General features: G+C 45.0%; 1 protein-coding gene across 3 annotated transcripts; it reads right to left on the bottom strand.

Annotated features, from left to right (window-relative positions):
• Positions 1 to 436: 436 nt before the first annotated feature.
• On the bottom strand, positions 437 to 56,312 carry dnajc27 (DnaJ (Hsp40) homolog, subfamily C, member 27). Of its 3 annotated transcripts, none has more exons than XM_060830729.1 (7): positions 56,073 to 56,312; positions 54,357 to 54,439; positions 12,250 to 12,319; positions 7,852 to 8,016; positions 2,678 to 2,800; positions 1,968 to 2,125; positions 437 to 752 (listed from the first exon to the last, which is right to left on the bottom strand). In XM_060830729.1, exons 1-7 carry the CDS (start codon positions 56,157 to 56,159, stop codon positions 620 to 622), a joined length of 819 nt encoding a protein of 272 aa, XP_060686712.1. In that variant the 5' UTR covers positions 56,160 to 56,312; the 3' UTR covers positions 437 to 619. The 3 variants fall into 3 exon arrangements, with proteins under 3 accessions (XP_060686712.1, XP_060686713.1, XP_060686714.1); XM_060830730.1 differs by having other exon boundaries at positions 56,082 to 56,312; XM_060830731.1 differs by lacking the exon at positions 437 to 752 and adding an exon at positions 836 to 896.
• Positions 56,313 to 60,948: the final 4,636 nt, after the last annotated feature.

Below are 60,948 nucleotides of genomic sequence, written 5' to 3'. Positions count from 1 at the left end.
TTCTTCTGTTACGAGCAGCATTAAAGATGAATTAAGTCGTGTGACTGCAGTATGATGAGAATCTCGGCAAACAGTGTTGAGGCTCTTTGAATAGGAAAAGTGAAGCTTTATGTACTGAAGGAAGGAGGCTGTTAAATAGGGCACCTGAATTAGGATATCATGTGCTAAGGTGGAGAGAAGTAATACAATATTGATCCAGTGCTCATCTCTGCTTTTTGAAGGTCTTGCATTCAGCACATCTCAATTTCCTTTCAATCCCCAACTCAACCTAGAATACATATCTCCCTCAACAGTAGACCTGTTTAATACTCTTCGCATGGCCCAACATCTCTGAACTTCTTTTCCTTGAAAGGACATTGCTGTAGCTTGCCTTTTTTTTAACATGGTGTTTACAGTAAACAGGTTATATTAACAAGTGTAAGAAATACAACAAATCTCAATGTTCAGGTTTATTAATCCTGAAACCAACATCCAATTATTAAGTCACTGACTTCTTATTTACACCAAGATCTGAATTACAGATAGTGCAACACTCAGTTTGGACAAAGACAATTTCATCTCTGTTGTCAGAGTCAAAGTGGACCTTGATGGTACGGGACCTTGATGGTACTCCCCTTTACTACTTGATGTTTTTCAGCAACACAGTCCGTGCATTGACGACAGCTTTGAAGGCATCTTCACTCCCTGGTGCAAGGCACTTGTCTGGATGAAGCAGCATGGCCATCTTCCGATAGGCTTTGTTTACCTCATCCCTGTAAAATGGACACAGTCTCAGGGTCCACAATTACCCTCTGGTACGAACAATATGGCCATGAATGCAGCTTTATAAGACTTTGGTTAGGCCACAGTACTGCATTCAGTTCTGGTTGCTACATTACAGGAAGGATGTGGAGGCTCTGGGAAAAGATCCAGAAGATTTACCAAAATGCTGTTTGGATTAGAGGATATAAACTATTAAAAGAGGCTAGAAAAACTTGAGTTGTTTTCTCTGGGTGGCAGAGACTGAGAGGAGACTTGATAGAAGTCCATAAGATTATGAGATGCATAGATAGGGTTGATGGTCAGAATCTTTTTCCTAGAGTTGAAATGCCTAAAACTAGGGGGCACACATTTATAGTGAGAGAGGAAAGTTCAAAGGAGATGTGAGGGGCAAGTTCTTTAAACACAAGAGAGTGGTAGGAGTGTAGAACACGTGACTAGGGATAGTGGTGAAGGCAGATAAAATAGGGCCGTTTAATAAACTTTTAGATAAGCACATGAATATGTAAGGAATGGAGGGATATAGACCAAGGGCAGACAGAAGGGATTAGTTTAATTTGGAGTCATGTTTGGCACAACATCATAGGCCAAATGGCCCATTGCTGTGCTGTACTGTTGTATTCTGTTGTATCATAAGGAGCATAAATATTTTGGGCACAACTCAGTTCTGATATGAAAAGGTCTACCCTTTTTCTAACACTTATGGGGCATTTATTCTTTTCCACTATTTCAATTTTTGTGATCCCATCGTCAGGTTAGAGCACCAAAGTGGCATTGTTACTGGACCAATGACATGAGATTGAACATAATCCATCTGTGACTTCAAATGTTACCAGGATAACCTGAATATAAGATCAGGAGTCATTGGTTTTCTCTAATCCAGAAAGCTGATGGTGTCCTGTTCTTAAGTTTTTTCAAAGTATATGCAAGAATAATCGATTTTGGGTACCAAGTGAATTATACGATAGGGAATACTGCAAGAAGGTTAAATTGATGAAAATATTAGCCATGGTCCTGGCAAATGATGAAACAAGCTCAAAGAGCAAAACAGTCTACGCTAACTCCTACTTCTTAAGTTCTTATTTATATAGCAATACTGCCTGTATTGTCCATGACCTGGAACTGGTACTAATCCACATGCAGGCTTTACTCTAATAGGAAAGTTTATTTTACTGCGTGATAATAATATGTAGGTGAGTTTGCTTTACCTAGAGGCTCCAGGCTTCATTCCCAAAATTTCCCAACTATCCTTGCTGTTGCGTATCTTGCGGATGGTGTCTGCCTGCTCCTTAGTAAACCCTAAGCTCACACTGGACTGAGGTCGTTTACCATTCTCACACAAATCCAGGATTGCTGAGAAGAATGCCTGGAATCAGACAGAATGTAGAAAAAAGGAAAATAAGGATTAAACAGGAATTTGGCACAGTACTCTTTGTAGATCATGGCACACAGTAGATATTCTGCTCCGCGGTTTTTGTAGTATTCCTAGGAATCACATGCCACTCCCTGGGAATCACAGCACAGACTCCAGGGGAATTGTGGCGTGTACTCCTGGGGGATTCATAGCGTGTGTTCCAAGGGGAATTGCAGCATGGCAAACCCAGGTAACACAGCAAAGTGTTCCGTGGAATCACAGCATGATGATCACTGATCTCAGGAATCACAGTGTACAGGTCCTGGAGAATCATTATGTACCACTCCCTGGAATCACCATATGGGGAGAATTTTTGATGGTGGTGGGGATGAAGGGAGTTCTTTATTGTGCCCAAAATAGGGAACAAGAATATTCTCTGATCACAGACGTATGAACAGACCACAGTCTGTGGCTGCTTGCTCCCAGGTGTTTCTTATCATCATCTAACCCTGCAACTTTCCTCTGGTCACGAGCTCATTGGAATGATTCCAGCATTTGTGGTACCTGGAACATCTCATTAACGCCCTCTCCAGACTGCGCTGATGTTTCAAAGTAGTGGAACCCTCGGCTCTCTGCCCAAAGCCGTCCCTCACTCTCATCGATCACACGCCGTTTCCCACAGTCAACCTAGAGGAAGGAAAATAAAAATAAGAACAGGAAAAGAAGGCCCGCTCCACTTGCAGTAAGCAAGGGCTTTGATTTCATCAATTCATTTTGTGATGAAATAGGTGATAATTAGAAAAGAAATTCAAAAGTATGTATTAAAGCAATACCTTCCATGCCTTGCACCCAGGACAAGTATAGCACAGGATGTCTTACAGAGTACACCTTCTGTTACACTGTCTCCATCAAATACCCCCATGACAGGTACAGCACAGAATTAGATACAGAGCGAAGCTCCCTCTACATTTAATTCTGCACAAAACATTGTGCTAAGGGATGTCACTCTTCGAGAAACCCAACAATTTCTTAAACGTATGCTTTTTTGAAATAATCACATAATAATTTAAATAAAATTAGAAGTTCTGGAGAAGTCAGCAGGTTTAGCAACATCTATGAAGGAAAAATACAGAGTTAGTTTTTCAATTCCAATATAACTTTTTTTTTCTAAGTACTGGACTTGAATAGTCAGTTTATTTCCATAGTGGAATTCTTCTGCTTTTCATGAACATGATGTAACTTGGTCAATTTTCCACATTGCCAGGTGGATGCTGCACTGCAATCATTTAACCCCATCCACTGCTTTCACAGCAGCCAGCAGTTCAGCAATTTGTGTACTTTTATCTTCTCAGCGTCCTTAATAAAAGGATTCTTTTTCCCATTTTTACTTTTCTCAAAATTTTGAAACAACAGGACTCAAATACCAGGAAGTTTAGCATATGAATGATGACCGAAAAATAATAAATTTCAAACTTTTCTGGTCACTCAATAAGTTGTCATTTGTGCAGGCTTAACTTCACTAATGATTTATTTCCACTTACATTACAGTGAATCACAGCGTTGTTCGACCCTGGTACTAAATTCTGATATGACAGAGCTCACATCTGATGCTACATGACTGCATATTCAATTCAATCAATTAATCAAACTTTGCAACTGTTCTGTCTCTTATTTGGATGTAATATCAGATTCTGTAATGGCTTAGCAAGATTAACCAGGATGAGAATAGTATTCTCCAAAAGGTGCCAGAAATCCCTTTTTAGATTCCTCTTTAATCTTATGAGTAACATATTTCTCAAATTTCATATGATCACATCATATAAAATTCTGTGCTATCAACATCTTGGGGGTTACCACTACCTAGAAACTGAACTGGCCATATAAAGAGTGTGGTTATAAGAGGTGGTCAGAGACTAGGGACTCTGTGATAACTAACTCACCTCCTGACTCCCCAAAATCTGCCCACCATCTACAAGACATAAATCAGGGGTGTGATGGAATTCTCTTCACTTGCCTGAATGAGTACAGCTCCAACAATGCTCAAGAAGCTTGACACCATCCAAGACAAAGCAGCCTGCTTGACTGGCGTCCTCAACACAGCCTTCAAAATTTATTACAATGCACTGCAATGCCTCACAAGGATTTCTCCAATAGCATCTTCCAAATTCATAATCTCTACCATGTCAAAGGACAAGGGTAAATGTTACAACTAGGAAATTACTGATAATCAAGCCCCACTACTCCACCAACTACATCCTGAGTATAAATGTACTGAGTCATCCCACTGAATGACCGTTCCACTCTTGTGCTGTTATTACCCACTTAGCAAAGTGTCTGATTCTCAAGCCCCACCACTCCAGTGTCGTTTCATAAATTAACTGTTGGCCAAGGTCTGGAAATAAAGAATAGAATGTGATAACTTCTTGAGTCCATTTTTCCTGTTGACAAATCTGAATTGTTGACAGCTCTAGATTGATGATAGATGAACTGTTCTGAATCCAACCAACTTGGATTTGAACCTATGAGAATTGGTCACAGTCCATTAATTTAGGTTTTACCAGTTAGAAAGAAACATTGGCATTTGGGAACTCAGTCAGGTTCTAGGGACTTTGCTGAGAACGGGATATCAGGAGAGTCCTGCAGCTTCAGAGATGGCTTCCTTATTCTGACTCCTGTGTCCATAGTACAGAATACAAAGTCCAAAGAGTGTTTCAAGGCAACTGTTAATAGAGACCCCTATTCCTCTCAAAGCCAATATTTTACTTTCAATAATTAAAGTAATAAATCCCAAAAAGACAGGTAGGAAGGAAAGGGTTCTGGGGCAGCATTGTTAATATAGGATGGAATAAGTACAAAAACAAGGAATTATATTGGATTGGAAGATGTAGAATTCATATGGGTGGAGGTAAGAAATATAAAGGAGAGAAGACACTGGTAGGAGTAGTCTACAGGCTTCCTAACAGAAACTTTATGGTGGAACAGAGAATAAATCAGGAGATATTGAGGGCATTATTCATGGGTGACTTTAATCTCCATGTACATTGGGATTATCAGACTGGCAGAGGAAACCATGACAAAGAATTCATAGACCACATTCAGATTCCTAGAACACTTTTGTGAACCCAACCAGGGATTAGGCTTTTTTAATCTGGCGATGTGTAATAAGAAAAGTTTAATAAATGATGTCAGAGTAAAAGGTATCCTAAAAACAATGATCATAACATGGTAGACTTTAGCATTCAGTTTGACAGGGACAAATCTGGGTCAGGAACAATTGTACTAAGCTTAAATAAATGAAATTGCAAAGGAATAAGAGCAGAACTGGCTGGAGTGGAATGGGAAGAGAATTTGACAGTAAAAACGGTTGAGGAAAGAGAGCAGATGTTTAATAGTCTATGGATCAGAGCAAAGATATATCCCAGTAAGAAATAAGGATTAGAGAGTCTAATCACCAGTGAATATAGCCCTTACTGATTCCACCTCTCACCATATGTCAGTCCCACCAACCCAGCAATCAGTACGGGTAAACATCCTCTACACTCCCTCAATAGCCAGATCAAACCTGTTCACAATATTCCAGATACGGTCTTACCAATACCCTGCACAGTTGCAGTAGGACAACCATTCTCCTGTACCCCAATTGACGAGCTATGAAAGCCAACATACCATTTGCCTTCTTCACTGCCTGCTGCACCTCCATGATAACTTCCTGTGACTGGTGTACAAGGACACCCAAATCTTGTTGCACTTGCCCCTTTCCTAATCTATCACCATGCATGCACTCTAATTCCACTGTGGACTTCATTTCTTTGTTCCTTATCCTGAATTAACTTCCTGACAAAGTCATTGGTACCACCCTTCCCTTGGAGAGTGTCCTGTACCTACTTGTGACATCCTTGATCCTGGCACCAGGCAAGCAACATACCATCCTGGAGTTATGTTGGTGGTTACAAAAACATTTATCTGTTCCCATATCAAATGAAGGCTCTATTACAAGCACACTTGCTTTCTTCTTCCTTCTCTTCTGTACAGCCAGCCTGTTTTAGTGTCAGAGGCTTGGCTCTGATAGCAGGAACCAGCATCTTCATCAGTTTACAAAATGGAAAACTGATTTGTGAGGGGACACCAGGGGACTCCTGCACTACCTGCAGGATTCTCTTTGACAGCTTGATGGCCACCTGGAGGGGAAGTGATGGCTTAGTGGTAGTATCACTGGACTATTAATCCAGAGACCCCAGGAATATTCTGGGAACTTAGCTTTGAATCTTGCTATGGCAGATGGCAGAATTTTAATTTTAAAAAACCTGGAATTAAGAATCTGGTGACAATCATAAATCCATTATCGACTGTCAGGAAAACACATCCTTACCTGGTCTGGCTTACATGTGATTGCAGACCTACAGCAATGTGGTTGACTCTTAACTGCCCTCTGAAATGGATAATAAATGCTGGCCTAGCTAGTGACACCCTCACCCATTGAATGAACATTAAAGAAAACCCATTATATTCTTCTCTCCAGTTTCCTGAATTGTGATGTGACCATTTCTCTTAAAGTACTATCCATGTAACTCTCAGCCTTGCATATGTGACACAGTGTCTCCAGCCATCGCTTACACCCCGAATCCTCAAGTTTCAACAGCTGAACACACTTCCTGTATGTTTGAAGGACACTGGTAGAGTCCATATCTTCTTATATATTACAGGTTCTATCACCATGCATGCACTCTAGATATATTTTCTATTCATCTAAACTCACCTTCCGTGTTGTAAATTTACTAGCATTCCTAACTTTTCTAATTCTTATTAAAGATACTTCTATTGCCTTAACTTTAATCTCTTTCTCTCATTCTACTTTGGTTCACTTATCCTCTTATTATTTATTATTACTCTTATCCTATTATGCTGGCTCTGATGTTCACTTTCACTGAGCCAGGGATCTCGAAGATGAAGTTCTTCAATCTTTTATATCATCGGTTACACTCCAATGCTATAGTCCTCCATTGAGCAACTAACTGTCCTTCAAGATGTATCAAAGTCTCAAGAGCCTTCATCAGCATCCAATCTTTTTTCTAATTCACTCACGGGACGTGCTGGCCAGCATTTTATTGCCTGTCCTTAGTTGCCTTCAATAGGAATCAACTGGCATCCAACTCACAAAACACTTTGCTTCTGGTATTAATTTTATTAGGAAAAGATAATGCCAAGGCTATACTTGATTTGATAGGGATGGTAAACTGTGTCTGTATATTTATACCATTTTTGCACAGATAATTTGATTCAGATGCTGAGAAAATCAGAGGACAATTGTATCCTGACAATTTACACATTTTCTGCCACTTTCTGGAATGATCACATTCCTAGAACAGGTACAGCATGCAGTTAGGCACAATGTAAAGCTCCTTCTACACATTCCCAGCATGTACAACACGGAGATAGATACAGAATAAAGTTCCTATTGCATTGTCCCCATCACTCTCAAGGCAAGTACAGCACCGAGGCAGAAACAGAGTAAAGGTCTCTCTACCAGTACTAAGTGTCAGAAGTCTCACAATACCAAGTCATTCTTCACCTGATGAAGGAACAGCGCTCCAAAAGAATTTGATTTCATATAAACCTATTGAACTATAACCTGGTGTCATGTGACTTCTGACTTTGTCCATCCCAATCCAACATTGGCATCTTCACACCATATCCTAAGTGTGGAGAAGAAGCAAAATAATGTAAATATAATGTGTTACCTTATTAGCACAGACAATGAACACAATGTTCTCCATGTTCCCATGAGGTCCCAATTCCTGCTTCATCTCAGCAAGCCATCCCTCCAGCGCATCGAAGGAATCCTTCAGGCCAACATCGTAGACAAGGATCACACCTTGAGTGTCTTTGTAAAATTCATTGCGTACCTATCACAAAAACAAAAATCACCAGCAAGCAAACTATCAAACAATGCTGCTCACATTCACAATGGTAATTGGGAATTCTACCTTTTGCAGTTCAGGACAGTGGGTCATTTGAGAACATCAAGCATGGGTAAAATATGAGGCACTCCAAATAATGACTCATTGTAAACCGTTGTAATGCAGATCAGAAGTAATCTCCAAGCAATGGCTACAGCATAACAGAATGGCAAGAAATGGAATGACAAAATAGACACTTTTTTTTCTTTATTCATTCATGAGATGAGGGCATTGCTGGCTTGGCAGCATTTAATGCCCATCCCTAATTGCACACAGGGCAGTTGAGAGTCAACCACATTGCTGTGGGTCTGGAAGCATGTGTAGGCCAGACCAGGTAAAGATGGGAGATTTCCTTCCCTAAAGGACATTAGCGAACCAGGTTTTTCATCAGGTTCTTAATTCCAGATATTTGTTGAATTCAAATCCCACCATCTGCCACAATGGAATTCGAACCTGGGTCACCAGAACGTGATCTGGGCCATCCCCTACTTCAGTGAATAAGGCACCATTTAAATCAGATAGAAAAGCAAGAGAAAGGAGAAGGTAAATATTGGGGCTGTTTAAATTTATGGACTCATAAAAGAATAGCTTTATGGACAAGTTTTAAATTATTTCCACGTATGGAGTCAGCTATTACGAGGGGGCATAGGACTGATATTAGGGGTAGATTCTTTACTCAGCAAGTCGTGAGTTCATGGAATGCCCTGCCAGTAACAGTGGTGGACTCTCCCTCTTTATGGGCATTTAAACGGGCATTGGATAGGCATATGGAGGAAAGTGTGCTAGTGTAGGTTAGGTGGGCTTGGATTGGCGCAACATCGAGGGCCGAAAGGCCTGTACTGCGCTGTATTTTTCTATGTTCTATGTTCTATAGAGGGATAGATCAAAGTAGATGTAAAGAACATTTCCAGTCTTAAACTGGGGGTGCATAAGTGCAAGATTAAATGAAAAAGATTTCAGATCAAGAGCAGGATAAGCTTATTTATAGAAGAAGAATTATTGACGCTTTGGGATTCAGCATGAATGACTGAAGCAAAGATCAGGTAAATGTTCTAATAATTCCATTACTTCAGTGGTCGTGGCATAATATAATACTGAACACAATCACCAAAGTGGCCCATGATATGTTTTATCTATGCTAGTTTCATAATATATAATACAATTTTAACAGGTTTTTCTAAGAAACAAAGTACTGTTTTTATAAAAGCAAGAACTACTCAAAGGTGCAAAGCCAATTAACATATATATTGAAGTATAACTACTGGCCCTACAAAATAATTTTAATTCACATGCACACACACTAGCTGAAGAAAAATGAAGAAATTTTCTGCACAGATAATTTTTAAAAATACATCCTTTGGCCAAATGATTAATTCTTGAAGAAAATGAATAAAATATGAAAAGTTTCAGCTCTCGTTCCTGGTACATCTACACAGATGTCACCAGATCTGTGCAGTGTCACAAGGATCTTTGGAGAAGCAAATTGTTCAAGAGATGTCAAAAGGAAGTTTCCTAGAAATTTCTTAGGAGAATAGTTGCATCTATTCTTTCAGCCTTCACTCTGGGTTATCAGATGATTTTTTAAAACAATTGGAAGAGGGTAACTTCTCTCTGCAAGTCACACACCAACTCAGTTCCAAACAACATCAAATAGCCACAACTCCTGACAGCAATCTCAGACCTGTGACTTTAAGTAAACAAGTCCAAGTAATTAGCTTAAGATATGTGACTTCCAGTGACTTTAAAAAGTGTCTCTTCAGTGATCTTTTAAAAGAAAATTCAGTCTTTTAAAATTAATTAATTTCCCCAAGTCTTTAAATCACAAGACTGTACAAAAAGTTAATAACGCAAGCGATTCCTTAACAGTGTTTAATACCTGGCTGGATGGGTGGGAGAAAAGATAAAGGATGATTGATTGATTGATTGTCATATGTACCCGAGGTACAGTGAAAAGTTTTGTTTATGAGCAGTACAAGCAGAGCATAGTAAGCAAGGATGTACAGATCAAAAACACTTAGACAGAGGCACACAGGTTACACTGCACAGGTTGCCCACTCGGCGAGATCAGCGTGAGCAAGATCAGCTTTATTTAATGATTGAGAGTCCATTCATCAGGCTAATAATGGCTGGGAAGAAGCTGCTCCTGAATCTCCTTTGCATGTGTCTCCTGCCTGATGGAAGAGATTGTAGGAGATCATCACTGCGGTATGATGGGTCTTTGCTGATACTGGCAGCCTTTCCGCAGCAGCAAGTTGTGTAAATGGAGTCCATAATTGGAAGGTTGACTTTCCTGATGGTCTGGGCTGTGTACATCACCTTCTGTAGTTTCTTATGGTCCTAAGCAGAGCAGTTGCCATACCAGGCTGTGATGCATCCAGCAAATATGCTCTTAATGGTGCATCTGTAGAAATTGGTGACATTTGGACATGCCAAATTTCCTGAGCCACCTAAGGAAGAAGAGGTGTTGTTGTGCCTTCTTGTCATAGCATCTATGTGGGAAGTCCAGGACAGGCTGTCAGTTATCGTCATCTGAGGAACATGATGCTCTCCACCATCTCAACTTCAGTTCCGTTGATGTAGATGTGGGCATACTCTCCTCCTTTCCTTCTGAAGTGAATGATCAGTTCTTTAGTTTTGCCAACATTGAGAAAGAGGTTGTTTTCATTGCACCATATCATCAAGCCCTATACTTCCCTTCTGTATTTTGACTCATTGTTAGATATCTCTCCCACTAATGTGGTGTCTGCAGCAATCTTGTAGATTGCATTCGTCTCAAATTTGGCACAGAGTCATGTGTGTCCATGGAGTACAGTAGGAACTATGTACACTTCCTTGGGGATGCTGCAGTGTTGAGTGTTATTGTGGAGGAGGTGCAGTTGTCTATCTTCACTGATTGTAGTCTGTGGGTCAGAAAACTGAGGATCCAGTTGCAAAGGGTGGAGCCAAGACCATGGTCACAAAATTTTGAGGTCAGTCTGGCAGGGGTAATGGTGTTGAAGACAGAGCTGTAGTCAATGAGCAGGAGTCTGACAAAGGTATCCTTGTTGTCTATATGTTCCAAGAATAAGTGCAGGGCTAGGGATATGACATCAGTAGGCAAATTGTGGAGGATCAAGACAGGCTGGGAGACTGGAATTGATGTGGGTCATGACCAGCCTCTTGAGTCACTTAATGATTATGGAGGTCAGAGCCACTACCACAGATGGTAGTTATTAAGGCACATGTGCTTTCTTCGGTAAGGGGATAATGGTGGTCTTGAAGCAGGTGGGGGCGTCAGCTTGTGGCAGGAAGAGATTGAAGATGTTGGTGAGTACCTCTGCCAATTGGCCTGCACAGAATGTGGGACACCATCTTACCCGTCGCTTCTATTGGGTTGACTCCCAGGAAGACCGATCTGATATCTGCAGCGGTGATTGAAGGAATAGGTATGTCTGGGGCTATTGGAGCATGCATCACCACACTGCTGGCATTCTGCTCAAACTGAGCACAGAAAACATTGTGCTCATCAGGGAGGGATGTGTCTTTGTCCACTATCTTGCTCTGCCTCATTTTGTATCTTGTAATGTTGTTGAGGCCTTGCCATAGGCGGTGGGAGACTGGTAGGTTTGGCTCACTAATGTGGTCTCGTACTGCCTCTTGGCATCCCTGATTGCTTTGCAGAGGTCATAGCTGGATTTTCTGTATTGGTCTGGGTCACCTGACTTAAATACTGTACGTCTGGCCTCTAGTAGGGAGTGGGTGTCCTGATTCATCCATAGTGTACAGTTTGGGAACACTCCGATTGGCTTCTTTGGTACACAATCCACCACACATTTGCTAACAAAGCTCGTGCCAGTGGTGACATATTCATCTACGTGAATAGTAAGAGTAAATAGGATACGTTACCACTTGTGTGTAGAATACGCACTAAATCAACACGGACATTTTGAGTAGAACAACCCACCTGTTAGAATATCTCTTTCATTTTAATTCATTACTAGAAGTGCAAGAGAGTATTCCAGGAGGTTGAGTTTATTCCTCAACCAATATGAAAAATAAATAAACTGGTTATCTAATTGCAAACCATAAGATTCTGCTGTGTTCAAACTATTTAGTATGTTTGCCTACAAGCACTTTATCACATTCCGGCAAAAGGAAAAGCAAACATAAATGCAAGATCTTTCTCTCTTTCTTACCTACCTCATAGAAGAAAGGATGACCTGCCATATCAAAGATGTTAACTTTAATCTCTCGATCTCTCACCTGCACTCTGAAGGGTAAAAAAAAAACTAATTATACTTCTGTTCTACAATATTTATTCAAACCATATATTCAACCACCACTTTCCAAGGTATCAAAAATTGCTTCTTCCCAGGACCCTGTAGGTCTACCTACAATTCCTTCCATTTATAGCTTCTAAATCTAAACCAGTCCCACTTTCCAGCACTTGGCCTATAGCCTTGAATGTTATGACATTTCAAGTACTCATCCAAATACTTCTTAAAGATTGCAAAGTCTTCCCAGGCAGTGCATTCCAGATTCCCACCATCGTCTGAGTGAAAAAATCTTTAACCTAATTCCCAGCTAAATCTCTTACCCTTCACTTTGACAGTATGATGCTTGTTATTGACCATTCAGCTAAAGGGAACAGCTGCTTTCTATCCACTGTGTCCATGACCCTCATAATCTTATATGCCTCAATCAGGTCCCCCTCAGCCTTCTTGAATCTAAAGAAAAACAGTCTGACCTTATTCAGCCTCTCTTCAGAATGAAACTGCTCTATCCCAGCAACATTCTGGAGAATTACCTCTGCAACACTTCAGTGCAAACACATCTTTCCTAATACAGTGATCAAACTGCACACAGTACTTTGGCTGTAGCCTTACCAAAATGCTGTACAGTTCAAAAATAACCTCCCTGCTCTTATAATCTATGCCATGGTGTATAAAGTCATGTGTCCCATATGCCTTTTTAACCACTGTATAAACCTGTTCTGCCACCTTCAGGGATATGTGGACAAGCAACCCATGATCTGTTTGCTCCTCTGAGCTTCCTGCGTCCTGCCACTGAGTCCCACCTTGTGTTGTTATTTCATCCAAAGTGCATCACTTCACCTATCAGAGTTAAACTCCACTTGCCTATCTGACCAACCCATCTATATCCTCCTTTAACTCAAGTTATCCTTCTTTACTGTCAACCACCTGACCAACCTTTGTTCATCTGCAAACTTACTTATCATCTCCCACCACATGTTCACTATATTATTTATAAATTTCATGAACAATAAGGGACTTAATATCACTGGACATCAGGCTCAAATCACAACTCTCTGTCTCCTACCATTTAGCCAATTTTGTAAACAACTTGCCAAGTTACCCAGGATCCCACATGCTTTTACCTTCTTTATCAGCCTCTCATGTGGGACTTTGTCAAAGGTTTTGCTGATATCTTTACAAACTACATCAACTGCATTTCACTCATTGACACACCTAGTCACCACCTCAAAAACTTTAACCAAATTGTTAGGCATGACCACCTTCTGACAAAGCAATGCCTACCATCCCAACTCAAACTTGCCTCTCCAAGTGGAGTTTAATCTTTTCCTTCAAAACTTTCTCCAATAGTTTCTCTCCCACTGATGTAAAAGTCACTGGTCTATAACTCCCTGGCTTATCTCTACTGCCTCCTTGAAAAGTAGAACCATAGCAGCTGTCCTCAAGTCCTCTGACATCTCTTTTGGGGACAGAAGGGAACTAAAAGTTTGGAGAAGAGCCCTTGTAATTTCCTTCCTAGTACCCCACAGAAGAGTGGGAAACTAATCCAGTCCTTGGGATGTTCCACTTTTGATCCCTCCCCACCTCCCCCAACCATAAACCTTCAATACCTTTGCACTCCCTGAATCAAACTACTCAAGAATCTCATCTTTGTGAATTCTGTACCATTTCTCCAAAGTGAAGAACCTCGAGCATACATAAACAAAAAGTTCAGCTAGCCAAAAGATGGCTGGGAGAAAGCAGAGGCCTCTGAATCAAACCATCTTCTTAGTACACTGTCCTTCTTTGCAGTAAATGGGGCAAAGATGGCCAGGTTAGAGTGGGGCTCTTGAGTTACAACAGGCAATACGCATGACAAGATTTACCATTACAGCATAAAACATTGTCTTATGAGATGGGAGGCTGCCATCTCAAAAAATATTGCTTTGTTGAGGAGAGATTTCAGCACAGTTTTACCAGAATGATACTGAGAAAAGACTGCACAAATTTAACCTCGTGTTCCTTTGAATACAGTAGATTGAGAGGTACTCTGTTGAATTAACATTATTAAGTATTTCCATTACTGGGAAAATCCAGAGGAAGGAGTGCAACTATATCATTACCAGAAGAAGTCATATTGGTGACGCATTGAATCTTGCAAACCATTAAGACAATTTCAAGAACTTCAAATTTCAGACTATTTACATTCCACGAGAAAAAGGTATTGATTGATTAGCAAGTACACACGATTTGGTTGAAATGTTGCCATTGAGAAAGCAATGAGTGAGAAGAGGCTCCATAAGCTCCTTAGCAAGTCAAAAAAAGGTTCAAAGTTTGAACATATTTGAACATATGTTAGAACACAGCATAGTGGCTGACTCTTAACTGCCTTGTCGGCAATTAGGAATGGCAATAAATGCTGAACTAGCCAATGACATCCTCATTCCATGAATGAATAAAAACAATATTCTTTCCTTTGCAGAGAATGGAACCTCCTAATGAGTACATGATGGTTCTAATTTTCAAATGAAACTGAGGAAGCTCAGCAGTAGTGTCAGTGAGCATTCCTTCACATGAAGGGTAGAATTGTTTTTCGAATAGTACAGCACAAGAACAGGGCCCTTCAGACCACCACGGCTGTGCTATGATGCCATTCTATATAACCCCCAGCTGCCTGCATATGATCTGTATCCCTCTATTCCCTGCCTGTGGCTGTCTAAATGCCTCTTAAATATTCCTTCTGCTTCTACAACCTCCCTTGTCAGCATGTTCTAGGCACCAAACATCCTCTATTTTTATATTAAAAAAACTCTTTTAAACTTCCCTAAAACCTACCTTAAATCTATCCACTAGTATTTGACATTTCTACCCTGGGAACAAAACTCCGACAGTCTACCCTATTCATAACTCTCATAATTTTATATACATGTAATTCTCACCTTAACACCAAGAACAGCTATGTGAGAATCTTACTTATTGACTACAGTTCAGTTTTACAACACTATTATCCCCTCGAGACTGATTACTAAACTTAGTGATCTCGGACTAAGCCCCACTCTCTGCAACTGGATCCTCAGTTTCCTGGCCCACAGGCCACAGTAAATGAAGATTGGGGACAATATTTCATCTCACTAACACTCAACACTGGACCCCCCCAGGGGTGCGTACTCAGCCCCGTACTGTCCTCACTATGTACCCATGACTGCATCGCCAAATACCAGACTAATGCCATTTACAAGTTCGCTGATGACACCACCATAGTCGGCCGATTCTCAGATGGTGACGAAACAGCCTACAGATGGAAAACCTGGAAAAATGGTGCACTGAGAACAACCTAACTCTCAATGCTGGCAAAACCAAGGAACTCATTGTTGACTTTCCAGTTTCGATTGTTCTTAGTGTTATTAGAATACTGAATGGACTTATAAACTCTTAACATTTGCCTGTACCTGTGCTTTTGTTTACCTATTATTAACTCTGTGATCTGCCTGTATGGCTCGCAAGACAAAGCTTTTCACTGTGCCTTGTATACGTGACAATAAATTTAATTCAATTCTGGGATAACGTGCGTTTCAGCAGCACGATTTGACTATAATGTCGCTGAAGAATTAGGGAACAGTATTTTGAAGAACGCTTAACTCCGTTGGCAATAGCGCAATTCTTGCTGGGATCGGTTCATGCGCTTTGTTCTGCACGTACGTGACGTGCAAGCTGAAATCTCTGCGCTGGTCTGTGCATGCTCCGATATTGTTGCCATTCTGTGCATGCGCAATGTTGGTGCCAACACAGCAGCTTTCTGAGAAGTACTGTACAGACAGCAGCTATTTTACATTTATTAAATGTGCTGTGTTAAATTTACTTTTGTTAATAAATATGAATTCAACATTCACTTCAGCTCTGCTAACTTTGGGTTAGATGTTTGGGTGATTTTTAAACGATCAGGAGTGAAATTTCTTTGTTGGCCTGCCCCTAACCCCACTTTTCCCATAGGCGCCATTATTTCTATTAAGCAAGGTTTCACTGGAACGCAACTATGGCCTTATAGGAGAACTTCTGTACTTCTATCGGTCAAGTCTCAGCCTCTGATGCTCAAGCAAAAACACTCCAAGTTGTCCAATCTCTTGTTATAGCTGATATACTACAATTCAGGTGACAACCTGGTAAACTTCTGTTGCTCCCTCTCCCAAGCCTCCAAATCCTTCCTGTAGTATGGCAACCAGAATTGCACATAATACTCTAAGTACAGCCCAACTAAAGTTTTGTACAGTTACAACATGACTTGCCAACTTTTATACTCAATGCCCTGACTGATAACGGCATCATACCAGATGTCTTCTTTACTATCCTATCCACACGTGTTGCCACTTGCACCCCAAGATCCATTTGTATATCCATGCTCCTAAGGGTTCTGTCATTGACAGGAGACATTTCTCTTGCAGTTAACCTCAAATGCATCACCTCAAACTTACCTGGATTAAATCTCATCTTTGATTTCTCCACCCAACTTTCTAACTAATTTCTATCTTGCTATATTCTTTGACAACTTTTCTCACTATCCACAATTCCACCAATGTCTGTGTCGTCTTCAAACTTACTAAGCAGGCCACTCACATTTTAAACAACAGAGATCCCAGTACTGATACTTGTGGAACACCATTGGTCACAGAGCTCCAATTGGAAAAATATCCTCCAAAACTATCCTCTGCCTTCTATGACTAAGCCAATTTGAATCTAATTTACCAATTCACCATGGATCCCACACGACTTAAATCTTCTCGACTAGCCCACAATGAGGGTCCTTGTCAAATGCTTTTGTAAAGTCCACGTAGAAACAAGAGAGTAAAAGTAACTAGAAGGAGAATAGGTTCCCTTAAAGATCAAAGAGGCCATCTTTGTGTTAAATCTGAAGAGGCTGGAGAGATATTAAATGAATACTTCATGCCAGTTTTTACTGTGGACAAAGAAATGGAGGCCAGAGAACTCGAGGATATAAATAATGATGCATTGAAAACAGTTCACATTGTAGAAGTAATAGTGCTAGAAGTCTTAGAAAATATACAGGTGGATAAATGCCTGGGACTTGATCTAGTGTATCCCAGGACTTTGTGGGAAGTTAGGTAGGAAATTGCAGGATCTCTAGTAAAATTATTTGCATCAACTGTAACGATGGGTGAGGTGCCAGATGACTGGAGAGTGCCTAATGTCATAGAGATGTACAGCACAGAAACAGACCCTTCGATCCAACTTGTCCATGCCGACCAGATATCCCAACTCAATCTAGTCCCATCTACCAGCACCCAGTCCATATCCCTCCAAACCCTTTCTATTCATATACCCATTCAGATGCCTTTTAAATGTTGCAATTGTACTGGCCTCCACCACTTCCTCTGGCAGCTCATTCCATGCACGTACCACTCGCTGCATGAAAAAGTTATCCTCTAGATGTCTTTTAAATCTTTCCCCTCTCACCCTAAACATATGCCCTCGAGTTCTGGCTCCTCCACCCCACGGAAAAGACTTTGTGTATTTATCATATTCATGCCCCTCATGATTTTATAAACCTTTATCAAGTCACCCCTTAGCCTCCTACACTCCAGGGAAAACAGCCCTAGCACTTCTTCACTATCCTATCTATCTGCGACTCCACTTTCAAGGAGCTATGAACCTGCACTCCAAAGTCTCTTTGTTCAGCAACACTCCAAGGACCTTATCATTAAGTGTATGAGTCCTGTTAAGATTTGCTTTCCCAAAATGTTGTGTCTATGTTTAAGAAGGGATGTAATGAAAAACCTGGGAACTGTACAGACCTGTGAGTCTGACTTCTGTGCTGGGCAAGATGTTGGAAGGTATTTTGAAAGATAGGATTTATATGCATTTGGAGAGGCAAGAAATGATTAGGTTTTGTGTGGTTTTGAGCTGGGGAAATCATGTTTCACAAACTTGATTGAGCTTATTGAGGAAGAAACCAAGAAAATTGATGAGGGTAGAATGGTAGACATTGTTTACTTGGACTTTAGTAAAAAGGTTTGGCATGGTAGACTAATCACTAAAGTTAAATCACATGGGATTCAGGGTGAGCTTACCAAGTGGATACAAATTCACTTAGCAGGAGACAGAGTGTGATGGTGAGGCTTATGACCTGTGGTGCTCCACAGGGATTGGTGCTGGGTCCAATTTTGTTTGTTATTTATATAAACGATTTAGATTAAAACATAGAAGTTATGGTTAGTAAGTTTGCAATTGACACCAAGATTGGTAGGATAGTGGACAGTGAAGAAGATTATTTAAGATTACAGGGAGCTCTTGATCAATTGGATCAATGAACTGAAGAGAGGCACATAGAATTTAATTTGGATAAATGTGAGATATTGCATTTTGGTAAAACAAACAAGTGCAGAACTTAAACAATTAAAAGTAGAGCCTTTGGTAGTGCTGTTAAACAGAAATACCTAGCGGTTCAGATAGATAGTCATCTGATGTTTTCATCACATATAGATAGGGTGGCTAAGTAGACGTGTAGCATGCTTGCCTTCATTGCTCGGATCTTTAAGTATAGGAGTTGGGATGTTATGTTGAGATTGTACAGGCCGTTGGTAAGGCCTCTTCTGGAATACAGTGTCCAGTTCTTGTCGCCATTATAGAAAGAATATTATTAAGCTGGGGAGGGGTCAGAAGAGATTTGCCAGGATATTGCAGGAATGGAAGGTTTGAGTTATGAGGAGAGACTGGATAGATTGGGACATTTTTCACAGGCATGTAGGAGGTTGAGGGGTGAACTTCTAGCAGTTTATAAAATCATGAGGGGCAGATATAAGGTGAATAGCTAAGGTCTTTTCCTCAAGTTAGTAGAGTCCAAAATTAGTAACTCTCTGTAAATCTTTTTTGCACCCTTTCAAGTTTAATAAGCAGGGTGACCATAATTGTATACTCCAAATGTGGCCTGACCAATGTCTTGTATAGCCATAACATGACACTCCAACTCCTGTCCTCAATGCTCTGGCCGACAAAGGCAAGCATGCTAAAATGCTCTCTTCACCACCCTGTCTGCCTGTGATGCCCACTTTCAAGGAACAATGTACCTGCACCCAGGGTCTCTCTGTTCGGCAACACTCCTCAGGGCTCGACCAGGTCCTTCCTACTCTGAAAGAGATCCCAATGATGCAAATACCTGAAGCCATCTCTTCAGCAATGCATTCAAGTGTATCATCTTTCTATTTCTTATGTCACTTGAACTTGGCAGAGAGAGTACTTCTGGGATTACAATCCTAGTGGTCCTGCTTTTCAACTTACTATCTGACTCCCTAAATTCCCTTTGCAGAGCCTCATCTCTCTTCCTGCCTATGTCGTTAATACTAATATGGACCATGACCTCGAGCTGCTCACCCTCCCCTTTCAGAGACATCCTTTACCCTGGCACTAGGGAATCAACATATTATTCTAGAGTCAAGCTTGGATCCCCAGAAATATCATTTTGTGTCCCCTACACTTCGACCCTCGCTGTGTCACTGATCTGGCTGCTGTTCTTGCTTTCCTCTGAGAGGCCATCCCCATCAACAGTATCCAGAAAGCATCTGTGTTTGAGAATATCCACAGGAGCCTCCTGCACTGCCTGCCAGTCCCTCCTCACAGTCAACCATTTATCTGGCTGACCTTTTGATGTGGCCACATACCTGACATTTCTAGTTAGAAAAAACCTTCCTGCCTCCAGTATGCTCCTCAGCAATTCCATTGCTCCAACTGATCCATGTGATCAAGAGGAACTGCAGATGGACACACTTTCTGCAGTCGGGGTTGTCAGAAACATTTGACTTCTCCCTGATCTCCCACATTCTATCTCATCTTCCACATCTCATCTGAAATTAGATAATCACTTTATCATATAAATACATGAAGAAGGAAAAAGAGTAGCCTACACCGCCATTCAATAACATTGTGAATGATCGGATTTTAATATCAACTCTACATTCCTACATATTCCTGATAATCTTTCATTACCTCGTTTTGAAGGATCCATCTATCTCTGTCTTAAAAATATTTAAAGATTCTGTGTCCACTACCTTTTGAGGAAGGGAATCAAAAGACTCAAAACCAGCTGAGAGAAAAAGATTTTCTCATTGCTGCTTTAATTCTCCCACAAGACAAAACATGTTTTTGACATCCATCCAGTCAAGTCCTCTCAGGATCTTAGATGTTACAATTAATTTTGAAGCGGCACGGTGGCTCAGTGACCAGCACTACTGCATCACAGCACCAGGGACCTGGGTCCGATTGCACCCTTGGGTGACTGTCTGTGTGGAGTTTGCACCCATATCTGCATAGGTTTATGCCTGGTATTCCAGTTACCTCCCACAGCTCAAAGATGCACAAGTTAGGTGGATTGGCCGTGCTAAGTAACCCATAGTGTCCAGGGATGTGTAGATAGGTGTGTTAGCTGTTGGAAATGCAGGGTAACAGGGATAGGGTAGGGGGATGGGTCTGGGTGGGATGCTCTTTGGAGGGTTGGTGTGGATCCATTGGGCTGATTGTTCTGTTCCCACACTATAGGGATTCTATTCTATTCTAACTCACCTCTAACTCTTCTAAACTCCCGAGGACACTGGCCTAGCCTGCTTAACTTTGTCTCATAACACAATCTATTCAGTCCAGGTATTGGTTTAATAAACCTTCTCGGCACGAAGGCAAGCACTTTTGCCTCACAGTGCCAGAGACCTGGGTTCAATTCCCGCCTTAGGCAGCTGACCGTGTGGAGTTTGCACATTCTCCCTGTGTCTGTGCGGGTTTGTTCCGGTTTCCTCCCACAGTCCAAAAATGTGCAGGTTAGGTGGATTGGCCATGCTAAATTGCCCGTAGTGTAAGGTGTAGGGGAATGGGTCTGGGTGGGTTGCACTTTGGCGGGTCGGTGTGGACTTATTGGGCTGAAGGGCCTGTTTCCACATTGTAAGTAATCTAATCTAACTGCTTGCAATGCATTAAGAGTCTTCTATAAATACGCTGCTCAGTTTTGTGAGCAATGCTTCAGATGAGGTCTCACCAATGCCCTCAGTAAGGTGAATTATTCTTGCATTCACAAAGAACATAATATTCTATTAGCTTTCCTGATTTCTTGCTATATCTGCATACTAATCTTCTGAAATTCATGCCCTCTCTCAACTTCTCATCACTTAGATAATAAATTTCTTGGATTTTTTGTGCTAAAATGAACAATTTCACTCCAGTGACATCCTGCTCTACCATGAGGTTACTGTTAGGGGGCCTGTACACAAATCCCACAAGTGACTTCTTACCTTTATCATTCCTCATCTTTTTCCAGACTGCTTCCATGTCCTGGTTTACCGAATTTAGGCCATCCCTCTCTGTTGTGCCAATATCATCTTTAATTTAAAAAGCCACTCCTACACCCTTTCCTCACCTCCTGTCCTTCCTAAATGTTACATATCCCTCAATATTCAGGTCCCAATCTAGATCATCCTGCAACTATGTCTCAGCTGGGTCTTGCTTACTTATCTCTGTTTGTACCACAAATTCATCTGTTTTGTTTTGAATGTTATGTGCATTCAAATACAGTGCCTTAAGTTTTGTCCGTGAATTATTTTTGTATCCTTTGGTCTTCTCTGTTGATTTCTCTTTGAGTTGCATTCTCTGTACTTGCCTATCAGTGCCTGTTTATCATTCTCACATTAATTCCTTCCTCTATTGTATTTTTCTCACTCTTTGATTCACCGCAACTTTCCAAATTTGGGTCATTTCCTTCACTGTTTAGTTTTAAACGTGCTCTACTCTCCTATTTACCCAGTTTGCATAGCACCATTCCCTGTAAAGTTTAGGTGGAGGCCATCTCAACAGCATGGATCCCATTTTCCTTGCTATTGGTGTGAGTGTGCCACCAACTGGAACAGACTTCTCCTAACCCAGTCTTTTAGCTATACATTCATCTGTCTAACCTTGTTCACTCTATGCTAATTTGACAATGGATCAGGTAATACTCCAGAGATTATTACTGTTGAGGTTCAGCTTCAGAATGTGGTGCCTACCTCCTCAACCCAGTGGTATGGTGGCTCAGTGGTTAGCACTGCTGCCTCAGAGCACCATGGAACTGGGTTCAATTCTTGCCTCGGGCGACTGTCTGAGTGAAGTTTACACATCCTCCCCGTGTCTGTGTGGGTTTCCTCCGGGTGCTCCAGTTTCCTCCCACAGTCCAAAGATGTGCAGGTTAGGTGAATTTGCCATGCTAAATTGTGCATAGTGTCAAGTGCCTTAGTCAGGGGTAAATACAGGGTAGGGGAATGGTTCTATGGGTTACTTTGGAGCGGACCTGTTGGGCCGAATTCTGTTGGAATTCTAATTCCAATTTTTTTCAGTATCACTATATTTCTCTTAGTTCCACCACCTTGAATGGCATACAATGCCATGACATTTTAGCTCATCCCATCCCACAGCCCATGACCTCCTCCAAACAAACTGGTAGGACCTCAAAACTGTTGCACAATTACACATTCAGCACTCCTGTCCTCTTGGTCCCCTTACCTGCCGCACCTGTAGACATGTCCTGATCCTGGATCATGTCAGAACATCCAATCTTAAAAGATGTGACTACCACCTGGGGGTACAAAGAATCCAGATAATTCCACACACCACACCCATCACCCCACCCCGTTGTATCATAGTGTCTGTTGCTCAGCCTCCAACTCAAATTCTTCAGCTGAAACTACTTCGCCTTCAAACATTTACCACAGAAATAGATAAAAACAAGGACTGCAGATGCTGGAAACCAGAGTCTAGATTAGACTGGTGCTGAACAAGCACAGAAGGTCAGGCAGCATCCGAGGAGCAGGAAAATTGATGTTTCAGGCGGAAGATGAAGCATTTTTCCGAGGCAGAAGATGAGGCGTTTTTCACCTTCTGCCTCAGAACACTTCAACCCCACGGCATCAATGTAGATATCACCAGTTTCCTCATTTCCCCTTCCCCCACCTCACCCCAGCTCCAACCTTCCAGCTCAGCACCGCCCTCATGACCTGTCCTACCTGCCTATCTTCCTTCCCATCTATCCTCTCCACCCTCCTTTCTGACCTATCACCTCCATCTCCACCCCCATTCACCTATTGTACTCTATGCTACTTTCTCCCCACCCCCACCCCCCTCTCATTTATCTCTACACACTGCTGACCCCCTGCCTCAATTCCTGATGAAGGGCTTTTGCCCGAAATGTCGATTTTCCTGCTCCTCGGATGCTGCCTGACCTGCTGTGCTTTTCCAGCACCACACTAATCTAGACTTTACCAAAGAAATGTCTGCCCTTTATTGCCATTAGAAACTGGCTTTCTGTAAGAAGACAGCAAGTGGTAGTTGATGGAAAATATTCAGCCTGGAATACGTTTACTAGTGGTGTGCCACAAGGATCTGTTTTGGGACCACTGCTGTTTGTCTTGGATGACTTGGATGCAAGTATAGGTGGATGGGTTAGTAAGTTTGCAGATTACACTAAAGTCAGTGGAGAGGTGGACAGTGTTGAAGAATGCTGCAAGTTGCAGGGGGACTTGAATAAACTGCAGAATTGGGCTGAGAGGTGGCAAATGGAGTTCAATGCAGATAAGTGTGAGGTGATGCACTTTGGGAAGATTAACAGGAAGGCAGAATATTGGGTCTGTGCATAGATTCCTGGTAGTGTGGATGTGCAGAGAGATCTTGGAGTCCATGTTCCTAGATCCCTGAAAGTTGCTACCCAGGTTGACAGTGCTGTTAAGAAGGTATATGGTGTTTTAGGTTTTATTGGTAGAGGAATTGAGTTCCAGAGCTGTAATGTCATGCTGCAACTATACAAAACGCTAGTGCGGCCACACTTGGAATATTGTGTACAGTTCTGGTCGCCCCATTACAGAAAGGATGTGGAAGCATTGGAAAAGGTACAGAGGAGATTTACCAGGATGTTGCCTGATCTGGAGGGAAGGTCTTATGAGGAAAGGCTGACGGACTTGGGTCTGTCCTCATTGGAGAGATGAAGGCTAAGAGGGGATTTGATAGAGGCATACAAGATGTTAAGAGGAATAGATAGGGTAGACAGTGAAAGTCTTTTTCCTAGGATGATGACGTCATCCCAAATGCGAGTTTGGGATCTCCGCTATCAGGATTCATAGCAGAAGCGGTAATGCAAAGGCTAGAACAAACAGCCCTACTGACCATCAAACCATAAACCTGGGTTCGCTACATCACAAAATGAAACAAGATAGAAGAGACATTTAACATCATCAACAACACCCTCACAGGCATAAAGTTCACCAAGGAGGAAGAAACTGACAACAAATTCGCATTTCTGGACGTCACAGTAGAAAGAGAGGACAACGGAGAATTACAAATCTGCGTATACAGAAAACCGACAAACACTAACCAAATACTCAACTACACCTGCAACCATCCCAACATACACAAACAAAGCTGTATCAGAACACTATTCCAACGAGCCACCACACACTGCAGCACAGACGAACTTCGAAAAACAGAGGAGAACCACCTATACGACGTATTCAAGAAGTACGGATAGTCAAAAAACACAGTGTGCAGATTCCGCAAGAACAAACCACGACAAGCAGACAAAACGCAGCCAGAAACCCTAACCACCTTATCATACATCAAAGAAGTTTCAGAAATGACAGCCAGACTACTGAGAACCCTCGGAATCCTAGTAGCACACAAACCCACCGACACTCTCAAACAAAAACTAACAAATTTAAAAGACCCAGTACAACCCATGGACAAAACCAACATCATCTACAAAATTCCATGCAAGGACTGCCACAAACACTACATAGGACAAACAGGAAGAAAGTTAGCCATCAGGATACATGAACACCAGCTAGCCACTAAAAGACACGACCCCCTTTCCCTCATAGCCCTACACACAGATAAAAAACCACCATTTCGACTGGGACAACACATCTATCCTGGGACAGGCTAAGCAAAGACATGCCAGAGAATTCATAGAGGCCTGGCACTCCAACCACAATGCCATAAACAAGCACATAGGTCTAGATGCCGTCTATGAACCCCTCAGAAAACAAACAGGAAATGACATCACCACAAACCCCAGGAACCCCATCCAGGAGAAAGATATAAATAGAAAGCAGGAGACAACAGCTTCGCTTCACTTGGAGGTCGCCACTGATGATGTTACCGAGCCAGGTAATGAAACGTCTGGATAACTAACCTACAGCTCAGTGAGCAAACCTACACCATAAACCTCAACCTGAGCTACAACCCTTCACAAACCTTGCAAAAAGGGGAGACAGTTTCAAAATGAGGAATGTCCTATTTAAGGCAGAGATGAGCAGGAATTTTTTTTCTCAAAAGTTGCATATCTTTGAAACTCTCTTCCCCAGAGAATGGTGGAGCTGAAATGTTTTTAAGGCTTAGGTAAGATAGATTCTTGACCAGTAGGGGACTAAAACGTGATAACAGATTGGTGGAAATGTGGAGAGATCGCAATCAGGTTGGCCATGATCTTATTATATGGTGGAGCAGGTTAGAGAGGATAAATCGCCTATGCTTGTTTATAGTGTCACACCTCATTAGGGTAGTGCATTGTCTATCGATTCATGCTAATCCCACAGTCATGACAATTGTTATGAAGTTAAGGTGTGTATTCTACCTTTAAGAGAGAGTTAAAGCTGTTTTGCACTGAGAGCTAACAAGCACCTGTCATATGATGAACTAGCAGTCTCAGAGTGTTGTGGAAAATTGAAAATATGCAACATTTGGCTCTGTAAAAGATACCAGAGTTGGTTGCTGTTGGAACAGCAATTCAAATTTAATTAATCAGATTAAATTATGCCCCAAGACACTAAAACCTAATCGAGTTTGAATTTATTGTTTTGCTGAGAGAGAGAGAGAAGTTAATACTGCTTTTAATTTGTCAAATACCTCCTGGCATTGTTCTGTCCACCAACCTTTTGTGTTCTTCTTCAACAAATCTGTTAATGGGGACACTATGCTGCTGATGTTTGGAACAAACTTCCGGCAGAATCCATTCAGTCCCAAAATTCAAAGCACCTCTTTCCTCAAGGTTGTTTGTGGAACTTCCACAATGGCCTTTGTCTTTGCGCTCCTTGGAGTCAACCGTCCATGACTGATGTTATAGAGTCATAGAGAGGTCCAATACGGAAACAGACACTTCGGTCCAACTCATCTACGTTGACCAGATATCCTAACCTAATCTAGCCCATTTGCCAGCACTTTGCTCACATCCCTCTAAAGCCTTCCTATTCATATACCCATCCAGATGCATTTTAAACACTACCATTTTACCAGCCTCCACCACTTCCTCTGGCAGCTCAATACATATACACACTACCCTCTGCATGAAAAAGTTGCCCCTTCGGTCCCTTTTATATCTTTCCCCTCTCACCCTAAGCCTATGCCCTCTAGTTGTGGACTCCCTCACCCCAGGGAAAAGACTTTTGTCTATTTATCCTATCCATGCCCATCATGATTTTGTAAACCTCTATAAAGTCACCCCTCAGCCTCTGTCACTTCACAGAAAACAGCCCTAACCTATTCAACCTCTTCCTATAACTCAAATTGCCCAACCCTGGCAACATCCATGTAAATCTGTTCTGAACCCTTTCAAGTTTCACAATATCCTTCCGATAAAGGAGACCAGAATTGCACGTAATATTCTAACAGTGGCCTCACCAATGTCCTGTATAGCCGCAATATGACCTCTCAACTCCTGTACTCTACTCTGACCAAGGAAAGCATACCAAATGCCTTCTTCGCTATCCTACCTACCTGCAACTCTACTTTCAAGGAGTTATGAACCTGCACTCCAAGGTCTCTTTGTTCAGCAACACTCCTTCCGACCTTACCTTTAAGTATATAAGGCCTGTTCGGGTTTGCTTTTCGAAAATGGAGCATCTTGCGTTTATCTAAATTAAAATGCATCTACCACTCCTCAGCACACTGGCCTATCTGATCATGATCCCATTGTACTCTGACGTAACCTTTGTTGTCCACTACACCTCCAATTTTGGTGTCATCTGCAAACTCACTAACTGTGCCTCCTATGTTCATATACAATTCATTTATATAAATGACGAAAGGTAGTGGACCCAGCACTGATCCTTGTGACACTCCACTGGTCACAGGTCTCCAGTCTGAAAAACAACCCTCCACCACCCTCTGTCTTCTACCATCGGGCGACTACTCTTCTCACATCTTGAACTTTCTGTTCATCCACATTAATTGTTATCATCTTGAAAAGTGAGTTTTTGAACTCCTCCAGCAGAATAATCTCTCTTAGAGACTCAGAGGTCTTATCTATTTTTAAGGCCCACACCCATTTATCAAAATTACTATGTTTAATTCTTTCAAACTCAACATAAGTTTGACTTGGTCCCTTCTTTACGTTTCTGAACCGCTGTGCATATGCTTCTTCTACCGATGTACGAGCACTCAAAATAGCCTGGTTGACGACTTCCTAACCTCTTGACCCCGCATCTGACAGCACTGCAAATACTTCACTAGCTCTGCCTACCATTTTAGTATGAATTAGCATTAAGCATTACCCACAAGTCCTCTGACTACTCCATCTGCCTAGCCAATTTTTCAAATGAACTAAAGAAGGCTTCGACATTTTTCTCATCAAAATGTGGCAGTGTTTTAGCATATTTGCATATATCACTACCTTCGCTCTTCATCTCCATCCCGTTAATTGAAAATTTCAATACATACTTTCCGTTACATCACACTGTAAATTTTTGCTATAAATTCTGTGTCTTATGATCTTATTCTCCACAAACATCTGATGAAGGAGCAGTGTTTCGAAAGCTAATGCTTCTAAATAAATCTGTTAGTCTATAACCTGGTGATGTGAGATTTTTAACTTTGTACACCCCAGTCCAACACTGGCATCTCCAAATCAAGGATAGCGTAGGCATCCAGCACTTTAAATCAAGTGCATACCATCCTGAATCCCAGGGAGGAGAAAATGAGACCTGCAGATGTTGGAGATCAGAGTCGAGAGTGTGGTGCTAGAAAAATCCAGCAGGTCAGGCAGCATCCAAGGAGCAGGAGAATCAACATATCGGGCATAAGCCCTTCATCTGGAATGCCCATCCTGATGAAGGGCTTATGTCCAAAATGTAAATTCTCCTGCTCCTCAGATGCTGTCTGACATTCTGTGCTTTTCCAGCACCACACTCTCGACGCTGAATCCTTTAGAAAGGTGACATCAGACCCTGAAGACCACATTAAGAGCGTACTGTAAGGATTACCTGAATCATTTGGATAAAGATATCCCATTCGTATTGTTTGCCATTAGAGATGCCCAAATAATCTACCCAGTTTTCTCCGTTTGAGTTAATATTTGGGCATGAAGTGAGAGACCCTTTGAAATTAACTAAAGAGAAATTAACAGGACCGAAGTTGGAGATCTCATACTTGGATTATGTATCTGAGATGAGGGAGAGATGAAACTGATTTAGCTAAACAGCAATTAAAGAGGGTTCAGCATAGAATGAAGCAGGTGGCTGATAAAACTCTGAAATTCAGACATTTTCCCGTGGGGTGATGTATTTTTGTTGTTACTAGTGGTAGGAGATCCCTTCAAAGGCAGGTTTAGTGGTCCCTATCAAACTGAGAAAAAAAATTAAACTATTTGGTAAAGACGCTGGATAGAAAAAACTGTATTGGGTATGTTATTTGTATATGTTGATACTTTATAATAATATACACAGGGAACAAGAGAAACTGGTGTTAATTACTGTTCCGCAGAGTGAGGAATCAAATCTAGATGAGGTGGATTTTGATGTACCTCAAAATACATTAAACAATGAGGAAGAGAACTATCTGTCTCAGGAGCAAAGAACCCAGTTGAAAGGTTTGTTGTAGCAGGCTGAGGACATATGCAAGAATAAGATGGAGATGACTAATATTATTGTGCATGAGGTGGAGGTAAGGAATACTGTCCCGATAAAACAACACCCCTATAGACTTACAGGATAGAGTCATAGAGATGTACAGCATGGAAACAGACCCTTCGGTCCAACCCGTCCATGCCGACCAGATATCCCAACCCAATCTAGTCCCACCTGCCAGCACCCGGCCCATATCCCTCCAAACCCTTCCTATTCATATACCCATCCAAATGCCTCTTAAATGTTGCAATTCTACCAGCCTCCACCACTTCCTCTGGCAGCTCATTCCATACACGTACTATGCTCCATGTGAAAAAGTTGCCCCTTAGGTCTCTTTTAAATCTTTCCCCTCTCACCCTAAACCTATGCCCTCTAGTTCTGGACTCCCCGACCTCAGGAAAAAGACTTTGACTATTCATCCTATCCATCTCCCTCATAATTTTGTAAACCTCTATAAGGTCACCCCTCAGCCTCCGACACTCCAGGGAAAACAGCCCCAGCCGGTTCAGTCTCTCCCTACAGCTCAAATCCTCCAAACCTGGCAACATCCTTGTAAATCTTTTCTGAACCCTTTCAAGTTTCACAACATCTTTCCGATAGGAAGGAGACCAGAATTGCATGCAATATTCAAACAGTGGCCTAACCAATGTCCTGTACAGCCGCAGCATGAACTCCCAACTCCTGTACCCAATACTCTGACCAATAAAGGAAAGCATACCAAACGCCTCCTTCACTTCTGCCACTTCTCAGCCCATTGGCCCATCTGATCAAGATCCTGGTAATCTGAGGTAACTTTCTTCGCTGTCCACTACACCTCTAATTTTGGTGTCATCTGCAAACTTACTAACAATACCTCTCATGCTCGCATCCAAATCATTTATATAAATGATGAAAAGTGGAGGACCCAGCACCGATCCTTGTGGCACTGCACAGGCTGCCAGTCTGAAAAAACAACCCTCCACCACCATCCTCTGTCTTCTAAATTTGAGCCAGTTCTGTATCCAAATGGCTAGTTCTCCCTGTATTCCATGAGATCTAACCTTGCTAATCAGTCTCCCATGGGGAACTTTGTTGAACGCCTTACTGAAGTCCATGTATATCACATCTACCTCTGTCCTCATCAATCCTCTTAGCTATTTCTTCAAAAAACTCAATCAAGTTTTTGAGACATGATTTCCCATGCACAAAGCAGATCCCTGATCAGTCCTTGCCTTTCAAAATAGATGTACATCCTGTCCCTCAGGACTCCCTCCAACAACTTGCCCACCACTGATGTCAGGGTCACTGGTCTATAGTTCCCTGGCTTGTCTTTACCACCCTTCTTAAACAGTGACAGCACATTAGCCAACCTCCAGTCTTCCGGCACCTCACCTGTGACTATCGACGATACAAATATCTCAGCAATCACTCTCTAGCTTCCCACAGAGTTCTAGGGTACACCTGATCAGGTCCTGGGGATTTATCCACCTTTACCCATTTCAAGACATCCAGCACTTCCTCCTCAAGATGTTTTTCAAGATGTCACCATCTATTTCCCTATCGTCTATTTCTTCCATGTCCTTTTCCACAGTAAATACTGATGCAAAATACTTGTTTAGTATCTCCCCAATCGCCTGCTGCTCCACACAAAGGCCGCCTTGCTGATCTTTGAGGGACCCTATTCTCTAGGAGAAAGTGAGGACTGCTGATGCTGGAGATCAGAACTGAAAATGTGTTGCTAGAAAAGCACAGCAGGTCAGGCAGCATCCAAGGAGCAGGAGAATCAACGTTTCGGGCATGAGCCCTTCTTGAAGACCTGACCTGCTGCGCTTTTCCAGCAACACATTTTCAACCCTATTCTCTTCCTAGTTACCCTTTTGTGTTTAATATATTTGTAACAAACCTTTGGATTCTCTTTAATTGTATTTGCCAAAGCTATCTCATGTCCCCTTTTTGCCCTCCTGATTTCATTCAAAGCCACACTGGTCCAGAAGGAAGTGGGTGTAATACTCAATGAAGATATTGAACCGAGTCAGAGTCAGTGAAGTTCGCCAATTGTGTGAGTTCCCAAACCTAATGGGACTCAATGATTTTGTGTGGACTATCGGAAGGTCAATGCCATAACAAAATCAAACTCATACCCAATACCAAGATTGGAGGACAGTATAGAGAAAGTTGGACAAGCCACTTATATCACAAAGTTGGGCTGACCACATGGTTATTGACAGGTACGTTTATCAAAGAAAGTGAAGGAAGGTTTGCATTAGAGACCCCAAAGAGACTGTATCAATTCAAAATGACGCACCAGCCACATTCCAATGACTCATGAAGAGAGTTGTGGCTGGGTTTACAAACTGTGCAGTTTATTTGGATGTTGTGTTATCTTTACTGAGTCATGGGAAGATCACAGTACATTTGGCAGACTTCTTTGAATGATTAAGAGAGGCAAAACTGGTAAGAAACTTAAAGAAAACAGAATTTGCGAAAGCAGAGGTGACATTCTTGGGACATAACATCGGTCATGGAAGGTTGACCCCATGGAATGCCAAGACGAAAGCCATCGAGGAATTACCATGACCATCCTCAAAGAAAGAGATGCTTCAAGTTTTGGGACTAAGAAGATTCTACCAGAAGTTTGTTCCCAAACTTCAGCAACATAATGGCACTGCTAACAAGAAGAAGCCAAAGAAGAACACAAATGTTCGGTGGAAAGGATTGTATGAGATAGGATTTATAATCATCTAGAAAAGAATAAGTTGATTAGGGATAGTCAACATGACTTTGTGAAGGGTAGGTCATGCCTCACAAACCTTACTGAGTTCTTTGAGGTGACCAAACAGGTGGATGAGAACAAAGCAGTTGATGTAGGGTATATGGATTTCCTAAGGTTCCACATGGTAGGCTACTGCACAAAATACAGAGACATGGGATTGAGGATGATTTAGCAGTTTGGATCAGAAATTGGCTAGCTGAAAAAAGACAGAGGGTGGTGATTGATGGTAAATATTCATCCTGGAGTTCAGGTACTAGTAGGTACCGCAAGGATCTGTTTTGGGCCACTGTTGTTTGTCATTTTTTTAAATGACCTGGATGAAGGTGTAGAAGGATGGATTAGTAAATTTGCCGATGACACTAAAGTTGGTGGAGTTGAGGTCAGTGCAGAAGAATGTTGCAGGTTACAGCGGGACATAAATAAGCTGCAGATCTGGGCTGAGAGGTGGCAAATGGAGTTTAATGCGGAAAACTGTGAGGTGATTCTTGGTAGTATGGATGAGCAGAGAGATCTTGGTGTCCATGGGCATAGATCCTTGAAAGTTGCCACCCAGGTTGATAGGGTTGTTAAGAGGACATTCAGTGCGTTAGCTTTTATTGGTAGAGAGATTGAGTTTCGGAACCGTGAGGTCATGCTGCAGCTGTACAAAGCTCTGGTGCGGCCGCACTTGGGACTATTACGTACAGTTCTGGAGTGGCCGCATTATAGGAAGGACGCGGATGCATTGGAAAGGGTGCACAGAAGATTTACGAGGATGTTGCCTGGTATGGAGGGAAGGTCTTATGAGGAAAGGCTGAGGGGCTTGAGGCTGTTTTCGTTACAGAGAAGAGGGTTAAGAGATGACTTAATAGAGACATACAAGATGATCAGAGGATTAGTTAGGGTGGACAGTAAGAGCCTTTTTCCTTGGATGGTGATGACTCTCACAATGGGACACAGCTTTAAACTGAGGGGTGATAGACATAGCACAGATGTTAGAGGTAGGTTCTTTACTCAGAGAATAGTAAGGGCATGGAATACTGTGGGTTCGATGAGCGTCAGATTGGTTTCATAGGTTGGCACAACATCGAGGGCTGAAAGGCCTGTACTGCGCTGTATTGATCTATGTTCTATTTAAAGACGATAATATGAGATTATTTCATTGGAGTCTACAGACTTCTAATTTACAAATTGTATCTATTGTGGGTTGTAAAAATGTAATAGCAGATACGGTATCGTGAATTTAAAGGATAAAGTATCGATAAGCTTGAACAGATTCCAATGTTATATATATAGAGGAATTGTGATTACCTGAAGGACACGGGCAGGGAGCATTTCATTCTGTTAATTGAATTCTGGATAATCGAATGCGGGATAACATAGTTTAGCCAAGCATCGGGACCTTGCGATCTTGCTGGAAAGTATGATACTTGGATAACTGAAGCTCCTCTATATATATATGTACATATATATTATATATCTGTGTGTGCACGCGCGCACGTGGCAGGGGGGATATGTGCAGAAATTAATATGAATTTAGATTAGAGACCAGTATATTTCATTGTAATGGGATTAGGAATTAAAGAAAAATGAAGCCATCTTTTCATTATAGAGTCATAGAGTCATAGAGATGTACAGCATGGAAACAGACTCTTCGGTACAACCCATCCACGCCGACCAAATATCCCAACCCAATCTAGTCCCACCTGCCAGCACCCGCCCATATCCCTCCAAACCCTTCCTATTCATATACCCATCCAAATGCCTCTTAAATGTTACAATTCTACCAGCCTCCACCACATCCTCTGGCAGCTCATTCCATACACATACCACCCTCTGCATGAAAAAGTTGCCCCTTAGGACTCTTTTATATCTTTCCCCACTCACCCTAAACCTATGCCCTCTAGTTCTGGACTCCCCAACCCCAGGGAAAAGACTTTGCCTATTTATCCTATCTATGCCCCTCATCATTTTGTAAACCTCTATAAGGTCACCCCTCAGCCTCCGACGCTTCAGGGAAAACAGCCCCAGCCGGTTCAGCGTCTCCCTGTAGCTCAGATCCTCCAACCCTGGCAACATCCTTGTAAATCTTTTCTGAATCCTTTCAAGTTTCACAACATCTTTCCGATAGGAAGGAGACCAGAATTGCATGCAATATTCCAACAGTGGCCTAACCAATGTCCTATACAGCCGCAACATGACCTCCCAACTCCTGCACTCAATACTCTGATCAATAAAGGAAAGTATACCAAATGCCTTCTTCACTATCCTATCTACCTGTGACTCCATTTTCAAGGAGCTATGAACCAAGGTCTCTTTGTTCAGCGACACTCCCTAGGACCTTACCATTAAGTGCATAAGTCCTGCTAAGATTTGCTTTCCCAAAATACAGCACCTCGCTTTTATCTGAATTAAACTCCATCTGCCACTTCTCAGCCCATTGGCCCATCTGGTCAAGATCCTGTTGTAATCTGAGGTAACCCTCTTTGCTGTCCACTACACCTCCAATTTTGGTGTCATCTGCAAACTTACTAACTGTACCTCTTATGCTTGCATCCAAATCATTTATGTAAATGAAAAAAGTATGGTGGTTCATTTTCTTTCTTAAGGGGGGAGGTGTTATGAAGCTAAAGGTGTATACTGTATCTTTAAGCAAGAATGAATGCTGTTTTGTACTAATAACTTACAAGCACCTGTCATATGACTAGTTAGCAGTCTCAGAGTGTACTGGAAAATTGAAAATATGTAACATTTGGCTGTGAAATAGAAGCCTGTGTTGGTTGCTGTTCTGACAATTCAAATTTAACCAGTTTAAATTATGTCCCAGGATACCAAAACCCAATCAAGTTTGAATTTATTGTTTTGCAAACATTGAACCAATCAGACGATCCGATGTTGGGGGTATTAAAAAAAAGGCAAGCAGTTTGAAAGTCAGACAGAGAAACTGCCATTTGAAACACTCTGTATCAAAGGTACCTTTTCATATGAAACATATTCACAGTAAAAGAAAGATGACAACCCAGGGAGATCTTCAGCTGAAGGAAGAAAAACACCAAAGATGACAGCCGCTGTATGGCTTTGAAATTAAGTTGATGTTATTTTAATAAGTGTTTTATTGCAACAGTATATTGCTATAGAGTTAGAGGCAGATAATAAGCAGTTAAGTGAAGGGAGGGTAGAGTTGTGAATACTTGTTTAATGAACACTTTTAAAGAATAAATTGATTTTTTTTCAATAGTGGAATTTGGGAGTTTGCTGTCATTCACATTTTAACAGATTACAAGGCGACGTGAACTTTTTTGGGTATTTGGTTTAATTAACAGAAGGATTCACTGCCATGTCATAACATAATATTTTTTAAAAGTATGGAAATGCTCTCTGTTGGATAGACCCACAGGACTATAAAATATCGGTGCAGAATTCGGTCATTCAGCCCATTGAGCCTGCTCCGCCAATTGATCATGGCTGACATGTTTCTCCACCTCATTCTCTGGTCTTTTCCTTATAACTCTTTATCCCCTCACTAATCAAGTATGTAGCTATCTGTCTTAAATACACTCAATGCTGTGGTAACCACAGCCTTCTGCAGCAATGGGTGCCTCAGATACACCACTTTCTGGCTGAAGAAATTCTTCTTCTTCTCAGTTTTAAAAGGTTGTCCCTTCACTATGAGGCTGTGCCCTCGGGTCCTCTGGTCCTATGAGTGAAAATTTCTCCATGTCCACTCTGTCCAGGCCTCTCAGTATTTTGTAAGTTTCAATAAGATCCTTCCTCATCCTTTTCAACTCTACTGAGTACAGACCGAGTGTCCTTAACTGCTCCTCACACGACAAGCCCTTCAGCACCCTCTCTAATACCAGCACATACTTCCTTAGATACAGTGCCAAAACTACTTACAATATTACAAATGCGGTCTGACCAGAACCTTATACAGCCTCAGCAGTACACTCTGCTTTTTTATTCTCGTGAGTTTTGAGAAGATTTTTATTCTAGTCCTCTCAAAATTAATGCTAACACAACATTTTCCTTCCTAACTGCCAGCTGAACCTGCATGTTAATCTGAAAAGAATCCTGAGTTGGGATTCCTAAAACCCTCTGAGCTTCACTTTCCAAAACCCTTCTCTACTTAAAAAATATAGCCTATGCCTCAATTCTTCCCACCAAAATGTAAACTTCATACTTCCCCACATTCTATCATTTCTTTGCCCACTCTCCTATCCTGTCCACAACTTTCTGCAACCTCCCAGTTCCTCAACACTATCTGTCCCTCCAGCTATCTTTGTGCAACCTATCAACAATGTCCTCAACAATGTCAACAATGAGGCAGAGGCTATATTTTTTAAGTAGAGAAGGGTTTTTGTTCAGATAGTTAACGAATACTTGTGGTCTCAACATTGATCTCCGAGGAACTCCACTAGTCAACGGCTGCCATCCTGAAATAAACCCTTTTAACCCCACTCTCTGTTTTCTGTCAGTCAGCCAATCCTCTATTCACGCCTGCACCTCATCCCTAATGCCATGGACTCTTATCTTATTTAGTAGCTTCCTGTACAGCACCTTGTCAAAGTACTTCTGGAAATCCAAACATATCACATCCACTAGCTCTCTTTCAACTTGTTCATTACCTCCTCAAAATATTCTAACAGATTTGTCAGACATGACTTCTCCTTGATGAAACCACGCTAATTTACCCCAATTTTAACATGCACTTCCAAGTATTCCACAATCTCAATCTTAAAAAAAGACTTGAAAATCTTATCAATGAACAAGGTCAGGCTAACTGGCCTATAACTTCCTATCTTCTGCCTTCCTCCCTTCTTAAGTGGTACATTAGCTGTTTCCATTCACCACCCACCACTCCACAATCTCCTCAGCTGTCTCCTTAAGAACTCTGTGGTGTTGTACATTCTACCTTCAGCTTCCCAACACCTTCGTCACAGTGATAACCATGACACTCACATGTGCCCCCTAACTCTCTTGAAGGTCTGGTTTGTTGTTGACGTCTTCAACCATAAAGACTGATGCAAAGTACCTATTCAATCTCTCCGACATATCTTTGTTCCCCATTACTACTTCTCCAGCCTCACTTCCCTGTGGACCAATGTCTACTCACATCTCTTTCATCTTTTAAATCTCTAAAAAAATTCTTGTAATCCTCTTTTATATTACAGGCTAGCTTACCCTGATATCTCATCCCCTCCTGCAGAAATAATTCTTCAAACCACATCATCAATCACCTTTTATTCACAAATGCGTAGGCTTTGATGACAGTAGCATGCTGTTTGGTAGGAAGATGAGAGACATGGACTATTTTCTAAATGAAAAGAAAATTCAGAAGTCTGAAGTGCAAAGAGACTTGGGAGTTCTAGTCCAGGATTCTCGCAACATAAAGGTAGTAAGGGAATTGATAAGGTTCCCCATGGTAAGCTTACTCAGAAGGTTAAGAGGAATGTGATTGAGGGAAATTTGGCTGTCGGGATACAGAATTGACTGGCCAAAAGAAGACAACAAGTGGTACAGGATACAAAGTTCTCTGCTTGAGGTCAGTGACCAGTGGTGTCCCACATTAAGATAAATGATGGGCCAAAGGGCCCATACTGTGCCTTTGTCGGGCCTCTGCTCTTTGTAGTTTTTATAAATGACTTGGATGAAGACGTGGAAGAGTGGGTTAGTATTTTCTTCCAATGACACAATAGTTGTCATTGAAGATAGTGTTGAGGGCTGCTTCCGGCTATAATAAGACATTAACAGGATGCAGAACTGGGCTGAGAAGTGGCAGATGGAGTTCAACCTGGATAAATGCAAAGTGATTCATTTTGGAAGGATGAATTTGAATGCTGAACACAGAGTTAAAGACAAGATTCTTGGCAGTGTGGAGGAACAACCGGATCTTGGGGTCCACGTACATTGACCCTTCAAAGTTGCCATCCAACTTCATTAAGGGAAGTTAAGAATGCTATCATAGTGTTTTAGCTTTCATTAAAAGAGGGTTTTGCTGCAGGTCTATAAAAACCTGGTTAGTCCACACTTGGAATATTGTGCCCAGTTCTGGTCGCCTCGTTATAGGAAGGATGTAGATGCTTTAGAGAGGGTGCAGAGGAGATTTACCAGGTTGCCACATGGAGTGGAGGGATTGTCTTATGAAGAGAGATTGAGTGAGCTGGGGCTTTTCACACTGGAGAGAAGGAAGAAAGAGAGGTGACTTGATAGAGGTGTACAAAGTAATGAGAGGCATCGATAGAATAGATGGCCTGAGACTTTTCCCCAGGGCAGAAAGGGCTGTCACGAGGGGTCGTAATTTTAAGGTGATTGGAGTAAGGTATAGGGGATATGTCAGAAGTAGGTCTTAACGCAGGGAGTGATGGGTGCGTGGAAGGGACTGCTAGCAGTGGTAGAACATAGAACATTATAATGCAGTACAAGCCCTTCAGCCCTCGATGGGCGCCAACTTGTGAAACCAAGCTGAAGCCCATCTAACCTACACAATTCCATTTTCGTCCATATGACTATCTAATGACAATTTAAATGCCCTGGAAGTTGGTGAATCTACTACTGTTGCAGGCAATGCATTCCATACCCTAACGACTCTCTGAGTAAAGTAGTAGAGTCAGACATTAGGGACATTTAAGCAACTGCTGGATAGGACATGGACGACAGAAAATTGAGGGGTGCATAGGTTAGGTTGATCTTAGATTAATATAAATGCTTGGCACAACATTGTGGGCCACAGGGCCTGTACTGTGCTGTCCTGTTCTACCTTCCATAAACCTAAAGGTTGAGTCAGGAAGGAAGCAGTAGTTAGGAAGGCAAAAAATCAGGCATATACTTCTGAGATTCTACAAGGCTCTGGTCAGACTACATTTGAGCATTGTGCGCAGTTTTGGGCTCCATATCTCAGGAAGGATGTACTGGCCCTGCAGCACGGTCAGAGGAGGTTCATGAAAATGGTCCCAGAATGAAAAGCTGAACAATGAGGAATGTTTGACAACTCTGGGTCTATACTCGATGCAGTTTCGAGGATGAGGGGGAGTCCAATTTAAATATACAGAATACTGAATGGCCTGGACAGAGTAGATGTTGGGAAGATATTTCCATTGGTAGGAGAGAATAGGACCCAAAGGCACAGCCTTTGAGTAAAGGGAAGACCTTTTAGAATGGAGATAAGGAGAAATGTCTTCAGAGAGAGAGGAATCTATGGAATTCACTAACACAAAAGACTGTGGTGGCCAGGTCATTGAGTATATTTAAGACAGAAGTAGATAGGTTCTTGAGTATCAAGAGGATCAACGATGCAGCACCTCACATTTATCTGAATTAAACTTCATCCGCCACTCCTCAGCCCATCATCTATTGTCAGGCAGCCCTTTGTTTTCCTCATTAATACCAATTATTTAAGTTTGCAAAAAACTGATCTTTCTGCATCAAAAGTTTGATATTTTTGGAATTTTCTGACTCCAAATATGACCACCAATCCTCCTTTTTCTATTTGGGCATACTACGCTGTGCATTAGCCAAAGTCCTGAATGCATAATGTCATGAAGGTGTGGGTGCACAGTACCTTTAAGAAAGTTAAAAGCTAGCAGAACTACCTGACAGCATCAAGTGTTGTCAAAAAGATGCAATGTAGCATGTGGTCCAGTAATTAGTGTAGTTGGTTGTCTGGATTATGCCAATCAGTTTAAAGTAAACCCCCCAAAATCACCAAATTTCAATCAAGTTTGAATTTAGTATATTGACAATCTTAAAAGCCAATCTGATGCTTTCAGGGTGTAAGAACAGGGAAAATTAAACAGTTGGGAGGAGAACTGCCACCAAGCCAACAGATGTAGATTGTAGTGAGAACTGTCTAAGAGGTACTTATCGAGAGAAGGAGTGTATACAGAGAAAAACATCAACACCAACCTGGAGAGCAAATCTGCAAAGATAAGATTCAACAGCTGGCTGGTTTTGAAATTTGAATTTCAGCAAATCTTAATCGGGGGGTTTTATTGGCCTAGTATTGTAGAAGGGGAAGGTAAAAGATAGGTTAGAGGAAGGGGTTATAAGTAGTTGTTAGCTAGTTATTCTCTGTGATACTTTAAGAAATAAAGTTGTTAATATTTACTTTAAATAGTTCTTGGCCTCTTGAATTTTCACAGATTACTTCACAGGATAAATCTTTTCTGTGTTAATGTTTAATATTGAGCAGGAGGGTTTGCCCGGTGTTGTAACTATAAGTTATTGGACATTCTTCAGTGGACTAGCCATGAGCTAATTCCACTCCAATGCCATATAGGGAGGCATCGCAAGTCAGTAACACATCTTTCTTGGGATTACAGTATGCCAACACGTTAAGGATGATAGTTGTTACTTTATTTCATCGAAGGCTGGTGCCTATGAGACGATTTTCAAGGCTGACTCTTTCTTAGGAGTTGATCTGATGGTGCCAGGGTGTCTCCCAGCTTGTGTATGCACTTTCTGTAAATGGCTTAAGCTCCTGGTTAGATGTTGGAGTCAGGGCACCTTTGATCACCTTCAGTTTACCAGCATGTGTAACCCAGTCTTTCAACTTTATAACCCAAGTATATCACTTCGGGGCAAAAAATTGTTACAGGCCCTGAAATGTTAACTTTGATTTCTCTCCACAGGTGCTGCCATACACGCTAAGCTTTTACAGTAATTTCTGTTTTTGCTTCGGATTTCCAGCATCCCCAGTTCTTTCAGTTTTTATTTACGTCACTTAGGGGGACTGGAACACACACACTTTCCCTTCTTAGGTGTTCAGCTGCTTTGGAAAAACATCTTAGGCTTATATCCAACTTCACTAAGTGTTCATTATTAGTTTTCGCTGTTATCAGGAAGTCAGCGAGGTAAATGATGACGATGTAGGTTTGGAAATATTCTCCATGGTCTGCTGAAAAATTCAACAGGCTGACAATACACCGAATGGCAGTATCATATACTGGTACAAGTCCTCATTAACTGAACCTTACTTCTGAGAATCCTGGTCTAAAAGCAATTGCAAGTAAGCATGGCTCATGTCAAGCTTTGTGGACATGATGTGGATAAGCCGATGTTGGACTGGGGTAACAAAGTTAAAAATCACCAGGTGGTGAAGGAGTAATGGTCCGAAAGCTACTGCTTCCAAATAAACCTGTTAGGTAATAACCCAGTGTTCTGTGATTTTTAACCTGCGTGAAGGACAACCTTCCTGCAACTTTAAGAACAAATCCTGTATCCACAGGACTGGGTATTTATCTAACAGTGAAAAACAGTTTACTGTTTGTTTAAAATCTCCACTGAGCTTCAAAACTGGTATGACCAATGCTGCCGATTCCATGAAATTGACTGGTTTGATTTCGCTTTCCAGCCTTCTGAGTTCTGCTTCTACTTTTGCCTTTAATGCAAATGGCCTGGACGAGCCTAGCAGAATTGCTCCCTAGTCAACATGCAAAGTTGCTATAGCTCCTCTGATAGTCCCTACACATTTCTGGAAAACGTCCAGTTATTTAATTAGCACTTCATTCAGTCAGGCATTTTTGAATTGAAAAATGTGGAACCGATCTTGGAGAATCTCTCACAATCAATTTCGCCCTATCAAGTTTGGGTCTGAGCAATCTATTAAGATTACTCATAACCAAACCATCTGTCTTTCATAAGAGACTGGAGCAGAGGTCGTCTCCTTAATCAGAGCAGCTGAGGGCCGGAGTGGAGTGGTCTGGAGCCATGGAGCAGAGCAGGATGGCCAGTGGGCTGGACGTATTGAGCAGGTCAGTGTAACCAGTGGGCTGGACGCATTGAGCAGGTCAGTGTAACCAGTGGGCTGGACGCATTGAGCAGATCAGTGTAACCAGTGGGCTGGAGGCAAGGAGCAGAGCAGGATGGCCAGTGGAGTGGAGGTATTGAGCGGGTCAAGGTAATCAGTGGGCTGGAGGTATTGAGCGGGTCAAGGTAATCAGTGGGCTGGAGGTATTGAGCAGGTCAGTGTAACCAGTGGGCTGGAGGTATTGATCAGATCAGTGTAACCAGTGGGCTGGAGGTATTGAGCAGATCAGTGTAACCAGGGGGCTGGAGGTATTGAGCAGGTCAGTGTAACCAGCGGGCTGGAGGTATTGAGCAGGTCAGTGTAACCAGGGGGCTGGAGGTATTGAGCAGGTCAGTGTAACCAGGGGGCTGGAGGTATTGAGCAGGTCAGTGTAACCAGCGGGCTGGAGGTATTGAGCAGGTCAGTGTAACCAGTGGGCTGGAGGTATTGAGCAGATCAGTGCAACCAGGGGGCTGGAGGTATTGAGCAGATCAGTGCAACCAGGGGGCTGGAGGTATTGAGCAGGTCAGTGTAACCAGTGGGCTGGAGGTATTGAGCAGATCAGTGCAACCAGGGGGCTGGAGGTATTGAGCAGATCAGTGTAACCACCGGGCTGGAGGTATTGAGCAGGTCAGTGTAACCAGTGGGCTGGAGGGATTGAGCAGGTCAGTGTAACCAGTGGGCTGGAGGTATTGAGCAGATCAGTGCAACCAGGGGGCTGGAGGTATTGAGCAGATCAGTGTAACCAGTGGGCTGGAGGTATTGAGCAGATCAGTGTAACCAGTGGGCTGGAGGGATTGAGCAGGTCAGTGTAACCAGTGGGCTGGAGGTATTGAGCAGGTCAGTGTAACCAGCGGGCTGGAGGTATTGAGCAGGTCAGTGTAACCAGTGGGCTGGAGGTATTGAGCAGGTCAGTGTAACCAGTGGGCTGGAGGGATTGAGCAGGTCAGTGTGACCAGTGGGCTGGAGGTATTGAGCAGGTCAGTGTAACCAGTGGGCTGGAGGGATTGAGCAGGTCAGTGTGACCAGTGGGCTGGAGGTATTGAGCAGGTCAGTGTAACCAGCGGGCTGGAGGTATTGAGCAGGTCAGTGTAACCACCGGGCTGGAGGTATTGAGCAGATCAGTGCAACCAGGGGGCTGGAGGTATTGAGCAGATCAGTGCAACCAGGGGGCTGGAGGTATTGAGCAGGTCAGTGTAACCAGTGGGCTGGAGGTATTGAGCAGATCAGTGCAACCAGGGGGCTGGAGGTATTGAGCAGGTCAGTGTAATCAGCGGGCTGTAGGTTTGAGCAGGTCAGCGTAATCAGCGGGCTGGAGGTATTGAGCAGATCAGTGTAACCAGGGGGCTGGAGGTATTGAGCAGGTCAGTGTAACCACCGGGCTGGAGGTATTGAGCAGGTCAGTGTAACCAGTGGGCTGGAGGGATTGAGCAGGTCAGTGTAACCAGTGGGCTGGAGGTATTGAGCAGATCAGTGCAACCAGGGGGCTGGAGGTATTGAGCAGATCAGTGTAACCAGTGGGCTGGAGGTATTGAGCAGGTCAGTGTAACCAGTGGGCTGGAGGGATTGAGCAGGTCAGTGTAACCAGTGGGCTGGAGGTATTGAGCAGGTCAGTGTAACCAGCGGGCTGGAGGTATTGAGCAGGTCAGTGTAACCAGTGGGCTGGAGGGATTGAGCAGGTCAGTGTGACCAGTGGGCTGGAGGTATTGAGCAGGTCAGTGTGACCAGTGCGCTGGAGGTATTGAGCAGGTCAGTGTGACCAGTGCGCTGGAGGCATGGAGCAGAGCAGGATGGCCAGCGGGCTGGAGGTATTGAGCAGATCAGTGTAACCAGTGGGCTGGAGGTATTGAGCAGGTCAGTGTGACCAGCGGGCTGGAGGTATTGAGCAGGTCAGTGTGACCAGCGGGCTGGAGGTATTGAGCAGGTCAGTGTAACCAGTGGGCTGGAGGGATTGAGCAGGTCAGTGTAATCCGCGGGCTGGAGGTATTGAGCAGGTCAGTGTAACCAGTGGGCTGGAGGCATGGAGCAGATCAGTGTAACCAGGGGGCTGGAGGTATTGAGAAGGTCAGTGTAACCAGTGGGCTGGAGGGATTGAGCAGGTCAGTGTAACCATTGGGCAGGTGGTATTGAGCAGGTCAGTGTAACCACCGGGCTGGAGGTATTGAGCAGATCAGTGTAACCATTGGGTGGAGGTATTGAGCAGGTCAGTGTAACCAGTGGGCTGGAGGTATTGAGCAGGTCAGTGTAACCAGCGGGCTGGAGGTATTGAGCAGGTCAGTGTAACCAGTGGGCTGGAGGTATTGAGCAGGTCAGTGTAATCCGCGGGCTGGAGGTATTGAGCAGGTCAGTGTAATCCGCGGGCTGGAGGGATTGAGCAGGTCAGTGTGACCAGTGCGCTGGAGGTATTGAGCAGGTCAGTGTGACCAGTGCGCTGGAGGCATGGAGCAGAGCAGGATGGCCAGCGGGCTGGAGGTATTGAGCAGATCAGTGTAACCAGTGGGCTGGAGGTATTGAGCAGGTCAGTGTGACCAGCGGGCTGGAGGTATTGAGCAGGTCAGTGTGACCAGCGGGCTGGAGGTATTGAGCAGGTCAGTGTAACCAGTGGGCTGGAGGGATTGAGCAGGTCAGTGTAATCCGCGGGCTGGAGGTATTGAGCAGGTCAGTGTAACCAGTGGGCTGGAGGCATGGAGCAGATCAGTGTAACCAGGGGGCTGGAGGTATTGAGAAGGTCAGTGTAACCAGTGGGCTGGAGGGATTGAGCAGGTCAGTGTAACCATTGGGCAGGTGGTATTGAGCAGGTCAGTGTAACCACCGGGCTGGAGGTATTGAGCAGATCAGTGTAACCATTGGGTGGAGGTATTGAGCAGGTCAGTGTAACCAGTGGGCTGGAGGTATTGAGCAGGTCAGTGTAACCAGCGGGCTGGAGGTATTGAGCAGGTCAGTGTAACCAGTGGGCTGGAGGTATTGAGCAGGTCAGTGTAATCCGCGGGCTGGAGGTATTGAGCAGGTCAGTGTAATCCGCGGGCTGGAGGGATTGAGCAGGTCAGTGTGACCAGTGCGCTGGAGGTATTGAGCAGGTCAGTGTGACCAGTGCGCTGGAGGCATGGAGCAGAGCAGGATGGCCAGCGGGCTGGAGGTATTGAGCAGATCAGTGTAACCAGTGGGCTGGAGGTATTGAGCAGGTCAGTGTGACCAGCGGGCTGGAGGTATTGAGCAGGTCAGTGTGACCAGCGGGCTGGAGGTATTGAGCAGGTCAGTGTAACCAGTGGGCTGGAGGGATTGAGCAGGTCAGTGTAATCCGCGGGCTGGAGGTATTGAGCAGGTCAGTGTAACCAGTGGGCTGGAGGCATGGAGCAGATCAGTGTAACCAGGGGGCTGGAGGTATTGAGAAGGTCAGTGTAACCAGTGGGCTGGAGGGATTGAGCAGGTCAGTGTAACCATTGGGCAGGTGGTATTGAGCAGGTCAGTGTAACCACCGGGCTGGAGGTATTGAGCAGATCAGTGTAACCATTGGGTGGAGGTATTGAGCAGGTCAGTGTAACCAGTGGGCTGGAGGTATTGAGCAGGTCAGTGTAACCAGCGGGCTGGAGGTATTGAGCAGGTCAGTGTAACCAGTGGGCTGGAGGTATTGAGCAGGTCAGTGTAATCCGCGGGCTGGAGGTATTGAGCAGGTCAGTGTAATCCGCGGGCTGGAGGGATTGAGCAGGTCAGTGTAACCAGCGGGCTGGAGGTATTGAGCAGGTCAGTGTAATCCGCGGGCTGGAGGTATTGAGCAGGTCAGTGTAATCCGCGGGCTGGAGGGATTGAGCAGGTCAGTGTAATCAGCGGGCTGAAAGCCTGGAGCAGAGCAGGATGGCCAGGGGGCTGGAGGCCTGAATAGAGCAAGGACAGGCAGCGTGCTTGGAGCAGGGACAGTTGTTGGGCTGTGGACAGGTGCATGCATCAGCAGCTTGTGAGCCCGCTCCGACTATGTGCAGAAGCCTCCTGCACTGATCTACTGCAGGCCCTTTACAGAATGGGTGTAATTTTTTAAAAACTTTATTTTTTTTTAACTTAAACTATGAATACTGTCAGGTAATGTAATTTTATTTCTCTAAGATTTATATGTAGGTAATTTTGTCACAAAGCTGTTCCTTTTCTCAAGGATGCTGCGTTCTTGGTTTTTTTGTCCAGAGGAGTTGTAAGCATCTCCAGATGCCGATTAGACTGGTTTAGAATAGAGATTAAAAGGCATTGAGAGGCCTTTTTGTTTATATATAAACAGAGGAAACTTCAGGCCAAAGTGGTCATGTTTTAGAAGTAACCTGTAGAATGTAAGGAGAGTGGTCGATCTGCCACAACAAAGGTCTCCAAGCCCTCCATCTCTTCCTCTCACGCGGTCCCAACCAGTATATTTCCACCGACATCCTCATCCACCTGGCTGAACTGGTCCTCACCTCCAACAACTTTTCTTTCCAATCCTCCCACTTTCTCCAAACCAAAGGGTAGCCATGGGGAGCTATGCTTGCCTGTTTGTCAGATACGTGGAACAGTCGACCTTCTGTAGTTACATCGATGCCAGTTCGTGCTCCCACGAGGAGGTTGAACAGTTCATCAACTTTACCAACACCTTCCACCCCAACCTCAAATTCACCTGGACCATCTCGGACACCTCCCTCCCCTTCCTGGACCTTTCCATCACCTTCTCCGGTGACCGACTAACCACAGACATCTATCACAAGCCCACCGACTCCCACAGCTCCCTAGATTACACCTCCTGTAAAAACACCATTTCTTATTCCCAAATCCTCCACCTCAGCTGCATCTATTCCCAGGATGACCAATTCCACCTCAGAAAGACCCAGATGGCTTCCTTCTTCCGTGATTGCAACTTCCTTTCCCACTTAGTTGATGAAGCCCTCCAGTGCATTTCCTCTACTTCACGCACCACCGCCCTTGAATCCCACTCCTCCCAACGCAACAAGAATGGAACCCCTGTCATCCTCACCTTCCACTCCACCATCCTCCGCACACTTCGCATCATCCTCCGCTACTTCTGCCATTTCCAGACGGACCCCACCACAAAGACACATTTCCGTCCCCACCCTGATCAGTGTTCTGGAAAGACCATTCCCTCCACGACTCCCTTGTCAGGTCCACACACCCCGGCCCCGACCCTACCCCCCCACCGGCATCATTCCTTGCCACTGCAGGAAGTGCAAAGCGTGTGCCCACACCACTCCCCTCACCTCCATCCAAGGCTCCAAGGGATCCTTCCACATCCATCAGAAATTTTCCTGTACCTCTACCAATGTCACCTACTGCATCCACTACACCCAGTGTGGTCTCCTCTATATTGGGGAGGCAGGTCGCATTATTGCAGATTGTTTCAGAAAACATCTCTGGGACACCCACACCAATCAACCTTATCACCCCGTGGCTGAACAGTTCAGCTCCCCGTCCCACTCCATCAAAGACATGCAGCTCCTGGGCCTCCTCCACCACTAAACCGTTATCACCCAATGCCTGGAGGAAGAAAGGCTCGTATTCTGCCTTGGGACCCTGCCACCACATAAGATAAATGTGGATTTCAACAGCGTACTTATTCCCCCCCCCACATTATCCCAGTCCCAAACTTCCAACTCAGCACCGCCCTCCAGACCTGTCCATCACTCCCCCCTCTGACCTATCACCTTCTCCCTCACTTTCATCCACCTGTCGCTTTCTCAGCTACCTTCCCCCCAATCCCACCCCTCTCCCATTTATCTCTCAGCCCCAGCCCACAAGCCTAATTTCTGATGAAAGGTGTATGCCCGAAACGTCAATTCTCCTGCTCTTCAGATGCTGCCAGACCTGCTGTGCTTTTCCGTCAACACACTCTCGACTATATCAGTTCAAAGTCATGCCATTTGGTATGAAAAATGCTCCAGCCACATTTCAGAGACTGGCTAATAAGGTATTGCCGGATTACCCAACTGTGTGGTGTATATTGATGACCTGGTGATTTTTAGTCACTTGTGGAAGGAACATTTACAGCATTTATCGGACTTGTTTGATCAACTTTGGAACGCAAACTTGGTAAAACCGAGCTAAAAATGAAGTTGCCAAAGCCCGAGTCACCTTCCTAGGCCAAGATGTTGGACATGGACAAATGGCCCCACAGGATGCAAAAATGAAAGTAAATTGGGAATTTCCCACACCGTCAACAAAAAAAGCAGCGCCAACGTTCCTGGGGTTGAGTGGATTTTACCGAAAGGTTGTGCTGAACTTTAACAGTGTGGCTGCTCCACTCACCGAATTGTTAAAGAAGAGCAAGAGGTTTCAGTGGACAGCAGACTGTCAAAAGGCATTTGACAGCCTGAAAACTGTGTTACCCACTGCCTCAGTATTAACCAGGCTCGATTACACAAAGGCGGCTATCAATGCCAGTGATGTAGATGTCGGTGCAGTGCTCCTGCAGGAGGATGATGACGGGATAGAAAGACCCATCGGGTATTTGTCCATGAAGTTGAATGTTCGTCAACAGAAATATTCAACGGTGCAGAAAGAGACTTTAAGCTTGGTGTTGGCATTACAACATTTCAGTCTTTATATTACCAGCAATGCATCTGAGACAATCGTATACACTGATCATCATAGCCCATTGACATTTGTGGAAGAATTTAAGGACAAAAATGCCAGACTGTTTAGGTGGAGCTTGTTGTTCTAGCTGTTCAGTTTGACAATAGTGCATGTGGCAGGTCACAAAAACGTGATTGCTGACGCATTATCGAGACTCGAATGAGATACGGAGACGTTCGGTTGCAGGTGTGTCACAGCCTGAATTCGCATATGGTTGTGCATGTTTGCAATTTTATCGTTAATGTAGTGTATTTGTGTGTTTAGACTACTATGGGTTACTGAAGGGTTTTAAAACTGAAGCCATCTTTTGGTAATGATGGTTCATATTTTAAGGGGGGGATGTGTCACAAAGCTGGTTACTTTTTTCGAAAAGCTGTTCCTTTTCTCAAGGATACTGTGTCCTTAGTTTCTTTCAGAGGGGTCGTAAACATCTCCAGATGCAGATTAGACTGGTTTGGAACAGAGATTTAAGGGTATTGAGAGGCCTTTTTGTTTATATGTAAACTAAAGCGACTTCAGGCCAAAGTGGTCATGTTTTAGAAGTGACCTGTAGAATGAAAGGAGAATGGTCAGCTCTCTAGTTGACCTAACTAGACAGAACTAGTTAGGAGCTCAACAGTGAGCTGTCTGGAATCTCTCTCTCTTCCTGTCCTTCTAACTTCAACCTGTAAGCATCTGTTCAGTTTTTAACTATGTTTCAAGGGGTTTTGTTTATTGGTGCTGTTGAGTATATTCAGAACAGCATAATTAAGTCTAGTTTGGATAGATAGTTCTGTCGGGGTTCTTTATTCTGTTCTTGGTGTTTCATTGTGTAATTTTGTGAATACATTTCTGTCTGTTTTAAAATCTAGTAGTCAACCTAGCAAGACTATTCTGGGTAATTCTCACTTACCAAAACAAGTTGCAAAGTTATGGTCTGGATTGCCTGCCCAAGAACATTTTGAGTGGTCTGGCCTAGTTCATAACACTAGTGGTCTGATAACACTAGATAACACTAGTCCAACATGGTGTTGTGTGAGGCAACATTGTATACCTTTCACTGTACTCCTGTGCTTCTGTACTTCAGCACACGTGACAATTAACATAATTCTACTTATAATCCTAATCTGCAAAGATTGCTTATATTAGTTCATAGCCTCACAAAATTCTTGCACAAATTAAAGGGATGGAGTACTAGTGAATTTTATTCAAGATTGGTCCTGCAATCTCTGATATGGCCACCCCATCGACTTCCATTTGGACTGTGTCATTCCCCTCGCCTCCCCCCGCCCCCATTGTTCTCGATGCTTCACCCCACAACTGACAAGCTCCCTGCTGGAGTGGAGCGAACTTACAGAACCAGTGGTAAATTATTCAACCTTCATGCCAAAACCAAAGTCACCCTAACCAGAGTCATCAAGCTGCAGTATGCACATGATGCTTGTTTATGTGCAATCTCAGAGGACGTACTCCAGACCATTGCTAGCACCTTTATTGAGGTAAATGAGAGAATGGGTGTCACCCTGAACACCCACAAGACGAAGGTACTCCACCAGCTGGCATGACATTGTGGAGTGAACCCCTGATCATCAAGGTCCATGGGAGGCCTTTGAGAACACTGACCACTTCCAATACCTCGGGAGTCTCCTGTTGGCCAAAACAGCTCTTCCTGGAGAGATCCACCACCACCTCCAGTGTGCTAGCACAGCTTTTGGCAACTTGAGGAAATGAGTGCTCAAGGACAACAACAGATCCAATACAAAGCTCGTGGTTTACAGAGCGGTGGGGGTTTCTGCCTTCCTATACAGCTCTGAGATGTGGACTTTCTACGGCAGATACTTCAAGGTGCTAGAGCAGTACCACCAACACTGTCTATATAAGATACTGTGAATCCAATGGGAAGAAAGGTATTCCCACTGGCCCATGACTGTCAAATTGCAGGAGGTGTATCCTGGAAGATGTCAAGCACTTCCAGACATGCTGTCGTGGTGAAAACAGTGAAAATAGCAGAAGGACTGTGCTGTCACCCCTTCCCAAGACCGTGTTTTGCCTCAAGTGTAACAGAACCCGCCCATGAGCTCGCCCTGAGGGTGGAAGAGAGTCATTCTCGTCTGCGATGGACTGCCAAAGAGAAGAGAGATGAGATCTCTAACATTCATCTTTTTACGTCTGCCAGGTCTCCCTGATAGGACCAGATTGGCAACCCCAATCAAGGACCTCATATTCTATGCAGTCCAGCTGGCTGACCCCACAATCACTACACCTCCCTTACTGCTTCATCCTGTGTTATCTTCTGCTTGTTTAAAGGTTTCCCAATCCTCTCACTTCCCACTAATTTTCATTGCTACATATACTTTTCCTTTTGCTTTTATGCTGTCCCAGATTTCCCTTGTCAGCCATGGCTGCGTTGTCCTCCCTGGGAATGTTTCTTCTTCCTTGGGATAAACTTCTGCTGTAGCTCCTGGATTACCCCCAAAACCTCATGCCTTTGTTGATCCACCATCTTCCCAGGTAGGCTCTCCTTCCAAATCAACTCTGGTCAACTCCTCCCTCATGTTTTTCTAGTTACCTTTACTCAATTGTAATATGATTGCATCTGATTCTAACTTTTCCCTCTCAAACTGTAGGATGAATTCCACCATATAATGGTCACTGCTCCTGAGGGGCTCCTTCACCTTAAGCTCTTTAATCAAGTCTACCTCATGACACATTACCAATCCTGAATTGCATGTTCCCTGATAGGGTCTATCAGAACCTGTTTCAAAAAACCACCCTGGAGATATTCCACAAGTTCCTTTTCCTGAGATCCATTACCAACCCAATTTTCCCACTCCAACTACATAGTGAAGTCCACCTTGATTATTGTAATAGTGGCTTTCATACATGTCTTTTCTTACCTGCATCCTGACTACTGCTAGGAAACCTGCACTTAATAGGAGAAAATGAGGACTACAGATGCTGGAGATCAGAGTTGAGAGTGTGGTGCTCTCGACTCTGCTCCTCAGATGCTGCCTGACCTGATGTGTTTTTCCAGGACCACACTCCTGAATCTGCACATAATGCCCATCAGAGTCATTTTTCCTTTGCAGTTCCTCAACTCTACCCACACAGTTTCTATGACTTTGAAACTCATTTGATTTGATTTATTCTTTTCATTGTACCAAGATACACGTGACAAGTTTCTCGCTATCAATTTCATTTCATTACTTATTAACAAAGCAAGCCTCCCCTCTGCCTGTCCTTTTGTTAGGACTCATATACTGGCATATTTAGTTCCTAGCCCTGATCCCCTTGCAGCCGTGTTTCTGTGATACCCCACAGCATCGTATCCATCAATTTCAATCTGCACTACAAGCTGATTTAACTTGTTTCATATACTGTGTGCACTTAGTTACAGTACCCTCAGACCTATGCTAATCGAACCTCCCCCCACCCCACCCCGTCATTGTTGTCCCTTATCAGTTGAAGTTCAATTCCTGACCCTTCCATACTCCACGTTCTATTACTTGTTCTGGAAACTTTAATAACCCCTGCTGAGACAGTCCCCCCCCCACCCCACCCCCAAACCCCTGCTGTCACCGTTTACTTTTTACAAAATTTTCCATGCAGCTGAGCCCAGCCACTGCTCCACTATTTAGTTTCACGTTCTATCCAGTTAAATGGAAGACACTGACCAGTTTTCTGTTGTTAACAGAGACCTGAACTTACAATGAAAGAGATTTTAACCACAGGTAATAATCTGTGAACTGTCAATATATAACTATACTCATTAAAAAAATACATATCCCCCACAACCCTTTGGCACACAGCCAGACTCAAAAAACAAATGGTGCAATAAGTGGTAGGAAAAAATCCTGAAGAAACAGTTCAATAGCACCAGTCTTTAGGATTTGATGGAGCATTCGTTTTGTTTCCCTATGTCCTTCAGTTCTCTGACCTTTCCTCTGGGGCTCTCACTTTTTTACAGGAGACACAGTGTAACTAATTTACAAATTCTCAAGTCTTGGACTTCTTGGTTAAATACAAAAGATCTCTGCAAATAGTAGGAAATATTAAACTGGGTTTCTTCAGATTTTTGGTATTTCACTGGAGAGAGAAAGAGACACTTCATCTGCCCATTCAGTAGTCTCAGACTTCTGCCAGTATCATTCACGCCCATTACCTGTTCAGCTATGCAGGTGTCAGATAGTTGCTGTCAAACTGATGGCCATTGGCATCCACAACTGGTCATAACCCCAAAATCTAATCAGCAACCTACCGGTGCTGAATCTCAGTTTGTATCAACCCCTGGAGCCAGTCTGTCTCCAAAATATCCTTTCCCACTGCTTGAACAAAACAGCAGCAGTGTAAACAGCGTACACAATGACTTTCAGTAACTAGCTTTTATAAAAGTTCATCAATTCCTTCCTCAATCCTTTTCTGTAAAACAGTTACTTTCACCATTGTATTTTTTAAATTCATTCACGGGATGACAGCATTGCTGGCTAGGCTAGCATTTATTACCCAACCGTAACTGCCCAGAGGACAATTAAGAGTCAACCACATTGCTGTTGATCAGCTAAAGACGGCAGTTTTCTTCCCTAAAGGACATGAGTGAACCAGATGGGTTTTTCCAACAATTGGCAAAGTATTCATGATTGTCATTAGACTCTTATTTCCAGATTTTCACTGAATTCAAATTCCACCATTTTGTGTCTGAATTTGAACATGGTTCCCCATAACATTACCTGGGTTTCTGGACCAACAGTCCAGTAATAATACCATAAGGCCATCACCTCCCTTCTAACTCCAAACAGAAATAAAGTCAAATAACTGTCTTTGCAATAGGAATGCTGGAACAGGTTCAGGGTGCTGAATGCTTTGCTCCAGGTCTCATGTTGTTTGCTGTATGTATGTAAGTGATTTGGAGAAGAACACAGGTGATCTGACTAGTAAATTTGCAGACAACACAAAGACGAGGAAGCTCCAGATAATGAGGAGATTTTCCAGAAAATACAACAGTATATAGCTAAACTGGAGTGGAGAAATGGCAGGTGGAATTTAAATAATATATTTTGGAAGATCTAATGCAGGAGGGAAGTATAGAATAAATTCCAGAACCCTTAGTAGCATCAACATACAGTTCCCTGAAAGTTGGAACACCATTGGATAAGGTGGTCAAGAAGGAATATGGCATGCTTACCTTCAGCAATTGGGGCACAGGGAAAATTTATCAAGTGATGTTGCAGCTGTGTAGGACTTCAGTTAGGTCACATTTGGAATATTGCGTACAATTCTGGTCACCACACATTTAGGAGGATGTGGAGGCTTTGGAGTAGGACAGAAGTGGTTGAACAGAATGTTGTCTAATTTGGAGGGCATTAGCTATAGGGGGAGATTGGATAAAGCCAGTATGTTTTCACTTGAACAGCAAAGGATGAGTGGTGACCTGATAGAAGCTTACAAAATTATGAGAAGCATGGACAGAGTTGATAGTCGGAGTCTTTTTCCCAGGGTAGAAATGTCATTTATCAGGGGACCTAGGTTCAAGATGGGAAGAGGGAAGTTTTTTTTACACAGAGGGTGGTAAGTGCGTGGAATGCACAGCCAAAAGGATGTGGTGCACGTGGATACAATAGAAGCGTTTAAGAGGCATCTTGACAGATACATGAATAGGTAGGGAATACACAGATACAGACCACGTGGAGGGGAAAAGGCTTTTAATTTAGAAAGGCATCATGAATCAGCACAGTCTTGGTTAACTGAAAGGCCTGCTACTGTGTTGTATTGCTCTTTGTTCTTTCAATTAGTTTTCGGTACCACCCTCCCCTTACTGGTCAAACCCCTGTTCCCCAGTGACACCCCTCTCGCACACCAATCTCTCCCTTCCTGTCTCATCATCTAAACTTATTTCAAATACTCAATAATGCTTCTCAAATTTTCTTGGAACAGGAATGTGTTTAATTCAAGTGGATACTCTTATTACCAATTGTGATTTTAACATTTAACAATAATTACTAGCAGGAAAACCAACTAAAGGTAGGGAGAAAAGTAGCATCCCTAGTAGTACTCACTTTGTCACTCCATAGTCAATTCCAATAGTTGCCAAATATTTTGGGACAAACCTCTTCTCACAATATCGCTTAATGATACAGCTCTGGAAAGACAACACAATGAGTCAGCAATTTGAGCTACACCAGTAAAGCAGCACTTAAATGAGGCACGCCTCATGTCAAACTGAAAATGCTCCGATTCATCCTCAACCTGTGCACAATTGAGCAATCACACCCAGTATGATACTGAGTTTGTGCATAGCAGATAGTTCCAAGCTCCAGCTGGTCACAATCCCTAACATTACCGAGAAGGTTCCCTCTACTGACTAATCACTTTGAACTCAGCAAGTGAAGAGACTATCACTTGAAATTTGCATTCACTAAGTAAAATCAACTGAATTACCCACTGATGGCCATACATAGAAACACAGAAGATAGAAGCAGGAGGTGGTCATTCGGCCCTTCAAGCAGCTCTGCCATTCATCACAATCATGGCTGATCACCCCAACTCAATAGTCAATCATCCCGACTCAACAGCCTAATCCTCCTTAATGGCATTGTGGGTCAATCTACGCATGTGGACTATAGAAGTTCAAGAAAGGAGCTCATTACCACCTTCTCAAGGGCAACTTGGGACAGGCAATAAATGTTGGCCAGATGTGATGCCAACATCCCATGAATGAATTAAAACAAAACTGAAAAACCAGTCAGGCTAGGTTGCTAAAATTTAACAATATTGTCATTCTTTTTTCAGAAAAAGTTACAAATAAGATGGAGAAGGGGCTTTACAATTAGAATTCCCTGACCCCATAGTTGGAAAGACAGCATTGAATTCTGCCAAAATTTCCAAATGCAAGAGTCTCTCACGTTTATATGGGACAAGAATCACAGATACTTCAAAACAGATAAGGGTGACAGATTTTTAAAATCCAAAACAGAGTTTTATAGTAATATTTACACTAGATTTTTGAATCAATCCAAAATCCAAGTCAAAACTTATCTTGGTTTTGTCATTTGAATCCTGACAAAAAAAGGAGCTAAGTAGATGGTAGAGTGACGAGGTACTTACATTTATTAAAAGTGCAACAATGAATGAAAGTGTTAGAGGCACTCAGTTATCAAACATGGAGGGACGTCATTTGGCCAATCGTGACTATCTCTGCAAAGTTGGTCAGTTCTATTCCCCTACTTTCTCTTCAGAGCCCTGCAAATGTATTTTCTTCAATTGCCAATCCAGTTTCCACTTGGATCAATTCACTGTCTTCACTTTCATGATCCTCACAGAAAACTACTTCAAGTCATTACTGCGCTGTCAAAAAAACAGTCTTCTCAGATAACTTTGCAGCAGTTGTCCTTCAAAAGTGGTGATTTGCTGCTGCTTAATCTGCTGCTGTCCACAGTTCTGGGGAAAAAAAATGCAGAACTTTGACCCAGCAAAACTGAAGGAACGAAACATTTCGAAGAAAGATCTCAAAAGGGAAACTGGTCTCAAAACATTAATGTTGTGTTCTCTTTTTGTTTCGGATCTCTAGTTTACTTTAACATATTTCCAAGTCATGGTGAATGGCTTGCAGGGGAACTGGAGGGTGCTGGTGTTCCAATGTTCAGTACCTGCTGCCCTTGTATGTCTCAATGGGGGTGGTTGGGTTTGGAAGGTGTCTAAGGAACCTTGCTGAGACACTAACCCGAACACTCTCCACCCCCGCCCCGCCCCAATGACCTCCCGGACTCCCTCACCTTGCCCACCTCGGCGCTCCCCAGGCTGATCACCTTCACCCTCAGCGGCTTCTTGGTTTCACTCCGTTTCTGCAGCTTGGTTTCCATGGTGACGGCGCCGCGCTGGCCGGCCACCACCTCCTTCCCTCTGTCTCTCTCCTAAACCTTTCCACCCTTACACTCCCTCCTGGTTTCCCCTCACAGACCCTGCTCCCCTCCTTCAGTGTCCGGCCGTGCTATCCCCCCTCCCGCAGCTCAGATCCCGGCCACTGAAACCAGGCCCGTGCTCCCTCCACCGCCAACCACAACACGGCATCTCGCGAGACTCACGTCGCCGCTCCCCCTGCATCAAATGGCCAGCGCTGTCCGTCCGTCCATCCGCCTGCAGCCAGTGTGTCCCAGCCCAGCGCTGTCCGTCCGTCCGTCTGCAGCCAGTGTGTCCCAGCCCAGCCCAGTCTGTCCGTCTGCAGCCAGTGTGTCCCAGACCAGACCAGCGCTGTCCGTCCGTCCGTCTGCAGCCAGTGTGTCCCAGACCAGACCAGCGCTGTCCATCCGTCCGTCTGCAGCCAGTGTGTCCCGGCCCAGCGCTGTCCGTCTGTCCATCCGCCTGCAGCCAGTGTGTCCCAGCCCAGCGCTCTCAGTCCGTCCGTCTGCAGCCGGTGTGCCCCAGCCCAGCCCAGCGCTGCCTGTCTGTCCGTCTGCAACCAGTCTGTCCCAGCCCAGCCCAGCCCAGCCCAGTCTGTCCGTCTGCAGCCAGTGTGTCCCAGACCAGCGCTGTCCGTCCGTCCGTCTGCAGCCAGTGTGTCCCAGACCAGACCAGCGCTGTCCATCCGTCCGTCTGCAGCCAGTGTGTCCCGGCCCAGCGCTGTCCGTCTGTCCATCCGCCTGCAGCCAGTGTGTCCCAGCCCAGCGCTCTCAGTCCGTCCGTCTGCAGCCGGTGTGCCCCAGCCCAGCCCAGCGCTGCCTGTCTGTCCGTCTGCAACCAGTCTGTCCCAGCCCAGCCCAGCCCAGCGCTGTCTGTCCGTCTGCAGCCAGTGTGTCCCAGCCCAGCCCAGCGCTGTCTGTCCGCCTGCAGCCAGTGTGTCCCAGCCCAGCACTGCCCGTCCGTCCGTCCATCTGCAGCCAGTGTGTCCCAGCTCAGCCCAGCGCTGTCTGTCCATCCGCCTGCAGCCAGTGTGTCCCAGCCCAGCCCAGCGCTGTCTGTCCGTCCGCCTGCAGCCAGTGTGTCCCAGCCCAGCCCAGCGCTGTCCGTCCGTCCATCTGCAGCCAGTGTGTCCCAGCCCAGCTCAGCGCTGTCTGTCCGTCTGCAGCCAGTGTGTCCCAGACCAGACCAGCGCTGTCCGTCCGTCCGTCTGCAGCCAGTGTGTCCCAGCCCAGCCCAGTCTGTCCGTCTGCAGCCAGTGTGTCCCAGACCAGACCAGCGCTGTCCGTCCGTCCGTAGCCAGTGTGTCCCAGACCAGCGCTGTCAATCCATCCATCTGCAGCCAGTGTGTCCCAGCCCAGCGCTGTCTGTCCGTCCGTCTGCAGCCAGTGTGTCCCAGCCCAGCGCTGTGTGTCCATCCATCCGCCTGCAGCCAGTGTGTCCCAGCCCACCGCTGTGTGTCTGTCCGTCTGCAGCCAGTGTGCCCCAGCCCAGCGCTGTCTGTCCGTCTGCAACCAGTGGGTCCCAGCCCAGCGCTGTCTATCCGTCCATCTGCAGCCAGTGTGTCCCAGCCCAGCCCAGCGCTGTCTGTCCGCCTGCAGCCAGTGTGTCCCAGCCCAGCGCTGTGTGTCCGTCCGCCTGCAGCCAGTGTGCCCCAGCCCAACGCTGTCCGTCCACCTGCAGCCAGTGTGCCCCAGCCCAGCCCAGCGCTGTCTGTCCGTCCGCCTGCAGCCAGTGTGTCCCAGCCCAGCGCAGCGCTGTCCATCCGCCTGCAGCCCGTGTGTCCCGTCGCAGCCCAGCCCAGCGCTGTCTGTCCATCCGCCTGCAGCCAGTGTGCCCCAGCGGAGCGCAGCGCTGTCTGTCCGTCTGCAGCCAGTGTGTCCCCGTCCAGCGCTGTCTGTCCGTCTGCAGCCAGTGTGTCCCAGCCCAGCCCAGCGCTGTCTGTCCGCCTGCAGCCAGTGTGCCCCAGCCCAGCCCAGCGCTGTCTGTCCGTCTGTCTGCAGCCAGTGTGTCCCAGCCCAGCCCAGCGCTGTCTGTCCGTCCGCCTGCAGCCAGTGTGTCCCAGCCCAGCCCAGCGCTGTCTGTCCGTCCGTCTGCAGCCAGTGTGTCCCAGCCCAGCCCAGCGCTGTCTGTCCGCCTGCAGCCAGTGTGCCCCAGCCCAGCCCAGTGCTGTCCGTCCGTCTGCAGCCAATGTGACCCAGCCCAGCGCTGTCTGTCTGTCCGCCTGCAGCCAGTGTGTCCCAGCCCAGCGCTGTCAGTCCGTCCATCCGCCTGCAGCCAGTGTGTCCCAGCCCAGCGCTGTCCGTCTGTCTGCAGCCAGTGTGTCCCAGCCCAGCCCAGCGCTGTCTGTCCGTCCGTCTGCAGCCAGTGTGTCCCAGCCCAGCACTGTCTGTCCGTCCGTCTGCAGCCAGTGTGTCTCAGCCCAGTGCTGTCCGTCCATCTGCAGCCAGTGTGTCCCAGCCCAGCGCTGTCCGTCCATCCGCCTGCAGCCAGTGTGTCCCAGCCCAGCGCTGTCAGTCCATCCGTCTGCAACCGGTGTGTCCCAGCCCAGCCCAGCGCTGTCTGTCTGTTCGTCTGCAACCAGTCTGTCCCAGCCCAGCCCAGCGCTGTCTGTCCGTCGGCAGCCAGTGTGTCCCAGCCCAGCGCTGTCCGTCCGCCTGCAGCCAGTGTGTCCCAGCCCAGCCCAGAGCAGTCTGTCCGTCTGCAGCCAGTGTGTCCCAGCCCAGCCCAGTGCTGTCTGTCTGTTTGCCTGCAGCCAGTGTGTCCCAGCCCAGCCCAGTCTGTCCGTCTGCAGCCAGTGTGTCCCAGACCAGACCAGCGCTGTCCGTCCGTCCGTCCGTCTGCAGCCAGTGTGTCCCAGCCCAGCCCAGTCAGTCCGTCTGCAGCCAGTGTGTCCCAGACCAGCCCAGCGCTGTCCATCCGTCCGTCTGCAGCCAGTGTGTCCCGGCCCAGCGCTGTCCGTCCGTCCATCCGCCTGCAGCCAGTGTGTCCCAGCCCAGCGCTGTCAGTCCGTCCGTCTGCAGCCGGTGTGCCCCAGCCCAGCCCAGCGCTGCCTGTCTGTCCGTCTGCAACCAGTCTGTCCCAGCCCAGCGCTGTCTGTCCGCCTGCAGCCAGTGTGTCCCAGCCCAGCACTGCCCGTCCGTCCGTCCATCTGCATCCAGTGTGTCCCAGCCTAGCCCAGCGCTGTCTGTCCGTCCGCCTGCAGCCAGTGTGTCCCAGCCCAGCCCAGCCCAGCGCTATCTGTCCGTCCGTCTGCAGCCAGTGTGTCCCAGCCCAGCCCAGCGCTGTCTGTCCGTCCGCCTGCAGCCAGTGTGTCCCAGCCCAGCCCAGCCCAGCGCTATCTGTCCGTCCGCCTGCAGCCAGTGTGTCCCAGCCCAGCCCAGCGCTGTCTGTCCGTCCGCCTGCAGCCAGTGTGTCCCAGCCCAGCCCAGCGCTGTCTGTCCGTCCGCCTGCAGCCAGTGTGTTCCAGCCCAGCCCTATCTGTCCATCTGCCTGGAGCCAGTGTGTCCCAGCCCAGCCCAGTGCTGTCTGTCCATCTGCCTGCAGCCAGTGTGTCCCAGCCCAGCCCAGCGCTGTCTGTCCTTCTGCCTGCAGCCAGTGTGTCCCAGCCCAGCCCAGTGCTGTCTGTCCGTCTGCCTGCAGCCAGTGTGTCCCAGCCCAGCGCTGTCTGTCCGTCTGCCTGCAGCCAGTGTGTCCCAGCCCAGCGCTGTCCGTCCGTCCGTCTGCAGCCAGTGTGTCCCAGCCCAGCGCTGTCTGTCTGTCTGCCTGCAGCCAGTGTGTCCCAGCCCAGCCCAGTGCTGTCTGTCTGTTTGCCTGCAGCCAGTGTGTCCCAGCCCAGCCCAGTCTGTCCGTCTGCAGCCAGTGTGTCCCAGACCAGACCAGCGCTGTCCGTCCGTCTGCAGCCAGTGTGTCCCAGCCCAGCCCAGTCAGTCCGTCTGCAGCCAGTGTGTCCCAGACCAGACCAGCGCTGTCCATCCGTCCGTCTGCAGCCAGTGTGTCCCGGCCCAGCGCTGTCCGTCCGTCCATCCGCCTGCAGCCAGTGTGTCCCAGCCCAGCGCTGTCAGTCCGTCCGTCTGCAGCCGGTGTGCCCCAGCCCAGCCCAGCGCTGCCTGTCTGTCCGTCTGCAACCAGTCTGTCCCAGCCCAGCCCAGCCCAGCGCTGTCTGTCCGCCTGCAGCCAGTGTGTCCCAGCCCAGCACTGCCCGTCCGTCCATCTGCAGCCAGTGTGTCCCAGCTCAGCCCAGCGCTGTCTGTCCATCCGCCTGCAGCCAGTGTGTCCCAGCCCAGCCCAGCGCTGTCTGTCCGTCCGCCTGCAGCCAGTGTGTCCCAGCCCAGCCCAGCGCTGTCCGTCCGTCCATCTACAGCCAGTGTGTCCCAGGCCAGCTCAGCGCTGTCTGTCCGTCCGCCTGCAGCCAGTGTGTCCCAGCCCAGCCAAGTCTGTCCGTCTGCAGCCAGTGTGTCCCAGACCAGACCAGCGCTGTCCGTCCGTCCGTCTGCAGCCAGTGTGTCCCAGCCCAGCCCAGTCTGTCCGTCTCCAGCCAGTGTGTCCCAGACCAGACCAGCGCTGTCCGTCCGTCCGTAGCCAGTGTGTCCCAGACCAGCGCTGTCAATCCATCCATCTGCAGCCAGTGTGTCCCAGCCCAGCGCTGTCTGTCCGTCCGTCTGCAGCCAGTGTGTCCCAGCCCAGCGCTGTGTGTCCATCCATCCGCCTGCAGCCAGTGTCCCAGCCCACCGCTGTGTGTCTGTCCGTCTGCAG

This window comes from Hemiscyllium ocellatum, chromosome 10 (assembly GCF_020745735.1).
Source record: "Hemiscyllium ocellatum isolate sHemOce1 chromosome 10, sHemOce1.pat.X.cur, whole genome shotgun sequence".
Classification (NCBI taxonomy): Eukaryota; Metazoa; Chordata; class Chondrichthyes; order Orectolobiformes; family Hemiscylliidae; genus Hemiscyllium; species Hemiscyllium ocellatum.
This window is presented reverse-complemented; position numbering and strand designations above follow the sequence as displayed.

Coding starts and splice junctions, on each gene's coding strand:
- dnajc27 (XM_060830729.1), bottom strand. CDS start 56,159: ATGGAAACCAAGCTGCAGAAACGGAGTGAAACCAAGAAGCCGCTGAGG. Junction 54,440..56,072: donor GGAGCGCCGAGGTGGGCAAG/GTGAGGGAGTCC, acceptor TTGTCTTTCCAG/AGCTGTATCATTAAGCGATA. Junction 2,801..7,851: donor TCATTGTCTGTGCTAATAAG/GTAACACATTAT, acceptor TCCTTCCTCTAG/GTTGACTGTGGGAAACGGCG.